The 72,089-nt window shown below is 36.3% G+C and overlaps 2 protein-coding genes and 2 pseudogenes across 2 annotated transcripts in view; all 4 read left to right on the forward strand.

The window, feature by feature from the left end:
• Window positions 1-26,825: 26,825 nt before the first annotated feature.
• On the forward strand, window positions 26,826-29,523 carry LOC126721838 (uncharacterized; annotated as a pseudogene).
• Window positions 29,524-51,813: 22,290 nt separating this feature from the next.
• Window positions 51,814-53,655, forward strand: LOC126721839 (probable polyamine transporter At3g13620; annotated as a pseudogene).
• A 5,553-nt stretch (window positions 53,656-59,208) lies between these two features.
• LOC126721566 (probable receptor-like protein kinase At5g24010) lies at window positions 59,209-60,973 on the forward strand. Its single transcript, XM_050424614.1, has one exon. The coding sequence runs from the start codon at window positions 59,279-59,281 to the stop codon at window positions 60,689-60,691; it is 1,413 nt and encodes a 470-aa protein (XP_050280571.1). The 5' UTR covers window positions 59,209-59,278; the 3' UTR covers window positions 60,692-60,973.
• A 9,422-nt stretch (window positions 60,974-70,395) lies between these two features.
• Window positions 70,396-72,089, forward strand: part of LOC126721840 (uncharacterized) — a 2,566-nt gene continuing 872 nt past the window's right edge. The window contains exons 1-4 of the mRNA XM_050424910.1: window positions 70,396-70,564; window positions 71,137-71,217; window positions 71,300-71,732; window positions 71,929-72,089. The exon at window positions 71,929-72,089 is cut by the window's right edge and continues 172 nt beyond it. Of these exons, the coding sequence (XP_050280867.1) occupies window positions 70,396-70,564; window positions 71,137-71,217; window positions 71,300-71,732; window positions 71,929-72,089 (844 nt within the window). The remainder of the gene's footprint in view (window positions 70,565-71,136; window positions 71,218-71,299; window positions 71,733-71,928) is intronic.

Consider the following 72,089-nt stretch of genomic DNA (forward strand, 5'->3'; position numbering starts at 1 on the left):
CACTCTTTTGGGCTTTGGCCCAATTTCCTCTAGGTGCAGATAAGGCACACCCTTTTCGCAGAAGGATGCGTCCCAATTCGCATTCTAATCGTCTGAGCTATTTTTTAGAGTCTCCTAGCCTCTATAAATAGGGACTGGATCTCAAAATTTAGCACATTCTTTTACACTCAAGGAGAAACACCTCTTCACACTTTCAAATCTCTCATTCCCCTTTTCTGGTGTTTTCTTTTAAATTAGGGTTTTTAGATTTCCAAGATAATTGAATAAATTTCTTTGAACTCTAAAACATCCTCTCAAGAACAAGAAGTTCTCCATGCAAGAGATTGTTTCTGATAACCCTTTTTCTTTATTCTTCTCTTTTGTGATGATGCATGTATTTTTCTATTTAGTTATCCATAATATGAATTGCTAATTATTGTTTTGTTTAAAGCATGATTTTAAATCTTTTATAATTGTTATGATCTTTTTTAATTTCAATAATCTACATATAACCAATTCTTTTTCTTAAAATAAAAACAAATTTGCATCTTCCTTAGATGTAGATTTGAATTTTTCTTCAAATAAAACGGATCTGTATCTTCCTTAGATTTATATTTGAATTTTTCTTCAAATAAAATGGATCTGCATCTTCCCTAGATGTAGATCTGAATTTTTCTTCAAATAAAACTGTCATGACCCAAATCCATGAAATATAAATTTAGATGCATGACTAACCTGCTAAACTTATATAACTCCATAAATATAATTAATCCAAAATAAATTAATACTCCAAAGAAACAATAACAATACTCTTAAAAACCTCTTACAAAAAATATAAACTCCACAAATTGGAAATAATCTCCACTATATAAAACATGAATTACAAAATAAAGGTAATTAAAATTTTGTAAGCCTTCAAGTAATACTAAAGTCGCCTACAACTTCCATGCTCTACCTTACACCTTACAAAGCGATCCAAAGGTTCTATATTCCCAACTACACTTTAATCTAAAAAATAATAATTGATGGGGTGAGCCACATGATGAGGATAAAATTGTGCTGGCAAGGGTGACGGCACATACCTGACAAGGGTGACGGCACATACCTGACAAGGGCGACGGTGCAGACCTGGCAAGGGTGAAGATGCAGACTTAACAAGGGTGACGAGATGGTCTTGCCGTCAGCATACCTTCTAGGCTAACGGTGACCTAAGGCAAAAGAACTCCACATAGGGCCGAACGTCTTGAAGCTTACGGGATAAGCGTAGACTGACGGGATAACACAAACTGACGGCGTCAGTCTATGAAATGTCCATTCTGCACGTTTTCATGTACAAGTAAATAACATGCTCCCCACGTTTCATGGAACCTAGGGACTCCTATATGGAAAGAATCCCGTAAAATACGCCCAAGAAGACTCCTATAAGGAAAAGACTTCTACTCCAAGGAAAAGAGGGTCAGCCCTCTCTACTATAAAAACCCAAGCACCCTCACAAACCAAGGTACGCATAATTTACCCTCTCTAGCACTCTAGAGCAGTGAGAATAATTCCAACTTGACCTTCGGAGGGTGTTTGGCCGGTACCACACCGGTACCCCCCGCTAGGTCATTCCTTTTCGTTGTGCAGGTGCCATTCGCGATCGTACGAGGAACGTGTGACTCACTGGTGGGCAAATTTCCGGCATCATCAGTTGGCGCCGTCTGTGGGAACGCTTTAGCACGTTCTCGCTTTCAAGACAAGAGAGTTACATGGTACTCACTCGCTCAATGGCGACCAACAACGACATTCAAGAAGAAGAAACTCCTACAACTGCGCTTGAAAGACAGGTGAGGACGCTCGCCGCCGCCGTGGAGCGCCTCACAAAGCAAAATCACGACCTAGAAGAGCAACTGAGACAGAAGAATGCAGCTCCCAACAACCAAGGAGCAGAGCAAGAAGGAACCAGCGCTGACAGGAGAAACCAGGAAGGACCCCAGGCCAGCAACGCCCCGAGCAAACCTGAACGATAGAACATGAGCATCCCCTCCCTCGCGGAAACCACTCCGCCCCTCGTTCTCGCGGAGATGCAAGCCATAAAGGAACAAATGGAGGTTATGATGAATGCTCTCAAGGGACGAGTATCGAGCGACCTTGACGACCTTGTCAACCGAACGGACTCACCGTTCACCACTGCCGTCAACTCCTACCCCTTGCCAAGTAAGTTCCGCATGCCGCAGATAGACAGTTATGACGGGGTCAAGGACCCACTGGACCATCTGGAGACCTTCAAAACCCTAATGCACCTTCAAGGAGTAGCGGACGCCATCATGTGTAGGGCCTTCCCTACAACGCTAAAGGGCGCAGCAAGAATTTGGTTCAGTCGACTGGCCCCAAACTCCATCAGCGCCTTCAAAGAACTCAGCGCTCAGTTTACCGCACACTTTATTGGAGGCCATCGGTACAAGAAGTCTACGGCTTGCTTGATGAGTATGAAGCAGCGAGAAGACGAAACTCTAAGAGCCTACATCTCCCGCTTCAACAAAGAGGCGCTCTCGATCGACGAAGCTGACGACAAGATACTTGTCGCGGCATTTACAAATGGTTTGAAGAAGGGCAAGTTTTTGTTTTCCATATACAAAAACGACCCAAAAACCATGTCAGAAGTGCTTTATCGTGCCACAAAGTATATGAACGCTGAAGATGCACTCTTAGCTCGGGAAGAGAGGCCTAGAAAAAGAGAACGGCAGGAAGACAGTCGGCAGGACCAAAGCCGAAAGAAGGCAAGAACCGCGGACCGAAGGGACGAAAGACGCCCTAAGCCCCTGGGGGGAAGGTTCACGAGCTTCACTCCGCTAACAGCCCCAATAGATTAAGTCCTTATGCAGATCAAGGGTGAGGAATCGCTGACATTCCCAGGAAAGCTGAAGAGTGACCCCAACAAACGTTCCCGAGATAAGTACTGCCGATTCCACCGCGACCACGGCCACGACACAGCTGATTGCTATGACCTCAAGTAGTAGATTGAAGCCCTTATTAGACAAGGAAAGCTACAGAGATTCGTTAGCAAGGAGAGAGCGGATCCCCCCGCACAAGACCAGCACCCCCGACGGGACAATGAGCGACCAAGGCCCCCAATTGGGGATATAAGGATGATCGTAGGAGGGATGACCGCCGCGGGGTCATCCAAGAAGGCCCGTAAGACCTATCTTCGGATGATACAGAATGTTCAACTGATGGGAGCCGTGCCGAAGATAACAAGAAGAGAAGGTCCCGTAATCGAATTCTCAGAAGAAGACGCACGACGCCTTCACCATCCACATGACGACGCACTCGTCGTCAGCTTGCGTGTAGGAGATTACAATATGCACCGGGTGCTCGTCGACAATGGCAGTTCAGCAGATATCTTATACTACACTGCGTTCCAGCAGATGAGGATCGACAGGGGGCGACTGATCCCAACAAATGCCCCGCTTGTCGGCTTCGGCGGGAGCCGAGTATTCCCACTGGGTGCGGTCACCTTATCCGTAATTGTGGGTGATTACCCCCAACAGATAGCCAGGGACGTGACATTCTTGGTTGTTGATTGCTCATCAGCCTACAACGCTATCCTCGGGCGACCCACGCTCAACTCATGGAAGGCAGTAACCTCCACCTACCACCTGATGATTAAGTTCCCAACTGACTACGGAGTAGGGGAGTTGCGCGGGAGTCAGATGGCCGCGCGCGAATGTTACATAGCCATGGTGGAAATGGAGGATCAGGTTCAGACTTTAAGTATAGAAGAGCACCGGACGGTAACGGAGCCGGTTGAGAAGCTAGAAGAAATACCCCTTGACAGTTCCGATCCTGGCCGAACGACCAAAATTGGAACGCTCGCTAACCCCACGACCCGTCAAGAGCTCATAACATTCCTTAGACGCAATCAAGACATATTCACATGGGGTCATGAAGATATGCCAGGAATAGATCCTTCAATCATGGTGCATAAGCTGAATGTGTCGCCCGCCTTTTCACCCGTCAGACAAAAGAAGAGGGTGTTTGCCCCGGAGCGAGACCGAGCCATAGCAGAGGAAGTCAGAAAGCTACGGGAAGCAAGCTTCATCAGGGAAGTGTACTATCCCGACTGGTTAGCAAATGTAGTAATGGTGAAGAAAGCGAGCGGGAAATGGCGGATGTGTGTGGACTTCACCGACCTTAACAAAGCCTGCCCCAAGGATAGCTACCCCCTACCGAGGGTCGATGTCCTAGTAGACTCCACGGCCCGACACCAGTTGTTGAGCTTCATGGACGCTTTCTCGGGATACAACCAAATCCGAATGCACGAAGCCGACCAGGAGAAAACGTCGTTCGTAACCAGCCAAGGCCTATTCTGTTACAAGGTCATGCCCTTCGGCCTAAAGAACGCAGGCGCAACGTACCAAAGGCTCATGAACAAAATGTTCGCGCAACAGATTGGGAGGAATGTCCAGGTCTACGTGGACGACATGCTAGTTAAGAGCCGGAGGGAGGAAGATCATCTAGGAGATCTCAAAGAAACATTTGATACACTCCGCTCCTACAATATGAAGCTCAACCCAGGGAAGTGCGCCTTTGGAGTAACGGCAGGAAAATTCTTGGGATTCATAGTGTCTCAAAGGGGAATCGAGGCGAACCCAGATAAGATCCGAGCCATTATGGAAATGACACCGCCAAGAAGTGTAAAGGAGGTACAGAGCCTAAATGGAAAAATAGCGGCACTTAACAGGTTCGTGTCGAGAGCAACGGACAAGTGTTTGCCCTTCTTCCGGACATTGAAAAAATCCTTTGAATGGACCAACGAATGCCAGCAAGCGTTCGAAGAATTGAAGATTTACCTCTCCTCTCCACCGTTGTTGAGCCCATCGCAGCCGGGAGAAGAGCTTTTTCTCTATCTGGCCGTCTCCCCCGCAGCTGTTAGCGCAGCCTTGATGAGAGAAGAAGAAAGAGTGCAAAAACCCATATACTACGCAAGCCGAGCGCTTCGCGGTGCCGAGGAAAGATACCCGCCGATGGAAAAACTTGCCTTCGCATTGGTTACGGCAGCCCGAAAGCTCAAACCGTACTTCCAAGCTCATACGGTAAATGTCCTGACTGACAAGCCTTTACGGCGAGCAATGAGCAGCCCCGAGGCCGCAGGCCGACTGGCATTATGGGCGATCGAGCTGAGCGAATTTGACATTCAGTATCGTCCGCGGACCGCCATCAAGGGACAGGCTGTCGCCGACTTTATAGCTGAGTTCACCCATGACGAGGACCAGGGGGTAGCAGAGTCCCCTCAATGGAGCATACATACGGACGGATCATCCAACAGGCAAGCCGCAGGGGCCGGCATTGTGTTGCTATCGCCTGAAGGAGACACCATTGAATGTATGGTCCGTCTAAACTTTCCCGCCACCAACAATGAATCAGAATATGAGGCTCTGATAGCAGGACTCGACCTCGCCAAAGCAGCAGGAGCCGCAAGGGTAGTCGTCTACTGCGATTCACAGGTCATCACCAACCAGATAAATGGAGACTACGAGTGCAAGAGCGAAGAGATGAAGAAGTACCTTGATGAAGTAAGGACAAGAGTGGGCGACCTAGAAGCCAAAATCATCCAGATTCCCAAAGAGGAAAATGAGCGAGCAGACCGTCTCGCGAAGGCCGCCTCAGCAGAACGAATGGTCGTCCCTGGTAATGTACTCTCCTTTGTACAGCTTTCCCCGCTAATAGATCTCAGCAATATGCAGGAAATATGCTCCGACAGCGGCTGGGCAGTGCCGTTGGTTTCGTACCTAAAAAACGGGATCTTATCGGACGAGAAGGAAGCCGCAAGGAAACTTAAAGTCCAGGCGGCAAGGTTCGTCCTGATAAAAGACGTCCTATACAAGAGAGGTTTCTCCCGACCGTATCTGAGATGCTTGGGTGCGGAAGAGGCAGACTACGTCATGAGAGAAGTATATGAAGGAATCTGCGGAAACCACTCAGGGTCCAGATCATTGGTACACAAGCTTGTACGAGCAGGGTATTATTGGCCCACCATGCAGAAGGACGCCGAAGCCTATGTCAGGGCCTGCGACAAATGCCAACGGTTCAGCAATATTATTAGACAACCAACCGAAGAGCTGACCCCAATGACAGCCCCATGGCCGTTCGCACAATGGGGATTAGACATTATGGGACCGTTCCCTACAGCTATGCGGCAGCTGAAATTCCTGGTAGTAGGCATCGACTATTTCACGAAATGGGTGGAAGCTGAAGCTTTAGCCACGATTACGGAGAAAAACGTTCGGAGCTTCGTCTGGAGATGCATCGTATGCAGGTTTGGCATTCCTAGAGTCTTTGTCTTGGATAACGGGAGACAGTTCGACAACGACCATTTCCGGGATTTTTGCTCACAGTTGGGAATAAAGAACCACTACTCCTCCCCCGCCCACCCTCAAGCTAATGGACAGGTCGAAGTCACAAACCGATCCTTGCTCAAGATCATCAAGACTCGGCTCGAGGGGGCAAAGGGTATATGGCCCGAAGAATTGCCAAGTGTACTATGGGCATACAGGACGGCGGCAAGAACACCCACAGGAGAGACACCGTTCCGCCTGACGTACGGAAGCGAAGCAGTCATCACAGCCGAAGTTGGACTCGCAAGCTACAGGGTACACAACCACGATGAGAGCAGAAACGATGAGGCTATGCGACTACAGCTTGACCTAGTGGACGAGATCAGGGCAGCAGCAGAACAAAGGCTCGCTAGGTACCAGGATCGCATGGCCAAATGCTACAACTCTCGGGTCCGACACAGAGACTTCCAAGTCGGAGACCTTGTTCTTAGAAAAGTCATGGGCGCCGCTAGGAACCCTACCCAAGGGAAACTCGGCCCCAATTGGGAAGGTCCTTACCGAGTTTCGTCGTGGTAGAGAAAAGGTACTTACCACCTTGAAACATTGGAGGGACAGAAACTACCACATCCATGGAACACCGAGCACCTACGGAAGTACTACCAATAGGAGCAGCAGCATGAAGACCAACTTCTTTTTTATTTTTCAGCAAATTATAGTTTAACTCCTCAGATTTATCGTTTATTTTAGTTTTTTCGCAACAACTTTTTTAGCCCAAGGGGCAGGATTTGGTTTTAATTACTTTTATTCAAATGCATGGCAATAAGAGGAGTTTTATTCAGAAATTGCTGAAGTGTATTTTTCTTCCGACGGTCCACTAAGTTTGCAGCCCAAAAACGACTAAGTCCATAACACACGGACTAAAGAAAAAGCCGACGGTCCAATAAGATGGAGTAACCATCATAGGGCCCAGGCCTTAATAGCTGACGGACTAATGAAAGATGTCAAGGCATCAAGGCTAAAAAAGCCAAGAAAACAGTGGTCCGAAAAGGCTAAGCTAAAAAGCCGACGGTCCAATAAGATGGAGTAACCATCATAGGACCCAGGCCTTAATAACTGACGGACTAATGAAAGATGTCAAGGCATCAAGGCTAAAAAAGCCAAGAAAACAGTGGTCCGAAAAGGCTAAAAAGCCGACGGATCGACAAAGATGTCAAAAGACATCAACGCCTAAAAAAGCTGACGGGCTAAAACGATGTCAAAAAAACATCCAAGGCCAAGGCCAAAAGGCTGACGGCCCGAAAAGGCCAAAAGCTAAAGGGCTAACGATGCAACAAGATAGAATAACCATCATAGGGACAAGATCCTCAAAACTGACGGATCGACAAAGAAGACAAGGCAACACTTGTAAACCGACGGTCAAAAAAGGCTAACGGTCAGAAGAGGCTGACGGCCCTAAGAAAGGCGCGACCAATCAAAAGATGTAAACCGACGGTCATAAAACCGACGGGGTTTTCAACAGTTTAAAGAGCTAACGTATTCCAAGCAGACGGGAATTTCCAACAATTTCGTATAAAATAGAGATAAAAGCGACGGAAATGAAATACGTACATAAACGACGAGGGCACTTAAACATTACAACTGTTTAAAACTACAACTGTTTAAAAAATTACAACTATTCTCCAAAAATTTGAAAAAAGGAAACAAACTGTCTAATACATAGCTATAATTAAGCAGCAGGAACGTCAGCAGAGTTGCCGTCAGCATGGTGGTCTTCAACATCCACGATAACGGCAGGAGAATCAGAAGCTGTAGGATTAGCAGCAGGCTGAGCCAAGACAACACTGTCGTCATGCTTCGGAGTAGGTTCAGGCTGAAGAGAGACGTCGTCTCCATCATCCATTGTAATCCCAGACAAGTCCAAATCCGGGAAGGCCGACGCGACCTGTCGAAGGCAATCATCGAACCCAGTGCCGTAATACTGACCACATGAGTCGATAAAAGATTGCGATGTTTTGAAGTCCCTAATCGCGTCAGCCCCCGCCGTCTGTAACTTCTCCTCCAGAGCCGTCACCTCTCCTTGGAGCTTGACGTTCTCGCCACTGACCGCCGTCAGTTTATCCTTAACCTCCTGCAGCTCCTGGTTAAGGATACGGACGGCTTCCTTGTACTGGGCCTGCTGATTCAACAGGTTCTTGTTGTGGCTGCGAACCCGACTGACGACCCCCTCCTTCGCCACGCAACGGTCACGAAGGGCTTTGACACGAACCAAGGCCTAAAAGAGCGTATCCGTCAGATAAAAAGTACATCAAAACAAGATACGACATGTTCAACCTAAAAACATGAGAAACTTACCCTGGAGAGATCAAAGAGGGCCGACGCCCCTAAATCCTCCGTCCCTATTTGATCACAGGGCTCCATGTCCGTCGGTTTTATCAGAGATTCAACCTCCCCGACGGCATATTCCTTGTGGGTTAGGAGACGGCACGGACCCTCGTTGACGGGACCGGTGGAATTCATCACCCCCTTTCCCGCGCCATGGCCAGATGTCGGAGGGGACTTCTCCTTCAATGGTTCGACTGACGGAGTGACGGCAGTCTTTTTTGAGGGACGGCCGTCGCTCCCGTCAGGTTTCCTCTTCGCCACTTTGGCGACGGCCGTGGGGGTTGTCGAGGCTTCCCCCCCTGCTTCCTTGGCTTCTTCTCTTCCTTCTGACGAGCTGCTGCGGCCCGTATCCTTTGCTTCGCGGATTCCATCTCTACAACACAAACAAAGACTGATTAGGAAAAGTGACGGAAGTAATTAAACTGACGGGAACTAACTCTACTCACGTCGGCGCGCAAACTCTTCCAACCTACAAGCTTCCGCTGACGGATCTGGGCCCCCACAGTATAAATGGAGGGTGTCAAGGGTGATCAAGTTCCTGCACTTGCGGTCTTCCAAAGGGATTTCTAGGACCCGTTGGATGAACTCCTCCTGCTCGTCAGTTATATGCGGGCGGGTATAAGCTGAAAAGAAAAAATAACAAGTGTTAGTACCGTCACTTCAAAAAACACACGAGCCTCATGGGTGACGGGATTGACCTGAATCCTTGACAAAGGCCCAGGTATTGTCAAAGTAACCACTGGGCATCGTCGCCCACTCCTCCTGACGGCATACCCAGTCCGTCCCCTCAACAAAGAAATACCTACTCTTCCAGTTCCTATTCGAGTCAGGCATATCTGACACTAACCATAGCCCTTTCTCTCGGGCATTAAAGTGATACGTCCCCTTAGACGAGGCAATATGGTGAGGCCTGTAACAATAAAAGAACTCTCCCAGTGTAAGCTGACGGTGTCCTCCGCTAAGACTGCCCCATAGGATTTCAGCTCCTATAAAGATCCTCCAGGCGTTTGGGGCAACCTGGGTGACGGATATTCCAAGGAAATCAGCTAGCTGACGGTGCAGAGCCGTCAACGGTAACCTCAGGCCCGCAGCAAACATGGCGTCATACATACCGACGTCAGCTGTCCGCCCGGAGTAACACCTCTCACCCTCTCTAGGGAGACGGATGGGAATGTGGTCTGGGATCTGATAGCGAACCCGTAACTCCCTAAAGACCTTACCACTCATCCCAGGCAAAAATTTGTTGACGGCTCAATCCTCAGGAAGAATGAAGGGACGGTTATCTCCGGAACCCTCCGAGGTTCCTTCACTGGATCTCTCATCCCCGTCACTATCCTCCCCGTCAACATCTATTCCATCCCCGTCAACATCCATTCCATCCCCGTCGTTTTCATCCCCTCTTCCCTCATCCCCATCTCCCTCAGCAAAACTCTCTTCACTGTCAGGAGATTGGGCTGACGACTCTCTCTCTGACGGGAGGGAGAACTCTGACTCATTTCCAGAACCAAAGGTCTCGTCGTAGCCCGCTCCCTCACGGACTGACGACTCGTCACAAGACGCGTCACTCGACATCTGACTACCTACAAGTGACGGGTTCAAACTAAGTACCTAGGCTGACGGCCTCACTAATGAGGCAAAAATAAAAAGAAAAAGAAGGAAGGAGAGAGGATGAAAACTTACCGGTATGGAAGCCTTCTGGACGGCTCTAGAGACAGCAACGGATAAACTGACGGAGGTGAAGCTGACGCAAGGTGAGCGACGGTCTGTCTCTCCACAAGTTCAGCAAGGTTGAAATAGTGAAAAATGACTGGAAACGCTGTTTATATATGGAAAAAAATGGCGTGGAAGACGAAGCGACGTCTCGTCAGAAGTGAGGCCAATGGGAACGAGCCACCTGTCCAAGGCATTAAATGCTCAGATCTACGCAAACGATGTTTCTGCCTCTTTTAAAAACAAACTCCATAACCCGTCAGTGCAGAGGGTGACGGAGATATGGAGTAGGGGGCAAATGATGAGGATAAAATTGTGCTGGCAAGGGTGACGGCACATACCTGACAAGGGTGACGGCACATACCTGACAAGGGCGACGGTGCAGACCTGGCAAGGGTGAAGATGCAGACTTAACAAGGGTGACGAGATGGTCTTGCCGTCAGCATACCTTCTAGGCTGACGGTGACCTAAGGCAAAAGAACTCCACATAGGGCCGAACGTCCTGAAGCTTACGGGGTAAGCGTAGACTGACGGGATAACACAAACTGACGGCGTCAGTCTATGAAATGTCCATTCTGCACATTTTCATGTACAAGTAAATAACTTGCTCCCCACGTTTCATGGAACCTAGGGACTCCTATATGGAAAGAATCCCGTAAAATACGCCCAAGAAGACTCCTATAAGGAAAAGACTTCTACTCCAAGGAAAAGAGGGTCAGCCCTCTCTACTATAAAAACCCAAGCACCCTCACAAACCAAGGTACGCATAATTTACCCTCTCTAGCACTCTAGAGCAGTGAGAATAATTCTAACTTGACCTTCGGAGGGTGTTTGGCCGATACCACACCGGTACCCCCCGCTAGGTCATTCCTTTTCGTTGTGCAGGTGCCATTCGCGATCGTACGAGGAACGTGTGACTCACTGGTGGGCAAATTTCCGGCATCATCACCACACATCTAGTAAGTAATCATACAGAATACACAACGGAATAGAGTCAAGCAAAGCATGAGTATTCTGATTTTTCACAAACTCATTCAATGATATCAAAAATATTTATTCCAAAACATATAATGAATCACTTAATACATATGTAATTACGTCTTAAAATCATTAGAAAACACATACACATAATTGATCAGAGCACAGTGTCATATATACACATCACATATTCTCACATACAATCCTGTGAGAGGATACCAACATTTAACCCCTGTTGGTGAGGGATCAACACATATTTTCACATACAATCCTGTGAGCAGATTTACACATTTATCTGATCAATTCTAAAAACATTTATTTTGAGTCACATATCACAAAACAAAATATATACAAAATAGAATAATTTTCTTAGTATTAACAATTATTCCAAATATAAAGGCATAGTGAATATCACAATATCGAATTGAACATAAATCAAAGGATGCTTGACTCTCTTAGGGAATGGATAAGAACTGGAGAGTTTATATAAATATTTTTACAATTCTTGAGTAAGTTTGAAAACCCAATTTGCTAAAAGAAACGTCTTAAATACCATTTGAAAAATAAGAATATGACTTTGAAATCACTTGGTTTTAAACAAACTTAAAGAACAAAACCCTTTTTAGAAAACTTACTTTGAAACTCAATTATTTTCGGAAAATAGTTTAGTTTAGAAATCATCTTTTAAATGAGATTTGGACATTCAAAACATTATTTAAAATTCGAAATTTCTCTTTAAAACATTGTCTAAAAGTCGAAGTTTCTCTTTCAACGATGTAAAAATAATGACTTCGATAAACTTTAGAAAACATTAGCTTAAAAACATAACTTTTGAAAATCTTTAACTTCTAAGAACCTAAAGAATAAAACTTGTGCATATTATGCATAATTACTTATAGCACTTGAATCGCTCTGAAAGTTCAGCTGAAACGCTCTCCAAATAGTCTCAAAATACTCTTAAATAGGATCTATAATCAATCATGAAAATTACTTAATATCCTCCACAAAATATAAATCTTATTGACTTATACAAATTGACTCACTAAAATTATACTTGGTGAACTAAATGATAACACTAATGCAAAGCATCTCTACCCAAGAATATGATTCCTTGAATTTATCAAAACTCAGAGTCAACAGCCAATACTTTAGGATTTAATATATGTCCTAAACAAAAGTAAAACCTGAAACATGAATAAGGCTCTATAACTGAAACTTTGTTCTAAAATACACATTATGGACAAACCTAGGATTTAATATATAACCCCAGTGAAAACTGTGGGCCAAAACTAATATGACTTGTTCATGGACTTAATATCATTGACCCTAATGTATTAAAAATCTAAGCATTATTTTGAGATGAAATTAGAATTTGGGTAAAAGAAACAAGTCTGCCATTATCCTTTGAAAGAATTGTAAACGTGTTGATCTCTAATGGTTCATTGTATTCAAAGTCTAGGCAAAGACTACCGAGGTCATCACTTCATCCATTAGAGAACTTGGACTTTGACAAAAGTGAGAGCTAACTAGTGGCACATGGGTGGGGTCGGGTGCAAATTCTCCAGCAAGTTAGAATTAATGTTACGGCAGCCCAAAAGTTCTTATAGACCTACTAAAGTGACGCTAGCCTTATACATGGATTTAACAATTCCGGCTTTTGCTCTAGGGTCCGAACAGTGGCAACCTAGGATTCCAGAATTATTGAAACCGTGTAAAATCATAATCTAAGAAGTAAAAAGGAAATAAAGGTGGGCCTAAAAGAAGTAATGGTAAGGGTAAAAATAAACTTAAAACTCTTATTGGGCCAGTCAAAGGGAATGAGGAGAATAATGGGTTGACAAAGAAAAGCCCAAAATAGGGATGTTGGACTAGGCTCCATACAGGACCAAAAAATAAGGATGGGATGGAGATTATAGAAATGGAGAGTGACCCAAAGAGAAAGTGTGATGCTATCAAAACTAATCTCACTGAGGTCATGGGGAAGGAAAAGAAGCAAAGGTTGGATGAGGAGACTAGAAGCCTCAATATTCTTATGGCAACACATCTAGGATCGGCGGAGGTTGCTAAGCAACCCTGTTGAGTCCAATGAGTCTTATAAGCCAAAACTATCGGGGGCTTAGGAACCTTCGGTCAATTAAAACCTTGGAAAAGGTGGTCAATAAGAAAGATCCCAATATTGTTTTCCTTATGGAGACGAAGTTGAACAGAGACTAGATGGAAAAAGTTAAGGATAAATGTAACATGAAACATGGCTTGATTGTACCAAGTGAAGGGAAGAGTGAAGGACAGGCTTTGCTATGGAAGGAAGAGATAACAATGGAGGTTCAGACGTACTCTCAGACACATGTTGACGCGTTGGTGGATGGTGGAGTAGGTATAGGATGGTGGCACCTTACGAAGTTCTATGGCAATTCGGATATAGCAAAAAGGCTTGAGTCATGGGCAAAGCTTCGACACTTGAAAGGAGCCTTGACCCTACCGTGGCCCACAATTGGCGACTTCAACGAAATCACAGGAGCATCGGAGAAGGAGGGTGGGAATGATAGGCCAAGACAGTAGATGAAGAATTTCATTGAGACCATTAACTACTATGGTCTGCGGGACTTGGGTTTCATTAGCCTAAAATTCTCGTGGTTGTACCAGAGAGCGGATGGTTTGCAAATTAGGGAGCAGTTGGACAGAGCAATGGCAACCCTAGGGTGGATAAACATCTTCCCTGAGGCCAAACTATTCCACCTTACTTCTTCAGTATCGGATCACTCATCGTTAGCCCTTCGAATGGTGTAGAAACAGTGGAAGAAGAAGGCTAGGAAAACTTTCAAATTTGAATCAATGTGGCTTAGAGATCAGAGATGTGAAGAGGTGGTATAGGAAGCGTGGGAGGAAGGTAAGTTGGCAAGCACAGGGAATATGTTAGGGAGCTACTTGGAAAAATGTCAAACCATATTGGAAGTATGGAATAAAATGGAATTCGGGCATGTGGGTAGTAAGATGGCTGAGTTGCAAAAACGGCTTGCATGGATTGAACTTTAACCTTCATCCCCTAAGATTAGTCAAGAGTTGAAGAGTACCCAAATTGACCTAAACTGTTGGCTAGAGAAAGAGGATGATATGTGGTAGCAACGGTCAAGACTTAATTGGTTTCGATTAGGGGATAGGAATACAAGCTTTTTCCATGCAAAAGCTTCTGCCCGACATAAGAAAAATCTCATCGAGGTACTACTAGATGTAAATGAGGTATGGCATAAGGATGAGGGAAAGGTGGAAGAAGTGGTGGTTGCATATTATGATGAGCTGTTTACCATGAGTCACCCAACAAAGTTTTCAGAGCTTATTCAAGCTGTCTAGCCAAAGGTGACTACATCAATGAACCAAATGCTTACTAGAGACTTCATTGCAGTGGAGGTCAAACTAGTTCTAAAGCAAATGTACCCACTGAAAGCACTAGGATCGGATGGTATGCCCCCTCCCCCCCTTTCTTTCAGCACTTTTGGGGTACAAGTGGTAAGGTGGTCACAGCAACAATATTGGATTTTCTTAACCTTGATGTTTTCTCCTAACTTTAATAAAACTCACATTGTTTTAATTCTAAAGGTTAAGGAGCCAAAAAAAGGTAACTAATTATAGGCCTATTAGTTTGTGCAATGTGGTGTACAAAATTGCATCAAAAGCTATAGTTAATAGGCTAAAGAAAATATTACCTTCCATTATTAGTGATACCCAAAGTGTCTTTATGCATGGAAGGTTAATTACTGATAATGTACTTGTGGCCTTTGAGACTATACACCACATTAGCCAGAATAAAAGGGGGAAAGGTTGGGGAGATGGCTCTGAAAGGTTGGGGAATGGGTTTGTTTGGATAAAATCATGGAGAAGCTGGGTTTTGATGTAAAGTGGAGGAGTCTTATTTTACAATGTGTCACATTTGTCACGAATTCTATAAAGATTAATGGGGTTCCTAGGGGCAATATTGTTCCATCTAGGGGGATCTGTCAAGGAGACCCTTTATCATCTTATCTCTTTATTTTATGTGCAAAGTTCTCTCATCACTGATAAAATCTTCAATGGTACATGGTGTCATGGGATGAGTTGCTGTTTGTCGTGGTGGCCCAAAACTATCACACCTTTTCTTTGTAGATGATAGCTTGATTTTTTGCAAGGCTTCTCTTGTAGAGTGTGATGCTCTCCAAAGAATCTTGAAGGTATATGAGCAAGCATCAGGCCAGCAGCTAAATCAAGCAAAAACATCCTTATTCTTCAATAGCAATACACCTAATGCAATCCAAGAGGAGATCAAGCAAATATTTGGAGCTCAAGTTATAAAACAACATGAGAAGTACCTGGGCTTGCCCTCATTGATGGGGAGGAATAAAAGGAATACCTTCAATGAGATTAAAGAGAAACTTCGTAAAAAGTTGGCAAGGTGGAAGAAGAAGATGCTGTCTAAAGCTAAAAAAGATGTGTTAATCAAGGCGGTGGCCCAAGCTATACCAACATACACCATGTGTTGCTTTAAACTACAGGATTCATTATGTGAAGAATTGACAAGTATGATAAGGAACTTTTGGTGGGGACAAAGGAAAAAGAAAAGAAATTAGCTTGGTTGAATTAGGAGAAATTGTGTGAGCCAAAATCTAATTGTGGTATGGGGTTTAAACAGCTTAAACAGTTTAATCTGGCTCTCTTAGCAAAGCAGGGTTAGAGGCTCCAAACCAATCAAAATTCCTTTGTTTACCGGGTTCTCAAGGAGAGATATTTTCTGCGGTGTGATTTCATTGAGGCTTCTCTTGGTAAAAACCCTTCTTATTCTTGGCGTAGTATCATGTCCGCTCAAAACTTGGTTAGAAAGGGTGTACAGTGGAGAGTTGATAATGAAAGCAATATTCGAATCGGGGTGACAAATGGCTACCTTCATCCTCCACATACAAAGTTGTTTCACCCAAGCAGTTTCTACACCCAGATACAAGGGTTAGTGAGTTGATTGATCATACCACATCAAGCTAGAAGACAAATATCCTTGATGCCTTATTCCTTCCCTATGAGGCCGATGTGATAAAAGGGATTCCAATAAGCTCACGCCTTCCTGCAGATAAACTGATATGGGTAGAGGCATCCAATGGCAAGTTTAGCATTAGAAGCGCTTATGGAGTAGCAATGCAGCTCTCAAAATCTACAGACCTTGGTGAAAGCTCAGACAACAGCAAGTTGCGTCAATTCTGGAAAAAGATATGGGACCTACCCCTGCCACGCAAGGTTCGTCACTTTACATGGTGGGCGTGCAGAGATGTCCTTCCCACAAAGGTTAATCTCATGCGACGGAAAGTGGTGCAGGACGAGATCTGTGTGGTGCAGGACGAGATCTGTGATAAGTGCAGATTGGAGGCCGAGACAACTGGTCACCTATTTAGGACGTGCCTAAAATCCAAGGAAGTATGGTCATGCTCGAAAATGGTGGTGTTGTCGAGTCAAGCAAGGTTCCAATCTTTCTAGGATTTGCTATGGGATATGTTGTTTGGGGATCAAGTCGATGAAGATAAGGTAGCGAAGACTGTCATCATTGCATGGGCACTGTGGTACAATCGGAATGAGATTCGAAATGGTGGGAAGCGAAGAAATGGCAAGGAGCTGGTTAGCTGGGCTTCACAATATATGGAGGAATATAAGACAACTATTGAGAGAATTGTTAGCAAAGCACCGCTAGTTGAAGGACGGAACACATGGGCTCCACCTCTGGTCAATGTATTCAAAGTTAATGTTGACGGAGCTATTTTCATGGATCAAAAAGCAGTGGGCGTTGGAGTGATTATAAGGGATGACAAAGGGAGCATCGAGGCTGCACTGAGAAGAAGATAAATGCTCCGTTGGGTGCTATTGAGCAGAGGCTATGGATTTCAAAGCAGGTCTGATGTTTTCATACGACATAGGTATTCAAGATTTCATCATAGAGGGGGTAGAGTTTTCTCATGTAAGAAGACAGAGTAATAGACCAGGCCACTTATTAGCTAAAGATGCCTCTGGTGTTGTTGACTACACTGCTTAGATTGAAGAAAATCCTTACTTTTTAGAACAACCTCTTATCCACGATGTAACGAGTCAGTTCATAATAAAATCTTAGTTTTCTTATCCAAAAAAACAAAAAACACTTTCACAAGGTAGCAAGTTATTATTAATTTTAATATCATTGAAATTACTTTCTTAACTACCATTAAAAGCAAATATCAATCCGTTATTTAGGATCTATTATGAAAATATTGTTTACATAACATGTCTCAATAAAAATCAATAAATATATTAGACGGGAACCAAGATTTCAATAAGTACGAAACTAAGATTTCAATTGAGGGTCACTGAAATATATATGAACCAAATGTTAACATTTTGTTTGAGGAATTTTTGGAATTGGGATACCGAAATTAGTGGTTTATAATGTTACATCACCAGCATTGATTTCTGAATAATCAATTTTTTTTTAAGAAGTTAAATATTGTAGTGGATGTTCCCAATAATTGTATAACTAAAAAATTAATTATTTCTCTTAAATAAAAATTAAAAATTAAAAATTAAAAAGACCTAAAGCGGTAAAGCCAAAAAATATTAACAATAAAAAAAAAAAATCCAAAAAAAAGTGTGTCGAAATGTCAATATTGAGTGAGATACTAAATATAAAATAAAAAAAATAGAGTGTCGTAGTGCTCATTACACACGGACTCAATCAGATAAGGAGAAGAGGTTGAGCACTGTAGGGGCGGATTCAATCATTCAAAAACTAATGATAACAAAAACTTAAAGCACTTACTTATTTTGTCTGCCTCCTAGTCAGTTGTCACTAGTTTTTCATTAATGCTTAATATTTTTTTAAAGAAATAATTACAACATTCTACTAATTTCGCAGCTCGAATCTTTTTCCTCTAGACCTTCAATCACTTTGTGCATAGGGAGATGTCAATTCAGCTACAAAGCCTTTGGCCATTAATACTTAATATGAGTGGGTGCATTCTGCACAATCACTAGTCAATATGAGTGGACCTTCTCCCTTCTGCCCGTGTATGTGTGTTAAAAAATATTTAGTATTCTCAAAAGAAAAAACAGTGGATTAATCCCACATTGGAAAATGAATGTGAGTTAAAGAGGTTTAAAATCTATACTGTGTATCCAATAGTTAAGCCTTTTTCGATATACACTATTGTAAGTTTTTTTAAAAAAACTTTTACCCCTCTTCCCATATGTGTGTTAAAAAATACTTATTATTCTAAAAAAAAAAAAAAAAAGTTAATATGAGTGGATGTTTTAAAATATAATTTGTTTACAAATTTCTAAATGTATAGTATATCTCTATATATAAATAATGATTGGATAATTATAAAGTGATTGTAATGTAATTATGAATAACTGCAGGCCAGCTTGGGTAACTAAGTCTATGGCAAGTCTACGGTGGTTAGGGCTTCCTTACCCCACCACCCCCCATGGCAAGTCTATTTCCCCTTCACCTGTTGGAAACTTTGGTTAGCACGAAATGAAAGAATATTCAAAAACCAATCCCGCTCCCAACATAGCCTTATCTACTCCTCTGTACAAGCGGCGATAGAATTTCATTTCCTCACCGGTACCACCAAACGACCCTCGGACCTGGTTCCTCAGCTTATCAGCTGGCAAGCGCCCCCTACCCCTTTCTTAAACTCAACACCGATGGTAGTGCCCTAGATAACCCTGGTTTGGCCAGAGCAAGGGGTGTTCTTTGAGATCACCAGGGCCAATGGATTTCAGGATTCTCAGCGCATGTGGGCCTCGCAACAAATAATATGGCTGAGTTGGTTGTGGTCAGACAGGGACTGGCAATGGCGTGGAATATGGGCGTGAAGCTCCTTCAGCTGGAGCTAGATTCTAAAGTGGTCCTAACCTGGCTAACAAATACAAATATGAACTATCCCACTAATATGCTGCCTTTGATTTGTGATTGCAGGAACCTCTTGGATCAGGAGTGGGAAGTACACATGCAACACGTGTACCGTGAGGCAAATGACTGTGCAGATGCTCTAGCAAAGCGGGGGACCCACCACCGGAATCTGATGACTATGTATAGCGAATGTCCCACTTTTGTTTATGTATCATATGTGAGGGACTTGACTGGCCTGGGGGAAACTCGGCTTTTTGCCCCCAGCACAGTTGTTGGTGTTGTATGAACTCAGTTTGATATTAAATAAAACTTGACATAGGTGAGAAGAGAAAGAGTGCTGAAATAGACAGAATGGAGGATCATTCTCTTGAAGGGGAAAAGAGGAAGAAGCTTGAGGTATGTTCCACTTCTCTAACGGCGGAAGTTGCTCAGCAACCCCGCCGAGCATAATGAGTCTTTTAAGTTGGAACTGTCGGGGGCTTGGGAACCTTCGAACAGTTAATGCCTTGGCAAAGGTAGTGAATAAAGAAGAGCCCATTATTGTCTTTCTTATGGAGACAAAGCTGAAAAAAGATTGGCTGGTTTTGATTAAGGAAAAATGCAAAATGAAAAATTGTTTTGTGGTTCCTAGTATGGGAAATAGTGGTGGTCTTATTTTGTTGTGGAAAGAAGAGTTGAAGGTAGATGTAAGGAATTTTTCTCAAAATCATATTGATGCATAGGTGAATGGAGGGGAAGTTGGTTGGTGGCATTTAACAGGTTTCTATGGTCATCTGAATACGGCTAAAAGGCATGAATCTTGGGCAAAATTGAAGCATTTAAAAAGTACGACTTCTTTACCATGGTTGGTCATTGGTGATTTTAATGAGATTATGGGTCTCTCGGAGAAGGAAGGTGGAAGCATTCATCCAAGAAAACAAATGGCGGATTTTGTATCTACTATTGATCATTGTGGATTGTGTGATTTAGGTTTCATAGGATCTAAGTTCACTTGGCTATATCAAACAACTAGTGGGATTCAAATACGAGAAAGATTAGATAGGGCTTTGGCTACTTTGGAATGGATGTCTCTTTATCCAACAGCTAAGCTTCACCATTTATCTTCTTCAGTTTCAAATTATTCTCCACTATCACTTCATTTGTTTCAACAACGGAAGATAAGGAGACATAAAAAAACTTTTCGGTTTGAATCAATGTGGTTGAAGGATTTGAGGTGTGAAACGGTTGTCAAGAATGCATGGGAAAGTGGTCAATTGATGGAGTTGGATTGGGTTCTTCACAATTGTTTGGAGAGGTGCAAAGTTGACTTGTCTTCTTGGAATGCTATGGAATTTGGTCATGTGGGAAGAACTATTAGGGAGCTTCAAACCAAATTAGAATGGTTAAAGTTGCAGCCCATATCAAAGGAAGTTGTGGAAGCATTGAGACATACTCGAATTGAATTGAATTGTTGGTTGGATAGAGAGGATGATATGTGGAGACAATGATCAAGGATTAATTGGTTCCAAAATGGTGATAGGAATACAGCTTTCTTTCATGCCAAGGCTTCAGCTAGATATAGAAAGAATTTAATGGTGGGTTTGCTAGATAATGATGGGATATGGCAGATTGAAGAGGATAAAATGGAGGAGATAGCAATTGGGTATTTTGGGGATCTTTTCTTTACTAGTAATCCGGTGGATTTTTCTGATTTGCTCTTGGCTATGCAACCTAAGGTGACTCATGAAATGAATGAATGGCTAGTTCAACCATTTGTGGAGTGTGAAGTGAATGTAGCTTTGAAGCAAATGTATCCTCTTAAGGCATCGGGTCCTGATAGGATGCCTCCTCTGTTTTTTCAACACTTTTGGAGCACTAGTAGGACGATAGTCACCAAAACGGTACTTGATTTTCTAAACTTTGGTATTTCTCCACCTAACTTTAATGAAACCCACATAACTCTTGTCCCAAAAATTAAAGAGCCAAAAAAGATAACAGATTATAGACCTATTAGTTTATGCAATGTAGTGTACAAGATTGCTTCAAAAGCTATTGTAAATAGGTTGAAATGGTTTTTACCTTCAATTATTAGTGATACACAGAGTGCTTTTGTCCATGGGAGGTTGATTATTGATAATGTCTTGGTGACTTTTGAAACTATGCATCAGATTAGCCAAAAAAAGGGGGGTAAGATTGGGGAGATGGCTCTTAAATTAGACATGAGTAAAGCTTATAATAGGGTAGAGTGGGTTTGGCTTGACAAAGTCATGGAGAAATTGGGCTTTCCTGACCGTATGAGGGGTTTGATCATGAGATGTGTTTCTACGGTTACTTATTCAATTAAAATTAATGGGACACCAAGGGGACACATTATTCCATCAAGGGGGATCCGTCAAGGAGACCCTTTGTCACCTTACCTTTTCCTTTTGTGTGCAGAAGGTTTGTCTGCTTTGATCCAATCAGCAATGGATAGAGGTCAAATGGAGGGAGTAAAAATCTGTAGGGGTAGTCCAAGATTGTCTCATTTGTTTTTTGCAAATGATAGTTTGATTTTTTGCAAAGCGACATTAAAGGAGTGTGATGAACTACAAAGATTGCTTGCTGTGTATGAGAAAGCTTCTGGTCAACAATAAACCGTGCTAAAACATCTTTATTTTTTAGTGGCAATACTCCAAGGGAAGTTCAAGAGGAGATAAAGAATAGGTTTGGAGCCCAAATAATCAAACAACATGAGAAGTATCTTGGATTGCCTTCTTTGGTGGGGAGAAATAAAAGAACTACTTTCAATGCTATTAAGGAGAAATTGGGAAAAGTGTTAGCAGGTTGGAAGGAAAAACTGCTCTCCAAGGCGGGTAAAGAAGTTTTAATAAAAGCTGTGGCTCAAGCAATTCCAACTTACACTTTGAGTTGTTTCAAAATTCCAGATTCGTTTTGTGATGATCTAATGGGGATGACTAGGAATTTTTGGTGGGGTCAAAAAAAGGAGGAAAAGAAAATTGCATGGCTTAGTTGGGAGAAAATGTGTGAGCCTAAATGTGATGGTGGAATGGGTTTCAAGAATTTAAAATGGTTTAATAAGGCTTTGCTTGCAAAACAAGGGTGGCATCTCCAAATGGGTGGTAATTCTCTCCTTTATAGGGTCCTTAAGGCTAAATATTTCCCAACAGGTGACTTTGTTCATGCTTCGATTGGACACAATCCTTCTTATACATGGAGAAGTTTGATTTCAGCCCAAAGATTGGTCATTGAAGGTTTAAGATGGAGAGTTGGCAATGGAGCAAACATCAAGGTTTGGCAAGATAGGTGGCTGCCATGGGGTTCATCTCATAATGTAATTTCTCCAAGAATATTTTTGAGTGCTGATACGAAGGTTGCTAATTTGATTGATTCATCTACTGCCAAGTGGAAATCTGAGGTAATTGATAGCCCTTTTATTGCTCATGAAGTTGAATTAATAAAAAAAAATCCCTTTGAGTGCTACTCTACCAGTAGACAAACTTGTTTGGGCTGAAACAACAAATGGAAATTTCACTGTGAAGAGTGCGTATAACTTAGCTGTACATTTGTTCAAATCTACGAACTGTGGAACTACTTCTGATGGTAGTTCGTTGAGGAAGTTTTGGAAGAAACTTTGGTCTTTGCCCATTCCTCATAAAGTGTGCCATTTTTGTTGGCGTGCTTGTCGTGACACTTTACTGACCAAAGTTAAATTAAGGAGGCGTAATGTAATTGATGAAGACGTGTGTGTGCTGTAAGGAAAAGGCTGAGACAAATGGACATATTTTTTGGGGCTGCCAGAAAGCACAAGAAGCTTGGGCTGCTTCGAAAATACATTTGCTGCCTTTGGATGTCCATATTGATTCATTTCAGGATCTGTTGTGGTATGAGATGATGACTAATGCAGTAGGTGAGGAGAAATGTTCAAGATTGGTTATGATTGCTTGGGCATTATGGTGTAATAGGAATGACATTCTTCACCGGGGAGAAGGTAAAACAAGTCCGACTGTGGCACTTTGGGCAGCAACTTATCTCCAGGAGTATTGGTCTACAATTGGAACAAACAGTGGGGCTGTTTCTAACGGGTTTCTGCACTTATCTGACACACAAATGCAGTCGGCTTGGCTGCCTCCATCATCTGGTTCTTTTAAAATAAATGTGGATGGTGCTTTTTATTCCACAAAGAACCAGGCTGGCATTGGTGTTGTCATAAGAGACTCGCAAGGAAGGTTAATGGTAGCATTATGTAGAAAAATTAAAGCTCCATTGCAGGTGCTTGAAGTTGAAGCTAAAGCCTATGAAGCAGGTATGTTGTTGGCTAGATACCTGGGGCTGCAAGATGGGTTGTTGGAGGGTGACTCTTTGACCATTTCTAATGCTCTCAAAGGAATTTCGATACCACCCACATTTGTTGCTGCTATTGTGGAGGGCATTCATGTCATAGGAGTTGAAATTGATGTTGTTAATTTTTCTCATATGCGTAGATCAGGCAATAAGCTAGCACATATTCTAGCAAGACAAGCTCTAAGCTCTGTCAATGATGTAATTTGAATTGAAGAGATTCCTAGCTGTATTTAGCAAGCTCTTATCCAAGATGTAATTGGTTTGTGATGTTTTTTTAATGAAAGTTTGCAATGTGTTTATCAAAAAAATAAATAAATAAAATTCTTTGTTCTAAACTACTAGAATCCAACCATTGAATAGAGATCATGGAACTCTTATCTTCTCCAACCACTACCAATCACGAGAGAGAGTAGACTCCCCTCATATGAAACATTAAACCAAAATCTAAATTTCCATTGCTCAAAAGTATTCACATTCACAACAAAATCAACAGAAATTACCAGTATGACTTAGGCAATGCTTCTTTGAACCCAGAAACAATTGAAGAAATTTTCAAAGTAAAAATTCAAAGTGATAATTATAAAAGAGAAAGAAAGAACAAAGAAAACTATGCCAAGCTCTCATTTTTTTTTTTTTATTATATATAATATAAGATAAGATGTCATGGGAGAAACCCAAAAACCCCACCTCAACCAACCTGGCATAGAGGGAATCACAGAGCAAAGATCATCCCAAAGAAAAAACAAATAAATATATATATATATATATTGATTTTTTTTTAAATAAAAATTTGATATGCTTGAGTAAATTGAACCAAATATTCAGATAGAGTAAATGCAACAAAAAAAGATACTAATTTTTTTTTATAAGATTACCAATATTGGTTACAGATCATTCAAACTAGCAAAAACGAAAGTTACTGTATGTTCCCAAAAACCAACTAAAAGAAAATGCTGCTACATTCAAATAAGATCCAACAAATTCATCACAATTCCTTGATGCTTCAGTGCACACAGTGCGTTCAATACATTCTGCCCATTTTATGATACCCATATGCATAATATTAAGGAAAGGGGACACTAGACACGGAGCGACCCGTGAAAACGTTTTTTTTTTTTTTAATCTAAATCGACTAGCATTGACCCCGGACTGGGTTTGTTAAAGTTGCCGCAGCGGACGGGTCGGTTTTCGAAACTTAAAAATTAAATAAATAATCCTAATTTTTAAATATCGTAGGCTTTGTTTATTTTATTTTGAGAGAGACAGGAAAATGAAAAGTTGCTGGATGTGCCCCAGCGAGCATCTCCAATCGGTTTTACCATCTCAAAAAATTATTTTATCAATTATACAATACAATTTTACAATACTCCCAGCATCCCAACTTTTATTTTCTAATTCTACTCATTAAAATAATATTTCAACACAATAAAATAATATATCCCACAATCACCATCATTTACAATACAACACATTATTTTTTTTTTCTCTCTTTCTTTCCGTTCAAAAACCACAATCACCACCACCGCTGCACTACACGCACCTAAAACCACCACCACCACCAATCTACCGTCAACACCCAAAAAAAAAAAAAAAAAAAAAAAAACCAAACCATCAACACCACAAAAAAATAATAATAATAAAACACAGCAACTCACAGTCAAAAAACAGACCCACGCCCACTGGAAAAATCCACTCTATCAAAACCCCATCAGAACGAAACCCACGCAATCAAAACCTGATCTCCATATATGCCGATCAAAACTCCAATCTCCACAGAACCCACACCAATCAAAACTCCATCGGAACCCACCCGATCTCCTTCCGCTGATCAAAACCCCATCTGAACCCACCCAAAATCAAAACCCACATCGCCACACCAATCTCCACGCACGATTAGCCACAACCCACACACCTCACGATGAACTCCATGCAAAACGGCCCAAGCAGCTCCAATGGCAAGCCTTGAACGAGAGAGGGAGTGAGTACACAGTCACACGAAGAGAGTTAAAGTGAGAGTGCTGAGAGAGAGTGAAGAGAGAGTGCTGAATAAAAAAAAATATTTATTTTTAGAATTGAGCTAGGTACTGTAGCACAATTGTAAATTTTTTTACAATTTTACAATTTGACAAGTCCGGCTGGAGCTCACTTTTAATACCTTAATGCTAAAACATGCTAAAAAATGGCATTTAGAAGTCCAGCTGTGGATGCTCTAATGCCTAATTGCTTCCCCTGTTTTGCCTGACTCTCATTTTTCTAATTATTTAATCCCCTATTTATTATCATTATATATATATATATATTATTAATATATTTATTTTCCAGATTAGTTAATTCTTAATAAATCATAATACTATTATCTATCATTATTATTCCAAATTCCAATTCCAATAGTAGATCCTCTATACCACTAGAGTTCGAGGGTTTTATACCCATAAAAATCTGAGACAATTGTTCCAAAAAATTACAAATAACTTTTTCACACATTTCCACACATTTTTTCACTTACACGTATTTTAAAAAACTACAAACAATATTATTCAAACTTCTCTACCAAACGGTCCCATAAATTCTCTTCCATTTTTCAGACTAACGAAAAAAAAAAATTACTTATATAGATTGTCTAAGGATAACAGATATGCATTCTGTAAAAGATGTGATGACCAAATTGAACGATTAAAATAACTGGATGTGCTGCAACTAGTGATATGTGTCCTCATTTATCTTTTATTTTTTAGAAACGTGTCCTCATTTATCTTCAGTAATAATTGTCAAACTATGTTTCTCTCTTATATAAAGTCTATGGTTAATATGAAACCAATTATTCTGATGCATTAAAATAAAAATTAACTCTAATGTAGTATTTAACGTAAATAAGATTTTTAAAATTTGAAAATAAGATTTTTAAAATTTGAATAAATTTAGAGAGTTACTAATCTGATACATTGATGTTGGTTCAGACATATATCAAGAAGTTAGTTCCATTTAAAACTCTACCCATTTGTTTCATAGATAAACTAAAACCTTGAGTTAATTTTTTAGATGGATTATGCTATTTGAATTCACACAAAACTCTATCGAAAAAAACAAAACTCTCCTCTTCTCAATCTTATGGTGTTTCAATTTAGCTAAATTTTTATTACTCTTTCAAACTGTTTCTCTCCTCTCCCTCCTTCTTCCATGAATCAAAACCTCTGAACTCAACCATGAAAGTAAAAGATTCAAATTATTGTTCTCTTAAAAGAATAATGGCTTGCTTATTTATATGTATGATTCTCTCTTACTTGTTTGCATTTATATACAAGCCATATTATTGTCCCAAACAATCTTTCTCAGTCCATCAGCAAGATAATTCTGCGATATCATCATTTGGTCCAACTCCTAAGAAAACAAATCTTTCCCTTATAGTTTCTAGTCCAATTCCTAACTCCCTAGAAAAAACAAATCTTTCCCATATAGTTTTTGGCGTTGCATCCTGAGCCAAACTTTGGAACAAAAGGAAACAATATATTAGTCTATCGTGGAGACCCAGTGAAATGCGTGGAAATATTTGGTTAGATAAGCATGTCAAAGTTGAACCTAATGATAATGGTTTACCTCCTTTGAGGATTTCCAGTGATACTTCAAAGTTCAAGTACAAGCACAAGGAAGGCCATCGGTCTGCCATACGTATAACTCGCATAGTATCAGAGACCTTGAGGCTAGGTATGAAGAATGTTAGGTGGTTTGTAATGGGGGATGATGACACATTTTTTGTTCCCGATAATTTGGTCAAGGTTTTGCAGAAGTATGATCATAATAGCTATTATTATTATTTTTTTTTTTTGAAAGCATAATAGCTATTATTATATTGGAAGTACATGTGAAAGTCATTTGCAAAACATAGACTTCTCATATAATATGGCCTATGGTAGTGGTGGATTTGCTATAAGTTATCCATTAGCAATGGCACTTGAGAAAATGCAAGATAAGTGTATACAGAGGTATCCAGGTTTGTATGGATCAAATGATCGAATTCAAGCTTGCATGGCTGAACTAGGTGTTCCTCTCACAAAGGAAAAAGGATTTCACTAGGTTAGCATTTTTTTCCTCTTTTTTTTTTTTTTGCTTAATTAATATGCATGAAATTAAGAACATCATTTTTGTTTGTTCCACTAAACTTTTGTTAAAATAATGAAAAATGATTTTGTAATTATGTTAAGATATAGATAGGAGAGAGTTTGGAAACTCTATATAAGAAACACGGATGTTTTTTTTTGTTAGAATACTAAGTATTTTTTTTAACACACACAGGAAGAGGAGAGATGGTTTTTTCTATCCAAAGGGTACTGATAAGTGGTTAAATTACAGTAGAATTTTAGCTAGATAACATTTCTAAAAGTAACCATTATAATAATATTATAATAATGAGAACCAGTTTCTACGCCAAAGATTTATTATTGTAAATTGATTATTGTAACCCTTTATGTGTGTAATTAAAACTAGTGTGTAACCCATTCCACCGGGTTTACTGCAATAAATATAGTGTATGTTTGGGTCCACGTTTTCCTGAGTTTGCTGCGTTTTCCTCCTTTTTTTTTTTTTTTTTTTTTTTTGTTTTCACGCGTTTTGAGTATTGCGGTTACTGTTCAATGAACAGTAACCACAAAAGTGGACTTTCTGCCGTGAACAGTGCACATATGCACTGTTTACGGACCCACAAATTTCATTTTTTATCAATTTTTTCATTAAAAATGGGTCCCACAGCACTATTCACATATTTAAAAATTATTTTGCTACAGTGTTTTCAGTTTTCAGTTTCAGCAAAATAAGTTCTATCCAAACACACCCATAATATTAGACAAATAATATAGAATTTAGATAAATAGATAGGAATTTTTTTTTTTTTTTTTTTTTTTTTTTTTTTTGAAGAGAATAGATAGGGATGTTTTATTAATTGTTAATAGCTAAGCTAATTTAGGTGCCATCAATGGGTTTAAGCAAGACTGTTGTCTTACATCAATGGGCATAGTTTTACAATGATGAATTAAATTAATAACATGCCTAAAAATTAGCTATAAATAGAGGAAATAAAAAATATTCATCTCTAATAATTATTTCTTCTCATTGATGATTAGTTTGATGTGTATGGCAACCTAGTGGGCCTCCTAGCAGCGCACCCAATTGCGCCTCTAGTCTCGTTGCACCACTTAGACATGGAGGCTAATTACATATTCCCCAATACGAAGGACAAAGTGGCCGCCCTTAAACGATTCAGGCGCCCAATGAAGATGGACTCGGCTGGGCTGATGCAACAATCCATTTGCTATGACAAAAATCGAAATTGGACAGTATCTGTTTCATGGGGCTACGTTGTACAAATATTCCGAGGCACTTTCTTAGCCAGAGATATGGAATTGCCTGAAAGAACCTTTGTTGATTGGCACCATAAAGCTGATAACACTGCTTTCCCCTTCAACACTCGCCCTAATAGTACGCACAAATGTCAAATATCTTTTGTGTATTACATTTCTACTGCTACAACTTCAGCAGCCACTGAATATCTTCTACATAAAACTCCGCTACAAAACTGAGAATGGCAAATGCCAAGTCCTTCTCAAATTGAAATTGTTGATGTTTACAAGACGCCCAACCCATATTTGTGGGATAAGGTAATCATTTTTTTTTTCCTTTCTTCTTTAGGACAATAATCAATACTTCATGAGATGCTGCCTAATTTAATTGATGTTAACACTAGAAAATGTATTTAGTCAACTTGAGTTACGAATTTAATTTATAATCATATCATCTGTTATTATCTTGATTGATAACTTACATTGTTCTTTGTATTTTGAACATGAGCATCCAAGAAGAAACTGCTGTAGGATCTTGCCAACTACCAAGAGACGTACTATGGTAATTGATGTGGGAAAATGCAAAGAAGATGAAATTATTGCATTGCGGTGACAAAACTAGTATTGATTTTCCCTATTTTGTTGTTAATATTGTCCCTTATAATTTAATGATTTCTTCAGCAATGTGTAAGAACGTTGCCAATGGCCTCGTAGCCAAGTGGCACCTAGATTCCTTTGTAACCTGTTACTCGAAAGTTCTATCCCCTATCCTTACCAAGCAAAAAAAAATTAAGAACATTATTCAGGAAATAAAAAATTCTTTCATCAAAATGTTAAAACCAAGGTTTTTTTTTTTTTTTTTTTTTTTTAATAGTTGCACAAGTCTATTATAAAAAATTATAAAAGTTATGAAACTAACATAGGAGGCTCATATCTTATTGTATTAACCAAAAAAAAAAATGTTATCAGAATGTTCAAGACCTTGTTTAAGATTTTCTTTCTACATTTTTTCCCCTATGAATGAGAAATTTTATTTCAAAGAACTTATTATTGCAAGACAATACAAAAACATTTCGAAAATCCTACTAGAAGGCTAATATATTATTTTATTAATATTTGAGATGTAGAACTTAATTAGTTCATTTCGCTGGAGTAGATTTACAGTTTTTTTTTTTTTTTGCCTCATAAATTCAAGATTAAAGATGGGATGTATAGATAATTATGAAGTATATTAAGATTTTAAAAATAAATTATCCTATAACTTCGAGTACTTATCATTTTAATTTCAAGAATTTATCATTTCTTTAAATAAAATTTAAGGGAGTAAGGATTTTTTTTTCACTGATTTTTAAAAGAAAAACTGAAAAAAGAAGTCTCGATGATAATAGCCTAGAAATTGATATTAGTAGAAAATGCTGGTATATAGGACTTTTGAATTATCTGAGCAATCTCGGAATTTGGATAATCATAATCACGAGGAAAAGTCTCTAAAGTGAATCCAAATTCCAAGAGTCATTCTATGAGTCTTTTGGGTTAATATTGCAAAAACTGAAATTAATTTGCGTTATAGATACTATTGAAACTTATTTGGGATTTTGAGGAGAGAGACTGAATTTCGGTATCACCATTGCCAAAATTCAGCCAAAAGTATGAGAGAGAAGATGTAAAAGGAGGAAAGAGAAAATGTTGAATTTCGGCAACGTGGATACCGAAATTCCTCTACCCAGTTCTGTTGCCCGAACCCTCTCTCCTGTGTGCCCGAGTGTGGAGTGCCCAGAGAAAAAAAAAAAAAAAAAAAAGGCAATTGCGGTAATGCAATTGCCGAAATAGGGGAGAAAAAGAATTTTTTTTTTTTTTTTTTTTTTTTTTTTTTGGTAATTGTGGCCATGGCAATGCCGAAAATGAAAAAAAAAAAAAAAAAAAAAAAAAAAAAAAGTGATTCCAAAATATCTGAAAGAGTAAAAAAAATGTAATGTCTACAATATTTTTACAACATTTTCACAATAAATCACATGTAATTAATTATAATTAGTTAAAAAAAATTTGTGACAAAGTAATTGTGGCAATAGGATTGCCGAAAATGTGAAAAAAAAAAAAAAAAAAAAAAAAAAAAAAAAAAAGAGAATTGTGGCAATGGGATTGCCGAAAATGTGAGGAAAAGAAAAAAAAAAAAAAGAATTGTGGCAATGGGATTGCCGAAAATGTGAGGAAAAAAAAAAAAAGATAATTGTGGCAATGGGATTGCCGAAAATGTGAGGAAAAAAAAAAAAAAAAAAAAAAAAAAAAAAAAAAAAAAAAAAAAAAAAAAAAAAAAGTGGTTCCAAAATATCTAAAAGAGTAAAAAAAAGTGTAATGTCCACAATATTTTTACAACATTTTCACAATAAATCACATGTAATTAATTATTATTAGTTAAAAAAATTTGTGGCAAAGTAAAATGTGAAAAGAAAAAAAAAAAAAAAAAAAAACAAAGAATTGTGGCAATGGGATTGCCGAAAATGTGAGGAAAAAAAAAAAAAGAATTGTGGCAATGGGATTGCCGAAAATGTGAGGAAAAGAAAAAAAAAAAAAAAAAAAGTGGTTCCAAAATATCTAAAAGAGTAAAAAAAAGTGTAATGTCCACAATATTTTTACAATATTTTCACAATAAATCACATGTAATTAATTATTATTAGTTAAAAAAATTTGTGGCAAAGTAATTGTAGCAATAGGATTGCCGAAAATGTGAAAAGAAAAAAAGGAAAAAAAAAAAAAAAAAGAATTGTGGCAATGGGATTGCCGAAAATGTGAGGAAAAGGAAAAAAAAAAAAAAAAATTGTGGCAATGGGATTGCCGAAAATGTGAGGAAAAGAAAAAAAAAAAAAAAAAAAAAAAAAAAAGAATTGTGGCAATGGGATTGCCGAAAATGTGAGGGAAAAAAAAAATTTGTGGCAATGGGATTGCCGAAAATGTGAGGGAAAGAAAAAAAAAAAATTTTGTGGCAATGGGATTGCCAAAAATGTGAGGAAAAAAAAAATTGTGGCAATGGGATTGCCGAAAATGTGAGGAAAAGAAAAAAAAAAAAAAAAGTGGTTCCAAAATATCTGAAAGAGTAAAAAAAAGTGTAATGTCCACAATATTTTTACAATATTTTCATAATAAATCACATGTAATTAATTATTATTAGTTAAAAAAATTTGTGGCAAAGTAATTGTGGCAATAGGATTGCCGAAAATGTGAAAAAAAAAAAAAAAAAAAAAAAAAAAAAAAAAAAGAATTGTGGCAATGGGATTGCCGAAAATGTGAGGAAAAGAATTAAAAAAAAAAAAAAAAAAGAATTGTGGCAATGGGATTGCCGAAAATGTGAGGAAAAGAAAAAAAAAAAAAAATTGTGGCAATGGGATTGCCGAAAATGTGAGGAAAAAAAAAAAAAAAAAAAAAAGATAATTGTGGCAATGGGATTGCCGAAAATGTGAGGAAAAGAAAAAAAAATGGTTCCAAAATATCTGAAAGAGTAAAAAAAAGTGTAATGTCCACAATATTTTTACAATAAATCACATGTAATTAGTTATTATGAGTTAAAAAAATTTGTGGCAAAGTAATTGTGGCAATGGATTGCCGAAAATGTTAAAAAAAAATAAAAAATAAAAAATAAAAGAGAGAATTGTGGCAATGGGATTGCCGAAAATGTGAAAAAAAAAACAAAAAAACAAAAAAACAAAAAGTGAATTGTGGCAATGGGATTGCCGAAAATGTGAGGAAAAGAAAAAAAAAAAAAAAAGAATTGTGGCAATGGGATTGCCGAAAATGTAAAAAAATAAATAAATAAATAATTGTGGCAATGGGATTGCCGAAAATGTGAGGGAAAAAAAAATTAGGCGAATTTTTTTTGGTAATTGTGGCAATGGTATTACCGAAATAGATGAAATTTTTTTTGGAATAATTGTGGCAATGTCATTGCCGAAAATGGGGAGGGGAATAATGGAATGGAATTGTGGCAATGGCATTGCCGAAATAGGAGAAAAAATAATTGTTCCATTGCCGAAATAGAGGAGAGAGATATAAACAAAGTACGCATATTATTCTTTCAATATTTTTTTGACTGAACCAGTTTGGTTTGTCATGTTCTTTTAGAAATAGATAAGGATAGATTCAAGTACACTATCTGGTACATTGATTCTTATTCTAAAATGCATGCTGTAAACAAAAACAAAAAGTACATAGATTCTTATAGAAGAAAAAAATGACTGATGTGCACGCTGTAAACAAAAAAAAACAAAGAAAGTATATAGATTCTTACAATAGAAAAGAAAAAATAATTAATGTGCACACTGTGAATCAAAAAAAGCAAAGAAAGTACATAGATTCTTACAAAATGACTGATGTGCACGCTGTAATATCATAACATATGGACCATATTGCACAAACTAACAATATGGTCCAACTCCTAAAAACATAATTAAAAAAAAGAAAAAAAAAAAAAAAAAACAACAGTCCAACCAATCCACTGAAGTAGATTGAATACTTATGTTAGGTCATTTAGTTTAGCCACTAGTGGAGCCAGCCACAGTTCGAGTGGGGCATGTTCTTCTATTATGGCCTTCTTACCTACAGAGACTGCACAATGGCCTTGGTTAATGCTCTGCCCCTTCGTCCATTTCATTTCGAAGCCGAGTTGTTCTTGGTCGACCTTTTTCACGACGCAGCTTGACATTAGGATACAAGACCGGGAAATTAGGCTCATTCCAATGTACACTGTCTGGAACCATGCGAAATCTAGGTGCATAACAAGCAACTTGTTCTTCCAAATGGTAGCAACGGTCGATATATCGCATTGCAGAGATGCCTTGATATTTACACACGGCAATGACATGTGAGCATGGAATCTTATAAACCTGCCATTTTTGACAACTACAAGTGTTCTGCCTCAAATTTACCTCATGACGATGATTACCCCTATATGCAGAGTTAGGGTTTATTGGTGTTCTGACTTCAAACAAACCATCTTCATGACTGAACACAATAACTGAATGCTTTGGTGCCTTTTTTTCCCATTTATTGAATTTATTTTTTGCATAGGCCGTAATGCGTTCACCGGTAGTAACCTCTGCACATGCCTTAGTATACCGATCGGCAAAGTAGGCAACACAACGATAGTATGTAAGTTCAACTAATGCAGTTATGGGCAGATTTCTAGCACTCTTTAGAATTCCGTTGAAGCTTTCAAACAAGTTTGTGATCATTGCCCCATAACGATGTCCACCATCGTATGCTAACGTCCACTTTTCCACTGGTATTTCCCTTAAATACTTCTCACCATCTGCACTTAATTGAGTAATTCTATCCCTAGTGATTTGATACTTTCGTAACTGATTCTCCATGCCTGCCCACATTACCATAGCCTTCAAGTTTTTATTCCCAATTTGTTGATTGAAATTGCTAGCCACATGGCGAAGGCAAAAACGATGATACCAACGTGTTGATTGACATATAGTCTATATCGCTGCCATTATACCAGGATGACGATCAGATATGACACATAACCCTTCTCGATTAGTGACATTAATCTGAATACAACGCAAAAACCAATACCAGCTATCATCAGTTTCCTTCTCCACAATGGCAAAGGCAAGTGGAAAAAGTCTGTTGTCACCATCCCACGTTGATGCAATCAATAACGTACCTTTGTACTTACCATATAGGAAAGTTCCATCAATACTAATTACTGGCCTACAATGTTGAAAACCTTCAATTGATGGACCAAAAGCCCAGAACACTCTCTCGAATATCGCACAGCTTGGCATAGTAGCAGGTATTGTTCTCCAAATAACCCTGCTGCCCGGGTTTGAATCAGTCAAAGCTTTCAACCATTTTGGCAATAATTGATAAGATTTGTCCCAATCACCAAACGCTCTACCAATTGCTTTCTCTTTTGCCTCCCACACCTTAAAATAAGAAGGCCTGTATTGGTACTTATTGTAAAGAGTCTGTTGAAGTGAAGCAATCTTTATGGTTGGATCATTTTTGACAACATCCCTCAACTCTTTCTCAATAACATGGGTGTCTAATTGCTCGTGATCTTGTGTGAGAGTGGACTCTGTACATGTGTGTGGATCATTGTATTTCCTAACCTCAAACAACCCATATGTAGCCCAGAAGAATGCTCGAAGACGCCAAGAACATTTTTTGCACCTTACAGACCAACATTCTGGATCTGACTCTCTTACACAAAATGTTTGGTTCCTCTTGATGTGATAGCGTTTAACAGCAGCTTGTAGTTCATCCTTATCGGCAAAAAGCAAGCTCACATAAAACTCTTGGGTAGGGTCCCAAATACTCTGAGTGGGCTTTTCAAATGGTAGGGTTGGATCAATCATATTATCCCACGTGTTCTGTGAAAAGCTTAGTGATGAAGGTTGATGGACTGCCATAGTTGGACTGCTTTCATGATTACCTTCATTTGGAGGCTCTTGTTCATCTCCAATATCATCAAGGACCTCATCGTCATCAAGTTGGTCATCACTATCCATGGTCCGCATCCTTTCTGATAATGTATGGACCGCATTTTTAGTAGTAGCAGCTATGCGATGTGTATCATTGGGATCATTAGCAGCTCTCTGAGTGGCGGTTTGGTCATACTGAGTTTCAAACTCAAAACAAGTAGTCTCTTGTGTGACATGCTCAATTGGATTATCATAGTCAGCATCACTGTTGTTCATTGGCCGAGAAGGAACATGTTGGTCCTCAATTGCAACATGGGTATATGGAGCATAATAGTCAGCACCGCCAATGTTGATTGGGGAATGAGCTGCATCTTGAGAATAATGACTAATATGAGTGGCATATGGATCATGGAAGTGCTCGCTATGTGAATAACAAAACGATGCACTCGGTCCTTCGTTGGCATATCGAATGGGGAAAACATCTCGATGGCTTCTTATAGGCTCTACACCCACGTATAACTCTGCACCTACAAATCCATATTGGCGGTCTAACATATCGAATATTGCATTGACACCATTATCATCTGCTACCAAAACTTGCTAGTAAGTCACAGGATGTGGATGGCATTGAAATGGAAATCTATACCAAATAGTCAATTTTGAATCTTCTCTGTTTATATGAAGCGTGGATGCTACTCCATCACATAGATCTTCAAATGTAACACCCCGGCTTAATGGAAGCATAGAAGGAGGTGGCCCTTCGTAATAAACCTCATTTTCTCCATGTTTAATTATTCCACTGGAATGGATGAGAAAAATGAACAACTTTTCTGCCATCTACATTAAAACATAATAATAGTATTAATAAATTAACACAACACAACCATTACAATGCAATACAAGAAGGTAATCCATTAAAAATATTCACTGATAATAATAGTATTAAACATACGTGTATATTATAGGCTAACAAACTAAGTATTTCTTTAAGGAAATATACGTCAAATTTGAAATTTAGGCAAGAATTCATTAATAAATAATGTAAAACATATCATACAAATCAGTTCATGTTGCAAAACACATAATACAGAAACAAGATTTGCATGAACAAATAATTTAACAAAAAAAAGATTTTCATGCTTAGCTATGCCCCTAAAACATATCAACATGAATATTATAAAAAGAAAAGTAACTACTTAAGAAATATAACTCACCTTCTAAGAGATAACGAACGGATAGATATTTGCAAGTGTTGTTACTTATAGTTGTTTGTAGAATATATGGCACGCATGATTTGAAAATGGTTGGTAAAATTATGAGGGGAACAAGAGTGGAGAAGACGGTTGATGGAATTTATAGGGGAAAAAGAGTAGAAAATAAGAACTGTGAAAATTTCTGTGACATTAGTGCTATTAAAATAGGATGCAAGTTTCATATCAGTTAAATTCAGTGACATTATAGGTACTTTTACCATAAAAGAACATGACAAACAAAACTCCTTCGGTCAAAAAAATACTGAAAGAATCTCTGCAATGCCACTGCAATGCCATTGTACTTGAATTTATTCTTATAGGGTACTTTTTTTTATATGCGTACTTTTTTTTTATCTCTCTCTCCTCTATTTCGGCAACAAAAAAAAAACTGAAAGAATCTCTGCAATGCCACAAATACTGAAAAGAATCTCTGCAATGTCATTGTACTTGAATCTATCCTTATAGGATACTTTTTTTCATATGCGTACTTTTTTTTATATCTCTCTCCTCTATTTCGGCAATATCATTGCCACAAACCAGATGAGATAAGGAGTTGAAGTGATTGATTGATTGACTCTTTGTTTTATTTTTTTTACTTTCTTTGCTTTTTTTTGTTCACAGCGTGCACGTAAGAATCTATGTACTTTCTTTGTTTTTTTTTTTTTTTTTTTTTTTTTGTTTACAGCGTGCACATCAATCAATTTTTTTTCTTCTATATTGTAAAAATCTATGTACTTTCTTTGCTTTTTTGGGTTTACAGTGTACACATCAATCATTTTTTTCTTCGGTATTGTAAGAATCTATATACTTTATTGTTGTTTACAGTATGCACATCAATCATTTTTTTCTTCTATATTGTAAGAATCTATGTACTTTCTTTGCTTTTTTTTGGTTTATAGTGTGCACATCAATCATTTTTTCTTTTCTATTGTAAGAATCTATATACTTTCTTTGTTTTTTTTTGTTTACAACGTGCACATCAGTCATTTTTTTTATTCTATAAGAATCTATGTACTTTTTTTTGTTTTTGTTTACAACGTGCACTTTAGAATAAGAATCAATGTACGAGAGGCTGTGGAGAATAAGAATCTATGTACTTCTTTTTTGTCTTTGACACTTTTACGAGGGTTTGGAAGAGAGGCTGTGGAGAATGAAAATAAAAATGTACACCACAGTAGCCATCATGCAAAGGACAAAAGATTTCCCATTTATTGAAGTTTGACACCTTTTTTATTCCACCTATTATGCGCCTACAGTTGTGGCTACACATAGATTCTATGTCGGATTAGGAATGGACAATTATAGTAAATAGATGTATGATTAGATTAATTGGGTACTAATTTCAAATGCGAAAAAATAAGTACACATTTATTGTTTTCACAAAGGTCTTATGGTTAGTAGTATAATGTGCTATGTATACTATCTAGGCATAATATTTTTTGCTACAATGATGCATAAATAATGATAATACTTTAATATATTTTTAATAAACAGTCATTTTACATTGTTTAGTGATTGCGACGTTGGGGTACATTCAATTTCTGCTATGTTCCACAACATGGAGGATGCCTATTTTCTCGTTGTGGGTACCTTCGTGCTTGCACAGGACTTCTCCCCATGGGCCTCGGCTGTATTCTAATATCAATCTCTGTTTGATAATTACCACAGTCGTCATCTTCATTATCTGAAGATACCTCCATATCTTGGCTATCTTCTGCATCTTCCCCATTGTCCTCATTTGAGGCATCTTCCTCAGAGTCTGTTACGGAAGCCTCTTCCTCGAAGTTTGGAGCATATGCCCATGTATTTTGTGGCGTGCAAAAATCACCAACATGAGGGGGTGGTTGGGAAGGTTGTGGTGTGCAGAAATAATAGTTGTACTGGCTATCTTGGCCATAATTGTATTGCCCAGCATAAGATGGAGGTGGCGATGGGTGATAAAAGGAAGGTGTTGAATTAGGTTGGGGATAATGGTCATAACTAAACAAACCCTCAAATCCTTGTCCTATGGAAGTGGATGATCCAATCTGTTGATATAAATTCATGCAATACTCGTTCACAGTAATTGGATTATACTCACTGAAGGTGGTTGGCTCATTACCAGCAAATGTTGATGGCCCAGCTTGGGTAGAGCTGTACATATTGTGTTGTGCGGAGGTGGATGGTCCGGCATCATCATTTTCACATTGTCCACGTTGTGCAGAGGTGGACGAGTGGGTTTCAGTATAGGTTTGCGGCTGTCTTCCTTGGCGCCTTTGTCGTCGCCCGAAGGTTGTCACCCTTTCAGTAGGGACGGAGGAAATATTTGCTTCCATTGACAACTTCAGTCGGATAAGGCCCTCTACTATTAGTGGAAGGACTTGTTGTGCTGTGAGATCATTCCTCTGTTGGTTTGCAATAGCTAAATTTAACATATTATTAACCTCAGTTTGCTGCCGCAAAAAAGGGAAAATAACATTTATTAGTGCAATATTATTGAAAAAATGAAAATAATAATTTGTTATCAATATTAGTGCAGTATTTGGATGTGTAAATAACTTGTTATCAATATTAGTGCAATATTATTGAAAAAGCTAAAATAATAACCTGGTACATATGGGCAGCCGCCTCTGGTGTTGTGAATAGGTGACCATTTTGCTGGTACCATGTTGCGTAGTCCACACTTGAATCAAAATGGTCATCTCCAACTAGAAGTTCAGCTCGCATGTTCCAACGCTGGTAGTATTGGTCATGCTGCATTCTCCAATTGACAGTGGACTTTCCTGTCAACTTTACACAATGCATGGATTTATCCAAATTGTCGGTAGGCCACTTTGGACATCTTTGCAACAACCCAAATTGTTGCATGACTCTTTCTGGGTGGTAATACTCTACAATTTGGAAGCACAACAATGGCGCTGTTGTAGTCCATATATTTCTTTCTGCAAAACACCATGGATGCATATAGTTATCGTATGATGTCCAAACAACCTGCAATTCCAATTACAATAACTATGTTATAATCAATCAAGACAATAATATAACTAGTAAATTAACCATTGATGCATTGTGATATATTACCTGTTTATTATTATGTGTATCGTGATTAGAACGGTACGCACGTAAAACATGTGTTGGTGTGTGAGTAAACGTTCTCTTGGTATCCCACCTATACACAATTAATGATTGTCATACAATATTTAGGATTTGGAAGTATCAAGGATTACAAAATTGTATAGAAATAAAAAGTAAATATTATACCTGCAACCGTATGAGTCGTCGCCATTTAAATTTACTGGATTTATTGGAATTGGGGTCAGATATGGAAGATGCTCCCACGCCCATAATTGTAATATGAAAACAGGACCTGCAAATCTCTGTGCTTTTTTTAATAGCAGCAGTACACAGCTCTTTATAAAGGTAAGCAAGTGTAGCACTACCCCAGCTATATTCCCCAGCTACACCAAAGTCCTCTAACAGCTTGAGAAAGCAGAAATGCAATTTACTTTGGCTCTTATTTCCAAATAGTAAAGCCAAAACCTGAAACATGTATGCCCTAGCATGCTGTTGGGTTGTTATAGCATTGGCACCCTCTGGTAGGTTTGAGAATGTATCCCTTACCCATGTTATTTTAAGGCCACCAAAATTCAATGTTGTTGCAGGTGGTGTCACCCCAAGTAAATCACGACATTTTGTACTCCAAATCAAATTTATTGGCCCGTACACTGCATTGCCATCAATAGGCAATCCTGTAAGGATTGCTATATCCTGTAGAGTTATAGTCATTTCACAATTAGGTAGGTGAAATGTATGGGTACTAGATTGCCATCGCTCTACCAAAGAAGTGATAAGACTCCAATCAATATCTATATGTGGTAGGCGAGTAACACGGTATAATCTACATTGATACAAATATGGGGTGATACGCTCGCCTAACTGCGGGAGAGGTGCAAACGATTGGGATCGCACTCGTAAGGTGGAAACCTGAAATTGAATTTTTAAAAAAAATATACAATGTTATATTGCTAATGTTTAAATTATTTTCATGTAAATTGAATAATTGTAGAGATTATTAGGACATTAATAAATTTGGATCTTGCAACGTACATTGCCTTCCATTGCGTCATTAGAGATGTGATATTGTTGTTGCTCCATTTCAAATATATCCTTCAATAAAATTGAAAGAAACTCAAATAAAGGATTTATGAAGCAAAATTTTTAATAATAATAATAATAGTTCTAGCAAAAATAATCATACACACAATAATTAGTATTAACTATAATTGAGATGTTTACCACAATTGTGATGCCAACTAAAAGAGTGAGAATTATAGAGTGATACTTGCAAAAAAAAAAAAAAAAAACACACAATCAGATAACCATAAAAAATAATTCATTAATCGAAAATTTGAATAACAAGAACAAGAACAACAACAACAACAACAACAATTATCATAATCATAGGCATACAAATAATATTAATTACAATTACAACAATACATAATATTTTACAATGTATTAGCTTTTAATATTTACAAAGCACATGTTTATACAATAATAATAAATCTGTTAATTTCTAGAGCTATAAGTTAATAAGCAAAGCAAAAAAACTTACATTAACAAAAAACTTACAATCTTTAGTTGTGGCACACTGAAACAAAGTAAAAGAGTAACTTTGCAACCTGAGGAATTGTGATGAGATGCAATTCTAGTTCGCACTTCCCTTATCTTTTATTACCAATTGAACAATAAAAAGACAAAAAAGAATCACGTGGTGTGGTAGGCGTGGCAAAATATAGATTCTGCAGAGAATAAAAATCAGATGAGATGAGGAGTAGACAAGAAAGAATCATGTTGGAGATGAGATGAGGAGTAGACAACAAAGAATCACGTTGGAGATTTAGGCTTGGCAAAAAATATTTTCTGCAGAGAATAAAAATCAGATGAGATGAGGAGTTGAGGTGACTGGTTGATTGAATCTTTGTTTTCTTTGGTTTACTTTCTTTTCTTTTTTTTGTTTATAGCGTACATGTAAGAATTTATGTACTTTCTTTGCTTTTTTTTGTTTATAGCGTGCACATCAATCATTTTTTTTCTATATGTACTTTTTTTTGTTTTTTTGGTTTACTGTGTGCACATCAATAATTTTTTTCTTCTATATTGTAAGAATCTATGTACTTTCTTTGCTTTTTTTGGTTTACAGTGTGCACATCAATCATTTTTTCTTTTCTATTGTAAGAATCTGTATACTTTCTTTGTTTTTTTGTTTACAACGTGCGCATCAGTCATTTTTTTCTTCTATAAGAATCTACGTACTTTTTTTTGTTTTTTTTACAGCGTGTACTTTAAAAAAAGATTCAATGTAGCAGATAGTGTACTTGAATCTATCCTTATCTATTTCTAAAAGAATATGACAAACCAAACTGGTTCAGTCAAAAAAATATTGAAAGAATAATATGTGTACTTTTTTTATATCTCTCTCCTCTATTTCGGCAATGGGAACAAATTTTTTTTCTCCTATTTCGGCAATGCCATTGTCACAAATCCATTCCACATTTTATTTTTTAAAGAAATGATAGGTACACACAATTTTTACAATATTTTAACAACAATTTTTAAGTGGAGGTTGTTATTGTTAGATTAAAAAAGTAATATAGTGATAAATTCAAATTTGAACTAATAATAATTAATTACCTGTGATTTATTGTGAAAATATTATAAAAATATTGTGAACGTAACACTTTTTTTTTTTTTTTAAAATTCCTCCCCAGATTTTGACAACCACCTTTTTTTAAAAAAAGTTTCACCTATTTCAGCAATGTCATTGCCACAATTCCATTCCATTATTCCCCTCCCCATTTTCGGCAATGACATTGCCACAATTATCCCAAAAAAAATTTCATCTATTTCGGCACTACCATTGCCACAATTACCAAAAAAAATTCGCCTAATTCTTTGTTTTTTTTTTCCTCACATTTTCGGCAATCCCATTGCCACAATTTTTTTTTTTTTTCTTTTCCTCACATTTTCGGCAATCCCATTGCCACAATTCTCTTTTTTTTTTTTTTTTTTTTTTTTTTTTTTTTCCTCACATTTTCGGCAATCCCATTGCCACAATTCTCTATTTTTTTTTTTTTTCACATTTTCGGCAATCCTATTGCCACAATTACTTTGCCACAAATTTTTTTAACTAATAATAATTAATTACATGTGATTTATTGTGAAAATATTGTAAAAATATTGTGGACATTACACTTTTTTTTACTCTTTCAGATATTTTGAAACCACTTTTTTTTTTTTTTTTCTTTTCCTCACATTTCCGGCAATCCCATTGCCACAATTATATATATATATATATATATATATATTTTTTTTTTTTTTTTCTTCACATTTTCGGCAATCCCATTGCCACAATTTTTTTTTTTTCCTTTTCCTCACATTTTCGGCAATCCCATTGCCACAATTCTCTTTTTTTTTTTCTTTTTTTTTTCACATTTTCGGCAATCCTATTGCCACAATTACTTTGCCACAAATTTTTTTAACTAATAATAATTAATTACATGTGATTTATTGTGAAAATGTTGTAAAAATATTGTGAACATTACACTTTTTTTTACTCTTTCAAATATTTTGGAACCACTTTTTTTTTTTTCTTTTCCTCACATTTTCGGCAATCCCATTGCCACTTTTTTTTTTTTTCTTTTCCTCACATTTTCGGCAATCCCATTGCCACAATTTTTTTTTTTTCCTTTTCCTCACATTTTCGGCAATCCCATTGCCACAATTCTCTTTTTTTTTTTCTTTTTTTTTTCACATTTTCGGCAATCCTATTGCCACAATTACTTTGCCACAAATTTTTTTAACTAATAATAATTAATTACATGTGATTTATTGTGAAAATATTGTAAAAATATTGTGGACATTACACTTTTTTTTACTCTTTCAGATATTTTGAAACCACTTTTTTTTTTTTTTTTCTTTTCCTCACATTTCCGGCAATCCCATTGCCACAATTATATATATATATATATATATATATATTTTTTTTTTTTTTTTCTTCACATTTTCGGCAATCCCATTGCCACAATTTTTTTTTTTTCCTTTTCCTCACATTTTCGGCAATCCCATTGCCACAATTCTCTTTTTTTTTTTCTTTTTTTTTTCACATTTTCGGCAATCCTATTGCCACAATTACTTTGCCACAAATTTTTTTAACTAATAATAATTAATTACATGTGATTTATTGTGAAAATGTTGTAAAAAATATTGTGGACATTACACTTTTTTTTACTCTTTTAGATATTTTGGAACCACTTTTTTTTTTTCTTTTCCTCACATTTTCGGCAATCCCATTGCCACAATTATCTTTTTTTTTTTTTTTTTTTCTTCACATTTTCGGCAATCCCATTGCCACAATTCTTTTTTTTTTTTTTTTTTTTTCTTTTCCTCACATTTTCGGCAATCCCATTGCCACAATTTTTTTTTTTTTTTTTTTTCACATTTTCGGCAATCCTATTGCCACAATTACTTTGTCACAATTTTTTTTAACTAATAATAATTAATTACATGTGATTTATTGTGAAAATGTTGTAAAAATATTGTGGATATTACACTTTTTTTTACTCTTTTAGATATTTTGGAACCACTTTCTTTTTTTCTTTTTTTCTTTTCCTCACATTTTCGGCAATCCCATTGCCACAATTATCTTTTCTTTTCTTTTTTTCCTCACATTTTCGGCAATCCCATTGCCACAATTCTTTTTTTTTTTTTTCTTTTCCTCACATTTTCGGCAATCCCATTGCCACAATTCTCTTTTCTTTTCTTTTTTTCTTTTTTTCACATTTTCAGCAATCCTATTGCCACAATTACTTTGTCACAAATTTTTTTAACTAATAATAATTAATTACATGGGATTTATTGTGAAAATGTTGTAAAAATATTGTGGACATTACATTTTTTTTACTCTTTCAGATATTTTGGAACCACTTTTTTTTTTTTTTCATTTTCGGCATTGCCATGGCCACAGTTACCAAAAAAAAAAAAAAAAAAAAAAATCTTTTTCTCCCCTATTTCGGCAATTGCATTACCGCAATTGCCTTTTTTTTTTTTTCTCTGGGCACTCCACACTCGGGCACACAGGAGAACTGGGCAGAGGAATTTCGGTATCCACGTTGCCGAAATTCAACATTTTCTCTTTCCTCCTTTTACATCTTCTCTCTAATACCGAAATTCAGTCTCTCTCCTCAAAATCCCAAATAAGTTTCAATAGTACCTATAACGCAAATTAATTTCAGTTTTTGCAATATTAACCCAAAAGACTCGTCATTCTACGGTAAGGGTACCCACCTACTCTTAGTGTTTTTAAGATCAATAAAAAGTTGACACTTGTCTTAAAATACATCAGCAAATCATATCATTTGCTCTTGAAAAGACAAGATTGCCCCTGAAATTTCAAACCACACCATTTACCACCTAAAACCTCTTTTGCAAATTCAAAATCAAAATCTTTCTCCTCTCTCTCACCGCACCATATCTCTCTCTCAACTCCAAACCTCCATAGCCACTGCCTTGCATTGCCGTTAAAGCTGCGCTGCCAAACTCCAAACCTTTGGTGCTATCGGCCTTTGTCTCATTGGAAATTCCCTAAAATCCTCTATCCTTCTCATTGCTTCTTAGCCCCAACGACAGAATCTTTCTCGCTACTTTCAACCCCCAATGTTGCAAGAAGGTTTTCTTCTCTCTTTTACTGTTTATTTTTTGTATTTTTCACAACTTATTTGTATGCTTTTTTTTTCCTACCCGAAATTACAAGGGTCAATCTTTTTATGATGATGGATTTGGCACCATAATCACACCTTACAACGGTCTATTTTTTATAACCAAATCTTAGAACACATGATGTTGCAAGATTTGTATGATGATGGAGTTGGATTTGCAGATCTGTTATGGGGTGAGATTTCGGTGTTTTTGTTTAGGGAAAAGAGAGGGGTTTGATGGGGTTTGGTATTGTGAGTTTTGGGTTTATTAGCTATCATTGTTTATAACATCATTCTTTGTTTTAGTTTGTATCCTTATTTTATTATTAATGAATATAAACTTACATGGTATTGGGCTGCCTATACTAATATTAATGCTACTGGAGTCATACTTCATTTTGGTCCCCAAGCTGAAGATTATATATTGTTAGCAGTGTACTTTGTTACTTGCATATTGTCTATATTGCCTTAGCTATAAATATTGTGGAATTTGGTACATTTTATTAGATGCTTTGAATTATATCAATATCAGTCATGTTTATTATTGGCTTTATATACCCTGTTTCTTTCGATTTGCATCCTGGCACTATGTGGTGCTAGTTTCTGTTATGGAACATTGCTAATTTTATTTAGTGTGTGAGTTTGAGGTTTGTCTTTGTGGATGGGATGGGATGGAATCCTAGAATGATTCAGGTCAATTTTTGTATTCTAGATTTTGAAGTTGATATTGCCGGTGGTGGTATGAGTTTGGATGAAATTAGAGTTTGAATTTGATTTTACTAAAAACTAAAAGAAAAACTAATCTTAGGAGTAAAGTATAAGAATAGATTAAAACAAGTTTATTAGATTTTTGTCTCTCCTTGCTTCCTTTCTACTAATTTGGCTAGATTTTTATCTTTATGATTTTCTTTCATATTCATTTGATATTTTCATATTTGGAAGTATTGTCTTCTAGTTGGATTGTTTGGTTTGCTGAAACTTCAACTTATTGCTATAATTGATTAATGATTGAAGAAGCATTTGAAGATGCTAAATGCGTCTCTCAACTTAGTTTTTTTATTTATTGATAAGTAGCACTCAAGTTAGGTTTGATGGAAATGGTATATTATATTGAGTGAATTTGAAGGATAGATTTATAGTAGTCCCTAAATTTATGGTTTCTAAAACTTTTCTTTTCTCTTCTTTCATGGTTATTCTCTCTCTTTTTTTTTTTTTTTTTTGCTATGCAGTCTTGAACTTTAATTTAGTTATACATTGTTTGAAAGTAAAAAATCTGTATTTTTCAAAGCAAAAATTTGCCAACTAGTAACTAGATTCAGTATTGTCTATTGTGTGTGTATTTTCCATTAAATATTAATTTAATGGGCTTTAAGTTGTTAAAAGCAAAGAAAAATGTGTTTTGAAATTGTTAACAAAAAGAGAACTTGATCTGAATGTTTTGTTTATGGTTTCCAGTATTTGTGTAAAATGACCATCTAACCAACCTTAAATTGGATTTGCAGTTTGTCGATTTGCAATTTTATGACATTGGTAAAAGGGAATGGAAGTTGTTGAATAAGAAATGAGAGTTGATAAATTAAGTTGTGCAGCCATGGTGGTTAGGTACTGGGAAGGTAGTATTATTGTTGTTGGTACAAAAATGGGCACAAAAGCATCCAGGAGTGTAGCAGAAGCAAAAAGCATAAGATAGGCACTAATGATGGCAAAATTGTTAAAGCTAGTTATGGAAGGAGACTCAAGGATCTGTTTTAATACACTAAACAAAGTAATCCTAAAGGAGACTCAAGGATCTATTTCAATGCACTAAACAAAGTAATGCTAAGGGAGCATGGCCATACAAATCCATGGAAACTGAGGACTATGCTTGAAGACATATTGGACTTAGCAAATGACATGAACCAAGTTTCATTTGGATTAGGAGAGGTGTAAATCAAGTGGCTCATGAGTTTGCTAAGTGGGTCTTAGTTAACAATTAGAATGGATTTGTAAATTGTGGCCTTACCTAATCATTTGCTATATGTGATTAGGAAGGATGCTTTGAGTTGTACAGTTGTAGTTTAGTTCTTTTTAATAAAGCTTGGTTTATTGTTAAAAAATATGTCTAATGGGTGATTTGGTTTTATCACACGGTCCAAGATTTTTTTGGGACTAAGAAACAAAAAAAACAAAAAAAAAAAAGAGAGAATATGCATACTTTATTAATAAATACAAACAGAGAGTTATTAATGGTGGTATTCATATTAATACTTAAGAAGAAAAAACGTGGAGCTTTTCCCAGAAAATAACAAATCCCTTACTCCCACTTGTAATAAAACTAATTAATTTGCTGCTTGTTTTTTCTATTTCTTTTCTCCTTTTCCTTTTCTTGTAATTGTTGGTTTGCTTTGTGCTTTTCTTGCATAGAGCAGCCTTTTCTTGCATATATATCATTCTTATAAAAATAAAAAAAAAAAAAAAAAAAAAAAACCAAACTAAAAAATTTGTGAAGATTTTGGCGAGAATTGTTAATTTGGGACAATCAAATTAAAAATTTTAAGCAATTTTTTTTACCAATAACAAGGAAATAATTTTATATAACATTAAGCCACTTGTATGAATAATAGTATGCATACATCAAATTAAGAACTTGAAAGTTGTTGCTGTTGTTTTCCTCTTCTTCTTTTTTCTTTTTTCTTTTTTTCTCTTTTTTCTTTTTTTCTCTCTTTTTTTTTTTTTTTTTTTTTTTTTTTTTTTTTTTTTTTTGAGAAGACCCTGAAATTTAGAATAAGTAGATTCACTATAGTATCAACTCTTAAACTTCTCTTCCCAAATCCAAATCTCTATGCAGAAAAGCTTGTGACCACATTAAAAGCTTGCCAACTTGGTAATTGTTGACTAGTATGGCCAAAATATTGACATTCACTATATCATCCCCTTAACTGGAACTTTCCATGAGTGCTACCATTCATCCCAATATAGCACCTGCAACAACCTACAAAAATACCAACGGAACAACATTCTTTTAGAATCATATCATTAGTATAACAAGTGCTTAGTCATTTAGATCAAGGAAAAAAATCTTTTAGAGTTGTATCATTGAGAAAATTAGAAAAAGGAACAGAACATGGTTTTTTTTTCCCCCATTATTTTCTCCTAAGGAATCAATACATTACCATCAACAGTAAGTTTTGTCATTTATGCCAAAGAAACTAAATAGGTAAGATATCCATGCCTTGAGAAGTATAGATCATTATAAAAAGATCTTTCTTTATGGTTTTTTTCTTTATATAAAGTTTAATGAGTCTTACCATTTGGACCACCAAAGGTGGACTTTCCACTTTAAGAATAATCATGCCAAAGGCATATGGTCATGGAAGTGGCGACTCTAGGAATTTTGTCCAGGGTGTTCCTGGACAAACCAGAATAACCTATCCTATTCCACTTTGGACAAATTTCGGGTCATTTCGGTCTATTTAGGGTGTTTTGGGACATTTCGGTAAATACCGGCCAAAGTTCAAGATTTGGCCGGCATGAAGTTTGTGCTTAAAAAAATATTAAAAAAAAAAAAAACTATTCTTAAAACCAAAAGAAATTTGCATTCTTTACACCAAAAAACCTCAAAAGGGAAAAAAAAAATGAACAAAGGTACCTGTGCAATAAACTATAAGTTCATTTGAAATATTAATAAAATTATTAATTATAGTTGTTTAGTTGTTTTATTAATTTGTTTGTCTTTTATAAACTATAATTTATTGTATTGTTGTTTCATTAATTATAAAATTATTAATTGTTGTTTAGCCTAACATAATTTAATTTATTTGTCTTTTATAATGTATTATTTAATTAAATTATTAATTATTGGTGTTTAGTTGCTTCATTAATTTTTTTTTAATATCTCACCCCACACCATATGGCCCCATGGCCCCATCTACCCCCACTCAACAAAGAAGATTCACACAAGAGGAGCCAATCAGATAAATTCACAAATCACAATACACTAAAAGACAAACTCACCAACACCACCAACACAGTGACACACGAATAAAGTCAAAAGAAAAAAAAACAGGGACAAATAAATTCAATAATTATAAAGATTTAAAGACTAAAGAGAGAGAATCAGACTTAAAGACTAAAGACTTGAATAATTATAAGAGCTCTCTCTTAGATCACAGTGGCATAGTCCACTCCACAGCAAAAACCAAAGATTAAGAGAGAAAAAAAGAGAGAAGTAAAGTGTAAAATACCTTGAGGGAGGCCTGAGGGGCAGCGCCGCTGGCCACTGCAGCACGTCGAGTCGTCGGAGGTGAGGAAGGATTCGAGGCCAAGCGTCAGCGTCGCAAGCTCTGATCCGATTAGACCGATCTCCAATCTCCAATGCCCGATCCAGGCTCAGTTGCTCGAGTTTCAGGTGGAGGCACCGTCGTCGTGTCGCGCTTATGTGCTTGATGATGAGGTTTCAGGTGGAGGCCTAAGGCGCTGTTGAGGTTTTTTTTTCTTTAGGTGGTTTCTGATTTTAGGTTAGGTAAGTTTCTGATTTTAATCAGCGGACGTGTATTCGTATTGGGTTTTGGTTGGTTGGTTGTTTTTTTTTTTTTTTTTTTAAATACGTTTGGGTTGGGCCTGTTGGATATTTAGTTAATAATGTATTTTGATTTAAAAATCTGGTTGGGGTTGGTTTTGTTTAGGATTGATTTTGGGCTTTTTTGTTTTTTGGGCTTGCTCTGTAACCTTTTTTTTTAGATTCTCTGTTACGATTTTTTTTTTTTTTTTTTTAAGATTTTAGTTCAAAATTCGTTTGTCATAAAAATTTTGAGGGTGTTCCTGATTTTGCTGAGGGTGTTCCTTTTTTTTTTCTTTTTTTTTTTTAATGGGTAAACAAATAATAAAATTTAAATTTTTATATATATAATTTTTTTTTTTTTCAGGTCAGGGTGTTCCTGGGAACACCCTGAACCCAACGTGGCATCGCCACTGGTCATGGTAACAAAAAGAAAAATTTCAAACCTTTTTTTTTCCTGTAGCTTCTTGTTTTACATTATATAGATTTCAATCCATAAACCAATCACTTAATCAAATATATGTATTTGACATGAGGACAACATAAACAGTTATATCTGTATAAAATGTAAACCATAGAAATGCAACAGATCTAAAGTGGAGTATGACCGAGTGAATCATGTAGAGGTCTAACATTAGAAACAAGGTGTTTGGGAGGCAGCTCACACACAATTTAACTTAGTAACTGGAATAAGCAGCATACTAAATAAAATTAACGAAGTTCCATAACAGAAACTATTGCCACATGGTGACATGATACAAACAAAAAGAAACAGGGTATATAAAGCCAATGATAAACATAACTGATATTGATATAATCCGAAGGTATCTAACAAAATGTACCAAATTCCTCAATATTTATAGTTAAAGCAATATAGACTATATGCAAGTAACAAAGTACACTGAAGTATGACTCCAGTAGCATCACACATCACCTGTAAGGAACCATTAATATTAATATTTGCAGCCCAATCCCATGTAAATTTATATTCATTGATAATAAAATAAGGATACAAACTAAAAAAAATTAATATTAATATTGGTAGCCCAATCCCATGTAAATTTATATTCTTTGATAATAAAATATGGATACAAACTAAAACAAAGAATGGTGTTATACAGTGATAAAATGGACAAAATAAACACAATGATAAACAATGATAACTAATAAACCTGAGACTCACAATACCAAACCCCATCAAACCCCTCTCTCTTCCCTAAACAAAAACACCCAAATCTCACCCCATAATAGATCTACAAATCCAACTCCATCATCATACAAATCTTGCAACATCACGTGTTCTGAGATTTGGTTATAAAAATAGACCCTTGTAAGGTGAGATTATGGTGCCAAATCCATCATCATAAAAAGATAGACCCTTGTAATTTTGGGTAAGGAAAAAAAAACATACAAATAAGTTGTGAAAAATACAGAAAATAAACAGTAAAAGAGAGAAGAAAACCTTCTTGCAACGTTGGGGGTTGAAAGTGGCGAGAAAGATTCTATCGTTGGGGCTAAGAAGCAATGAGAAGGATAGAGGATTTTAGGGAATTTCCAATGAGACAAAGGCCGATAGTGTCGGAGGTTTGGAGTTCGGCAGCGTAGCTCCGACGGTGATGCAAGGCAGTGGCTATGGAGGTTTGGAGTTGAGAGAGAGATATGGTGCGGTGAGAGAGGAGAAGATTTTGATTTTGCAAAAGAGGTTTTAGGTTGTAAATGGCGGGGCTTTGAAACTTCAGGGGCAATCTTGTCTTTTCAAGAGCAGATGATATGCTTTGCTGATTTTTTTCTTTTTTTTTTTAAGACAGTTGTCGACTTTTTATTGGGCTCAGAAACACCAGCTAAGAGCTGAGTTGGTATTACGAAAACAGGTTACCATTTACCGGTAGAATAGGTCAGGGTATAAGTAAAAATAAATAAATAAATAAACTCTACTCCTCTTCGCCGATCTTCTCCATGTCTACCCCCAACTCTCAGGTAACCATTTTTCATCATTTTTCCCGAATTTTATCCTATAGGTTTGTGCTTTTGAATGGTGGGTTTAACCATTATTTTCTCTATTATTTATGTTGGGCCTATTGGAGAGATTTTCTTTCATCTAGGAATTTTGGAGCACTGATATTGGAAAAGTTGTGAAATTTCCTATTCGGCAGATTCAAATTGAAAATGAAACCATTTTCTTCGATTTCCCCCCAATTGTAACCTATGTGAAATTTGCCCCCTAAAATATCCTTTGCCAAATGTATAATGTGAAACTTAAAGAGATTTTGATTTTGGTTTTAGTTCTTGGCAATGGATACCTCTAATTCCTAACATTACAACTACCATATCCAAGCATAAAAGGAGAATCTAAATATGAAATCAGGAATTTTTCCTTTAAAAGTTGGATACAAATACAAATATACAATCTGATAAATTTTGACTGAAATTAGTAACACTTATTTTATTTTTGAATGTTACTAGATCCTTATTGAGATGTATCAAAGCTACTATTCAATTGTTGAGGCTCTTTTTCTTTGTCTTTTTGGTTGATGAACTTGATTGTTCTCCTTGTTGGTAGTCCTTTCTATTGTGTTATCAAAAAGCTTATTGTTCGGATGATGATTAAATTTCCTTATACAAATTTTTTTAACTTGGATCAGTGCCTAGCATTTATGCATCCAAAAGGATTTTTATTTATTTTTTTATTTTTTTTTATTTTTTTTACATTTGAAGAAGAGGCTACAGGTTCAATTTCCCACCAAAAGCAAAAAGTTTGGAATTGCATATTTGTGTTTTTGTTTTACAACCCTTCTATTGCTATTATTCATATGTAGAGCAATGTTGTTTGTGTAGGATGCAAATTCTACCAACGAAGTGTTGTGTGGCAAGATAAGGCAGCTTGAAAAAATGCATTCTTCTATCAACAGATGAGAACATTGAAGAACTCGTGAATGATTGTAAAAGCATTCTCTAATTTTTGGGACAATGCTAGTTGTAGACTCACACTAGTACTTTAGCTGGTGAAGTGGAACAACCCTAGAAAACATTCCCAAAAGCATTGTTTTCTGCTAGGTTGCTTGTTTGGCTTACTTGATTCCTCTCCTAGTTGCAATTGGGGATACCTCTAGATCAAGAAGTTTAGGTTGATGGGTATTTTTATGATGCTGCTGAAATCATTGCTGGGAAGTGGTTGAAAGTTTGGATTGAAATTGGTGCAGTTTTATCAGTTATTGGACTATATGAAGCCTAATTGAGTAGTTGTGCATAACAACTTCTAGGAATAGCGAGTTTAGGATTTTTACCACAAATTTTGAGGTAAGATCCACCCTGTTTAATACACCTTGGGTGGGAATTTTGCTCTCAACATTGATTACACTTGCAGTTGCTTACATGAGTTTTGTAAACATAATATCTTCAGTGAATTTCTTGTATAGTTTAGGGATGCTATTGGAATTTGCATCTTTTCTTTGGTTGAGGAGGGAGTTACCCACAGTGAAGAGACCCTTTGTAGTTCCCATGGGGTTACCTTGGTTGGGGATTATGTGGTTGATTCCATCTAGGTTTTTGCTCTATGTAATGGCAGTGGCTAAAAAAACTGTCTCTTTGGTAGCTGCTCTGCTTACATTGGTTGGGATTGCTTGGTACTTCTTGACGCATTTTTGCAAGTCCAAAATGTGGCTTAAGTTCAACAATGCTGGAGAAAAGTTGGAAGATCAAGATTTGGAATAGGCTGATAATTATTGGCTGTGAGGATCTTAATATATTGTATCTTTTTTTATTTTGGCTAAGAAAGTTTTGTAAACACTGTTTGCAAAAGAAATGGAATTATACTCTTGATTAATCAGGTGGGGCACATTGAGCTTATGATGTGGATGTAGTGGGTTTTAAAACTTCAATAGCCTTATATTTTATTCAGGCATTTATACTGTCACATAAAGAACATATGATATCAATAATTGAAAAGTGCTTTCCTTTGATGCAAAATTTTGTCCAGGACTACAAGATATATCATATGCCTCCATTCATCATAGTATATATAGTGTAGAATTCAGAACCTGATATTGCATTCAAAGAGGTTAATATCAGGAGTTTATTATGAAGATAGAGAGAATTTAGAAAGATTTACAAATGAGGCTAATGTTCTGAATTAGTTAATTTGCCAATTTAGTTTGGATATTGGAACAAGAAGGCTAAATATTGACTTCATAATGGAGGGACAGCTGCATTTGAAATGGTTAGAATGTATCTAGTACCACGTTATTTAAAATTTAAAAATTTAAAGCCGTAACATAAGGTATTTCTTTCTTATTGCACACTCGTTATTGTATATAGTTCGCACACATCATCTATTTTATGTAATAAATCAATGTGGACATGCTTAAAAAAATGTGATAATGCGTCTAAAATTATGGGCATATGGATTTCATATCTGAGACATAAGGCTGTAAACAAGTCAAGTTTTGCTGAGTAGTGCGTGTTTGAGCAACTTTGAGAAAGTAACTTGTGCTTAATTATTGAAGAAATTTTAATCGTGGATTCCTTTTTGTTTCTTTACATATATATATATATATATATATATATATATAAATTAATGCTTCTCTTATAATAATTTCTCATATTATAATTGCTCTATTTTTTAATGATTAAAAATCAGTCTCCCTTTCACCAAAAAAAAAAAAAAAAAAAAAGAAGAAGAAGAAGAAGAAGAAGAAGAAGAAGACAATTCACTAAATTGCTAAAGATAAACATTGAATCTCTCATTCATTCAAAATAAAAACAATTCACTAAATCATAAACAATCTCTCAGTCATCATTTTATAAAAATCACTATCATTTGAGTGATAAAAAATAATCATGTAGTGGAATTTTTCTAGCATTTTCTATAATTTTGGAATGTTCATTTTCTTTTGAAAGCACTAGATTTGATGCTAACTTGTATTGCAAATGTTCTGACCAGTTCTCCTACAAAAATTAGACACTATTGATAAAAAAAGCAGTTTAAGAAAATTATGTGAAAACTGTAAAATTTACTTCCAATAAACATATTATCAAAAAGGTTAGATTCTCTTTGGTAATTTTTATATGCATGTGTTTAACAACATACATGCGGCAATCATACCTGGAATATAAAAACAGTTAAAATTTAAAAAATTTAAAGATTCACATAATAGTTATCCATATGTGCAAATTTACAATTTAGTGCATACCCATTATTTTTTATAGGATTTGAGGTGGGTGATTTCAAAGGAAATTTGGTAATGTTATCAGTATAGTTGTCTTTTTTCAAATAACTCAATAACTTATCAAGACCTATTACTTATCGCAAAGTGAAATTCAAAGCAATTATTAAGTACAAAGCTTAACAAAATCACATATCAAAATTATTATTGAGTACAAAGAAAAAGAAACAATACCACTGTTTGCATGTCTTGCCTAGTTGTGCTTGGCAAAAAGTCCAATATATGTATACATCTTTTTGAACTAAAATTAACGACACATAAGTACTAGCGACTATTATTGTCATTTATAGGGATATAAATCTGCAAGCACAAATAAACAATGCATTAGCATGTGTTAATGTAAAATACACAAGTGTGTTGAGTAAAATTACATGTTCACAAAACATCAATTTTGACATTTACTTGTCATCGTCCCTATATGTATTTTTAAACCATTCCAATGTGGGATTGCCATCTTCATCAATTTTTTTTGCTACAGACATATATATATAAGTTAGTAAAAAAGTGACTTCAGTGGTGGGCTTAAATGTAAAAGTACGGTCAAATGTGATATTGGTATTACCTAATGTGATGATGGAATTGTCAAATGTGAGGAAAAAAAGGGAAACCACTAAATGTGACAAAAGTACTGTCAAATGTGATATTAGTACTGTCGAATGTGACTATGGAACTATCAAATGTGAAAAAAAAAAAAAAAAAAAAAAAAAAAAACTACCAAATGTGACAAAAGAACAGTCATATGTGATGTTAGAACTGTACAATATGAGGATGGAATGATTAAATGTGAGAAAATAAATAAATGAACCATTGAATGTGACAAAAGTACAGTCGCATGTGATGTTGGTACTGCATAATATGATGATGGAACCGTCAAACGTGAAAAAAAAAAAAAAAAAAAAGGAACCATCAAATGTGACAAAAGTATTATCAAATGTGATGTTGAAACTGCACAATATGAGGATGAAACTGTCAAATGTGAGAAAAAAAAAATAAGGGAACTACCAAATGTGACAAAAAAACTAGGAATGGCCATTTTTGCCCAACACGTGGATACCGGGTCTGGCCCGACCCTATGGGCCGGATTTTACCCAGTCCAATTAAAAATAGGGTCGGGTTTGGGTTTTTTAAAAAAAAAACCCGAAGCGGGTACGGGTCGGGTCTGGATTTTTACAAAAACCCGGCTCGACCCGCTTAAAAATAAAATTACCAAAAAAACCCTAGTATATATATAAACTTATAAACCCTAACTTATTCATTCTCTCATTTCACTCAGCCCTACCCTAGCCGCCCCTCCCGCTCTCACTCACTCTCCTCTCATGTCTCATGTCGTCAACCACTGAATGTCAGCTGCCCCACTTTCATGCTCTCAGCCTCTCAGTCTCACTCTCTTTGCCGAAGAAGACAAAGACGAAAATCTAAGATTCTCGCTGCAAAGCCTCTCCAATCTCACCCAGTTTCGTTCAATATTACTCCCTATATTTGCTTTGCACCGAGTTTAATGATAGTTGAAGCCAACAACCACAACCACGGTGATTACGACAATGATTTTTGATGTTCTTCTTCCATTTTTTTTCTTTATTTGATTAGTGGGCTTGGGGATTTAGATTCTCTTTGTTTAGCCTATGGGTTTGGTGATTTAGATTTAGTTGTTAAGATTTGATGTTCCTTGCATGTGCTTGCTTTAGATTTTGGTTTCAAATGTATTTGGTTTCTGTGAATAGTTTGATTTTAGCTAGAATAGGTGCTGATCAAGAGGCAAATTTCCTTTTGTTTTCCAGTCCACCTATGGACTTGCTTAAGACCTTAGAGGATGACTGTAATGGAGTTTATTTCAACAGACTTTGTACTGATTTGGATGTAGTTGTTTAGTTTAATGATATCGTCGTTTTTAACCAAAAAAAAAAAAAAAAAAGTTTGATTTCAAATGTATTTGGTTTCTATGAATAGGAAATTTGAATGGGTATGGTGGATTTGATTTGAGATTTACTTGGATTTGTTGTTTGTGCTGCTATGATTTTTTTTTTTTCTCAGGAAAACATAAATTCTTTTTTTTATTGGGCCACTATTAGGGGCTGAAGATTGGGCCCTAAAGTGGCCTGGTTGGGTGGGGCCCGGCGGGGCGGGTCTGGGTCTTGGGGGGAAAAAATTCGTTTAATAAACAGACTGGGTCTAGGCCGTGGGTCCTAGCCCACAAGTTAGGTTCAGGTATGGAAAAATCTGACCCGAATCCAAACAGTTGTCATTCCTAAAAAAATAATTGCCACATATAACGTTGAAACTACATAATATGAGAATAAAATCCTCACAGGTAACCTGATATAGTAAGTTGCCTCCTGGTGAGTATTAAAAAAAAAAAAGGTACGGTAGAATCACCCCGAATTCCAATCGGTGAGGACTGAGACTTGAAACCATGTGGTGTTGGTGTTCTGACTTGGTGAATATTTCCTTAGTGACACGTCTCTGTTCACTGTCGTTCACCCCGTGAAAAACAGCACCCTTACCATTGTTGTCCAAATCAAACCCCACTTTACCACTTTGTAAAGGCAAGGGACCGATTCTATGCGCGTACAACCCAGCTTCCATTTAGTCCTAACTTAGAAAAAGGAAAATAGTACTACTAATAGATAATTTTATGACTTACATTTTAACGTTTGCTAAAAATTTAAAAAATAAATTATAAAATAATTCAAGCATCATTTATTATGTTGTTGAGGTTCATAAATCACTTCAATTTGTAGATTTTTTAGTATTTTGATTTTTCTTAAAAATATTGTTGTTTAATAATTTTAGCACATGTTTTTTTTTAATCCCTTTAATGGCTTAGTCAAATTAAAATATGATAACCCATCACTTTTGTACTCTAAAAGCAATTGCTTTGAGTTTATGGGGAAGTAAAATTGACCATTTAAAATTTGTGTGACTAAAAATGATTGCTTAAAAAAATAAAATAAAATAAAATAAAAGATCACTTTAGGCTTTGTTAATGGCCTTATAGCTCAAGTCGTATTTTATGGAATTTTCAATAGAAATGTCAAGAGTTCAAATTTTTATCTAAACTGTCTTAATTAAAAAAAAGAATTTAAAATCACTTTAAGCTCTACAATAAGTTTAGGGACATAGGGTTTGTTTGGTACGTGGGATCAAGTGCTAGTTTCCAAAAATGATTTAGAAATTGTGGTTTAAAAAGGGTTGTAGAAATGTTTGTTTAAAGTATTCATAATGAAAAACAAACATGTTTGATATGATGTTTATAATAACACATTTTCAAAAGTGAAAAAAAAAAAAAAATTGTGTTTGGTATGAGTGTATATTTTTTATTATAAAAAACATGGTAACTACCTAACATGTACAATACATTTATTAATAGTTCTTATAAAAGGGAGAAATTTTCGTGCTATTTCCATTTACTATCTTCTTTCTCTTCAAAAAATCCACTCTTCCCCTTAAAAAAAAAAAAAAAAAAAAAATACCCACTAATCCTTTGTAACAAATAAAAAGAAAAAAAAAAAAAAAAAAAAAAAAAAAAAAAAAAAAAAAAAAAAGAAGAAACGCCAAGGAGCTCACTCTTCTTCCTCTTCTATAAAACTCACAAATTCTTTGCAAAATATTATATTTAATTTAAATAAATGGGTATGTGACAAATTTTTACTAGTGAAGTATTAAATGGTACAGAAAAAATGAGACAAAGGATTTAAACTCATATTAATGGCTCTAAATTGAAAACGGTGACACAAACCCTTTTTAAAGTACACAGTCTTTACCCAACATAAATTTTGATTTTTTTATTTTTTGGTCACAGTTGTGAGGGTTTAAATTTTAAACGCTAAAAAATAAAAACTATTATTTTAACTCAAGTAACAAACAGACTCATAATAGCTTATGAAAGTAATTGTTATTCATGTCGACCGACCTCAACAAGTCGTGGCAAAAGTAAACGGTGGTAGAAGACGTGCAAAAGTAGTGGTGGTAGAAGAAGCTCCATGACTATGAGTGTTCGTGTATTTTGGCGTAGAAAAATCAATCCATACGTATCCTAGTCGGGTAGTGCAGCCTGTCAGCCAACCACAACAATACGCGTGGACCCCACAACGCAACTCGGTCTTCAATTCTTCATCTATACAAACAAAGTCTTCTCTCCTTACAAATCTCAGAACTCTCTTGCAGTATCTCGGCTTCAACTCTCTCTCTCTCTCTCTCTAATGGAGTTTCTACACAGAAGCTTTGTTTTGACTCTCTTCCTACTTTCTCTCTCTACCCTCACAGCTCGCTCTTACACCTTCTTCTCTCCCGTCGATAACTGCCTCATCGACTGCGGCTCCACCCTGGACTCCACCGTAGACAATCGCCTATTCATTTCCGACTCGTCCCGTTTCAAATCTCACTGGCTCAGCTCAACTCGCTCTGTCTCACTCAAAAGCAACAACCCTTTTGATGTCTCTCCTCGTATCTACCAAACAGCTCGAGTCTTCACGAAGCCTTCGGGGTACGAGTTTGAAATCAGGGACAAGGGGACCCACATGGTACGTCTTCATTTCCACAACCTTAGTTCTTCAAAATTTGATTTTAATGATGCTCAATTTCATGTTCTCGTTAATGGGTTTGTGGTTTTGAGTGATTTCATTGGTGGGAATTTAGACGGCCCAAAAGTTATGGAGTACCTGATCTGGGTTGAGACTGGTAGGCTTGTAATCACTTTTGTACCCACTTGTAAGTCTAAGTTTGCGTTTGTGAATGCTATTGAAGTGATTTCTGCACCAAAAGATCTGATTGTTGACACGGCTCAGTACGTGAGCTCTGAGAAAATTGAGCAGTTTGATGGGTTGGTTGAACAAGCTCTTGAAGTTGTCTATAGGGTCAATGTGGGAGGGCCTAAAGTTACACCTTTTAATGATACTTTGTGGAGGACTTGGGTTCCTGATAATGATTTTTTGAAGTCGAGTTTCGGGTCGAAAAGGGTGTATTTTAGTGGTCGGATTAGGTACCAAGTGGGAGGGGCAAGCCGTGAGGTTGGTCCGGATAATGTGTATAATACAGCACGAGTGATTAAGAGTACAAATGCTTCAATTCCTGATGTTAACATTACATGGGTGTTTCCTGTGAAGGGGGGATTTAAGTATCTTGTTCGTTTGCATTTTTGTGACATTGCTAGTATTTCAATTGCTTTGCTGTATTTCAATGTGTATGTTAATGGGAATTTGGCATATAAAGATTTGGATTTGTCGGGTGTTACCAATTATGAATTGGCTGCTCCGTTCTATGCGGACTACGTGGTCGATGGAGATAGTTCTGGGGTTTTAACTGTTAGTGTTGGGCCTTCTAATATGAGCTATGCGTATGGGATCGATGGTATTCTAAATGCTGTTGAGATTATGAAGTTGAATAATTCAATAGGGAGTCTTGTTGGCGACTTGCCTGCGGAGTTCATTTTGAAGAGTTGGCCAAGAGGAAATATCCATGTTTTGGTTCCTTTGATTGCTGCTGTTTGTTTGCTGGTAATTCTATCTTTGGTCATGCGTAGGAGGATGACTGGATTAAAGGACTCTGTCATGTGGTCAAAATTGCCTACGGATGTTTCCAATGTTAATGTCAAGTCGAGCTCCCCACAGCCATAATGTAATTTGGTATGGATCTAAAACTATAAGGATTTACGTGACATATAACACGAGCATGCTATAGAAAATTAGTGTAGTACTTATCTTTTCTGGGGTTAGGAATTGTTGGAAGAATAGTAGAGTTCCCTGTTGTATTCTCTGTAACATAAGATAAATATAAGTTTTATTCAAAGTCTTGAAAGAGCTTCATGTAATTTGCAGAGTACCGTATTACTATTTGTAAGTTGTATTAGCAGTATATAGTTGAAGCATACATTTATTGGCTTTTTTCTGTTGCTGTTATGTTCTTTGTGCTCCTTATTGAGCTAGAGTTGTCATGATTTGCTTTGTTTTTGAAAATTTTCCATACACCTCTGTATTCAAGTTGTACAGTCCCTTTAATAAGTAAGCCTTTAATGATGTGACAGTGCCATACTTATCCATTCTCAACGCACAACCTCCTCTGATTTTTAAATTTTGTCTGTGAGTTGGATACAAGCCTCAAGTACACATACTCACGGACGATGGTGCAAGAAGATGGCCCTTAAAACCTTATGAGTGAAACCTACAACCAATTGGGCTTAAGGTCTAATAATTTAATTGGATTTAAAGAACCTAGTACTATTTACAGTTTGCTTGATTAATTAGATTTATTGTTCAGGTCTTATTACCTTCAATGGCTTGCTGATAGCTTGAGCACACTTTTTAAGCCCCCCGCCCCCCCCCCCCCCCCCCCCCCCCCTCAAAAGTGATTTTTCTTTGCTTCAGTTCCCTTGCAAAAAAAAAAAAAAAAACATTTGAAGGCTTTAGCTTCTGCGACTTCAGGCTCAGTAAAATAGGATTTCACAACTGCTTGCAAACATTCTCCTACGTTTCTAACCACAGCAGCAAGTAGGGAGTGAGAAATACCCATCACCGCATCATTGTTTATCTCTAGCATCCCCTGTTCAGGCTTTGATTTCTTTATTTGCATAAATTTGCTGCAGGGTTGAAGCCCCATACCTGGGAGATGGCTGCACACATTAGAGTTTAGTTCTCGGACAATATGGCTTAACAACCAAACAAAACTCACTCTACTCCTTCCTTCCAAATGATGTCCATTGTTAGTATCGAGAATAGAGTAACCTATTTTCTTTGCTCAATCTCTAGTAATGGATAGTCTTCTCTTCTATGAGGTGCAACACCAGTTGTTCAATGGTGGTTGCAGGAATGCACTCAATTCTGATCGCCTCTTTAGCTACATCTCAGTGTTTGAACTTTGAACAAGTGTTAATGTTGTTTCTTCATCCTTTCAACACAGCGGGCAGCCCTGGTCTGTTTAGTTCCCAGAAAAGATAGCTTAGTAATTGTAGGAATAATATCTGCAGCAACTATCCAGAGGTATCTTTAGTATTTCATAGATCTTTAATTTCTATATCTTCCTCCAAATATCCCCACTACTTTCTGTCTTTTGGTTTTGAGTTAATCGATAAGTTGATTCACTGTTAGTCTACCATCCCTGGTCTTCCTGCAGTCTACCCAAGGAAATTATCTTTATTGCTTCCCTGAAATGTTCATCAAAGATTTCAAATAAAGCTGCCTATTCCAGCGTCTCCTAGTTGAACAATCAGTTTGGCTACAATTAAGAAGTTTCTCATTGGGTTGTTGACTTGTTGTGCCTTGGGCTAGATTTAAACACTGTGATCCAAGGGACCTAGGGGTCCTTCCAGATATTTATTAAGACCTATCATAAATCTTAAACCTTTGCTAGTAGTGGTCAAGTAATCGGAACATATCTCCAAATCTGGGTCATTTCTCTTCTCTAGATGAGGAAATTCTTACCTCTTAAGTATTTTAAATTCAGGATCTTTGCGCAGCTACAATTCTTTTAAGTTAGTACCATTCAAGACAATTTGGATTGAAGGGCAGTATTTAAGTCTTCAAAATTGTTGAAACCAAGTCCCCTTAGCTTATTTGGCTTGCTCAAGTCTTTCCAAGCTTTTAAAGCTGGAAAATGCCCATTATCTCTTAACGGATATAAGGGTTCCATCGTGAATTTGGCAATTTAAGAATTATTTTATGGGGTTCACTTGTGAAGTCCAGTTGAAGTAAATGTCTTGTTCTTTTAATGATCTAATTATGAGTCTTTTAGGATTAAAATAATTTTTTACTTTATTAGTTATGGTCAATGTTTTAGGCAGAGGTAAATTTGTAATTTTAGCAATTCCTACAAGTTAAGGGTCTTTTGCTATTGTAGTGAGTCTAGAATTATCTAAAAGATCCTTAGGGTCCGTTTGGTAGAGGAGTTTGAGAAATGTTGTTAGTAATTTTTGAAATACGAGTGGGTGAAAAAGGGTGTGGAAATGTGTGTAATGTTATTTAAAAACTGAAAATGTGTAATATTTCAGGTTTTATTTTCTTTAATTTCCAAGTTAGTCTTTTATTATGTTCTTATTTCACTAGTCAAATTAGGATTCCTAATACTATTACTGCAAAAAAAGAGTCTTTATATATATATATATATATATATATATATATGTGCATATGTGCTCAATGTACTCTGAGAATAGATGAAGTTGATTAATAAAATTATTGAGTGTTTTGAGTATTATGGCATGTTGGCTTCTTTCTTTATTCTCTCTTTTTCTTCTTCTCTTTCCTGAGGTACTTTTCACATGTACCGTTCATACGGTCCCTGAATGCAATAGAATCCTCTCTTTTTCTTCTTCCTTAAATCAAGCCCTTTATTTTACCTTTCAAAACCCTATAACCCACGCACCTTCTTCTACTATATAGCCATCAAACAACTTATAATCATTTTTTAATTCCTAACACTACCCCATAAATTTTTCTCCATGATCCAACCATTTGTTTTTGCTTATAACTTTTCTTTTAGGTAGTTGAAAAACTCATGTATGCTTTTTTAAGGTAGTAGAAAGACTAATTTATCCTCTTTCAGGAGTTGCTTTAGGCTATTCCTGCACTTGATGCCCTTGAATTGGTTGTAAATCACTTTGGTTAAAGTTGAAGGACCCCAAATTTTCTAATTTCTCTAACTGACCAAACGATAGATAGTAAGCGTTTATGCATGAATTCAATTGGTTGACTATTATTGCTCCACAAAATAGCAAGACATAATCTACATTTAATGGATGGGTGCTTGCTAGACTTGCCAGTGATGAGCTTACTTACTTCTTAATTTTACCTTCCTGCATTGCTCTACTTATTAGCCTTTAAATGATTGATCTCTTTACACATGATGAACAAGTATGTGGGGAGATAAGATTTCCTTACCGTAGGCCTCTAAAGAGGGGGGGGGGGGGGGTAGTAAACTATTAAAATTAGACATGTCACGGGTCAGGTCGAGTCAAGTTTGGCCGGGCTCAACTTAGACCCAACCCAATCTTGTCAAGTGGTAGAAAATAGGACCCGTTGTCGACCGGTGAGGCGAATGTCCATGAGTTGAGTCGGTTGTCCAAGGATGTCCAGGAGAAACAACAACAAAGCTAGATTCTGATGAAACTCATCGAAGATCGCGAAATCTCCACCAATTTGGATGGAGATTTGAAGATTTTGAATAGAGATGGAAACGATCTAAACAGAGATGGAAAATATTAGCTATATCAAGTCAAGTCAGATTTTGGATGGGGAGACCTGTTGTCATCGGGTTTTGAATGTGCATACTCATCGCTGACCACTGCGATCATCAGATTAGCCATAAGTCGGGTTATTTCTGGTCGTGTGGGTCGAGTGGCGTGGGTCTGTGGACAACCTTAATCAAAACAATTTTCATTTAGTAATAAGGTATATTTGATAGTTGACATGTGTCTGTAAATCTATTTATGAACATCTCATTAAACCAAATGCTTTAAGGATTGCCATTCAGTGCTTGCTTTATACTATAATTAAGCAAATGAGGTGGTCGCCTAAGGCTTCAAATAGAAAAAATGCCCCCAAATTTGAACCAGTAGGATTATTATTTCATTGTATTAGTATTAATTAAGTTCAAATATTAGCCAACAAATAAAATAATTTTTTTTTATCAAATGAAAAAAAAGAAAAAAAAAAGTTGTTACTGGTTTTAATTTAAACCCACCACTAAATTTTTTTTATCATCAATAACAGCCTATAACAACCTACCACTTAAGATTTGTCATGAAAAAAATTGTGAATGTAACAGTTCTAAAAAAAAAAAAAGGGTAGTACACAAAAAAAATTCACAACATTTTTCACAACAGTTGAGTTGACAAATTTTTACCAGTTCTCATTTAGGCCACCACTAACATCATTTTTTTTTAACTTACAACTATCAATCTGCTACATCAACAAGTGTGAATAGTTTTGTTAAATTTTTTGTGTCTATATATTTTTTATAAACAATAAAAAAATTTTACATGGTTCATGTTAATTAGTGGTAATTTTACATCTAAAAAAAATAATATAGTTTAAGTAATTTTTTTTTTTTTAAAGTGATATTTAAATATATGAAAGGCTTCAATTTTAGTTTTCACTTTTAAGTCCCTAAATACATCAAACTGCTCCTGCTACCACTATAAAATCACATTCCAGGTGAAAAAACTACAAATAGAGAAAGAATTCATACAAAGATTAATACAAGAAATGATTGCTCTAATCTAGAAGTGGGGACCTAGTTATAGAGCCATGGGGGGTTGATCACATTAAACATATCTTTTTAGTACAATCTTGGAATAGCCTTTGACATGCACCATAGTCCATAGGGGTAGCAAGGATGTGAAAATGGGTTTCAACTAAGGAAGTTAATTTTGTACTGGACACTGTTTTAGTTTGACTAGAGGAATGAAATATTTCGATACTAATGTACCGTTTCTGGATTAACGCTATATATATATATATATATATGTATATTATTTTTATCAATATAAAATTTAAAATCCACATATTTTATAAGCCTATATATTAGTTTAAGTACGTTAACCAATATATTAGATTAAATAAAATATTTTTTAATAATTTTTTTTCAATTTTTTATATTGTACCGGCCGACATGCCAATACCAGTTGGTACAATTGAAATAGGCTAGTACAACCCAGTATTTTTTCCGGTACGTTTTGAACGAGTATCGATACTAGTTTAATGGCCAGTACGACATATTTCCCAAGTATGCCTAGCATCAAAATAGTATTGACTTCCTTAGTTTCAACTGTGCAACTCAAAGGGGCTCGTGTTTCTGTTATACTAGTCCTTGAATGCAGAATCTCTGCTTTGTGGTATCTACTTAAAAGTTGAATCAAAATTTATTTTACCTTACAAAAATAAAATTTATTATCGAATAATGAAAATTACATAAAATGTTTAAATAAAATTAAATTATAGGGCTTTAATCCTAATGCAATTTAAGAAAAGAAATTTACACGATTTTGTTTTTTGATTACAATCTAAAAATGAAAAAAAGAAAAAGAAAAATCTTATAGAAAGATCTAATCTACATCTCATAGCCTAAGTTTTGGATACCCACCCTACTTAGTCTAAGTTGATCTATTAGGACTTAGGAGATATATAATGGTCAATGAAAACAAATCCATTTATCCCATCATATAATTAAGTTCACATAATTAAAAATAATAACTAGAAAATCAAGACAAACAGGTTTAGTCATAAACACGACCAAGTATTGAGAACATGCAACACACTACATTAAGATGCATTGATATCTTTCAACGAGATCATATGTAAGAATACATAAACATAACATGTGAGAGTAAGAATATGTAAGTATAAGTTCTTGTGGGTGTTGGGGGCAAAGACTAGGGTTCAAGTCTCCAAAAGAGAGTTTCACACATATATATACTTAGATTAGGTTATAGTAGAATTTCTATTTTGTATATATATATATATATATAAAGAAAAAATATATATATATATATATATATATATATATATAAAGAAAAAAGAATATGCAAGCCCTAGATATGGATTCTAAATGATAAATGAACATATTTCACAATGATTCAAATAGAAACTCATATCTAGAAATTTAAGATTTCAACCTAATTTATATGATTACTTATGGATTGTACAATGTGAATGTAAGAAAAAAAAACACATATCCTAATTCCCAAGTAACATGTCAATGATGCCAAACGAATTGTTTTTATTCATTCATGATTTTATGTCATCTAAAATTAATAACACTTGGTAGAAAATTTATGGAAAGTGCGTGAACATAGGACTGATATTGGGTCGAGTCAGATCAATTTTACTTCCACCCACAACCCGACCCGATAACAATCGGGTTTATCAGGGAGAAACCCGACCCAACCTGAAAAGTATGGGTCTCGGGTCGGGTCGGGTGGTCGGGTATTGGGTCGAGTCTATCCTTTTTTTTTCCTCAAAAAAACACACTATTTCTACAATAAAATTATCTCTCTCTCTCTCTCTCTCTCTCTCTCTCTCTCTCTCTCTCTCTCTCTCTCTCTCTCTCTCTCTCCTATGGTGGTTGAAAGGTAAAACCCTAGACAATGAACAAGGCTATAAGTCTCCAACGAAAAAATGCTTTCAACAACAACAACAATAGCAACAGCAACAGCTACGACCATTCACCACCTGCGAACAGGGACGGATCTACATTGGGGCAGAGGGGGGCCATTGCCCCCCCCCCCCCCCCTCCCAACCAATTAAAAAAAAAAACTAGTATAAAAAAAATTATCATTTGCCCTTATATATATATATATATATTAATATATATATATATATATATATGTTTATCCTACTTTAAAATATTTAGATATTGACTTACAAGAAAATAAATAAATATATAAAATTCATGCCTCCTTTAACTAAAAAAAATATATATATGAACTAAACAAAAATCACGCACAAAATAAGAAACACTTATTTTGTATATTATACTTTGTTGATGTGTTTTATAATATAAAATGTTTAAGAAATACTTATTTTGTATGTAGTATTTTGTTGAATATGAAATAGATGTTAGTTTTTATTTTCCTTTTTTTTTTTTTTTTTTTTTTGGTTTTAAGCTTTGGCCCCCCCTAGGTATAAATCCTGGTTCTGTCCCTGCCTGCGAACGTTAGCACATACCACTCCTTTTAAGATTCTCATTCTCGTTCTCTCTCTCACGACGCCGCCATGTCTAGGTCCGTCTCTCTCTCTCTCTCTCTCTCTCTCTCTCTCTCTCTCTCTTGATTTTTAGGGTTTATTTTCTCAAATTTCAGATTTTTTTTTTTCAGAGTTCACTGTACTTTGCTGACTCGTTCCTCCATTTTTCTTGGAATCTTGCGAAACTCGGTGCAAATATCAGTCTTTGTTTTTTGTAACTCGTTGCACAGTTTTCTCATTCCACAATGTTGAGGGATTGACTAAATGTTTTATATAAGTGTAATTTTTTTTTTCTGGGTTCTTAGAGTGTTTGATTTATGGTTTATGTTTGCTATTTTAATGCAATATTAGCTGATTTCCTTTGTGTTAATTGAAAAAAATTAAAGATCAATAGCTATGTCTTCAATAAATTTTTTAAATTACAAGTTTTTGTAGTTTAAAACTATGAATAAAATATAAGTTTATAGATCATATAGTAAATAATATCCGACTAATACAAAATTTGACATGTATGTTAAGAGCGTAAAGAACATGCAATCTAACGGTTAGATTTTCAAAATATATAGTAATGTTAATGATATTGAGTAATGTACAACCAATTTTGTAGCCTTAATGCTCTGTTTGTTTTACCGGAAAACTATCTATATAAATAGTTTTCCACATTTTCCAGTGTTTGGTAGCACAAAAAAAAAAAAAAAAAAAAAAAAATTAGTTAATGGAAAACTATCTTTAGTCAATGGAAAACCCTAATAAAAACAAGGCTTATTTTTTATGGGATGTTTTCCAAAAAATTTTTTTGGAAAACAATCTCTCTCTCACGCACCACATCTCCTATAAATATTTTTTTTTTCTTTACCCTCTGTAGCCACGGGAAACAACTATTTTGGCGCCTCTGTCTCACAGTCTCACGGTAAGCTCTCAGTTTTCTCCCTTCTCTTTGCTTTTTCTCTCCTCTCATATTCTCACTGTCTCTCCCCCTCTGGCCTCTCCTCTTTTCAGTTTTCACAAATCTCTCTCTATTTGTCTCTCATGGTTAACAACTCTTCCTTGCACTGGTAATATTTCATTCTTCTCTACAAAAACCCCAATTTTAAAGTTTGCTTTCTGTTTCGCCAACGAGATATATAGTAATTTCATGTTTTTATAAGGTTCTTGATTTCAATTACAGTATTCCCACGGTAAGATTTGCATGGCTGGTTCTTGTTCGTGTGCGTTTCAGTATACTTGATTTTATTCTTCTCAGTTTGATGGATTCCTATTTGGACTACTGTAGAATTTTGAGCTTGCTTTTATTTTTTATCACTGTGAATTATGCAGATTGTGTAATGCTTTATTAGTCATATTAGAATCCTCTCTCAATGTCTAGGGAATTAAAATTATTAAAGAGTTGTTTTTTGTTGTTGCTGTTGTTGTTATCCTTCTTGTTTTTAGAAAGTTCCTCATTACGGTAATACTTGTTTAGTATCTCAAGTAGAACATCACTGCAGACAGGGGTGAAGCCAGTTATATTTATAGATGAACTTGTGTTTTGCTTAAGTCCTTGATTGCTCTTATGATTACTGTTAAGCGTTTTATTGCTCTTATGTGTTTTCTTGCCGTTCATGTTAGGAGCAATGCTCTGTTTCTTGGTCCAGAAACAGAGTGTTTGTAAGCCAATCAAAACGTGGTCCAGAAATAGTGTTTTTAAGGGCAAATGTCCCTCCTTCACCATCTATTACCTTGTCAATTTTTAGCCTCTATTCCAGGACACAACCTCCTTGGTCATAGTGGAAGGGTAGACAATGCTTATAGGTAATGTTATTCTTTGATAACACCACATTTTATGAGAACTACACCTTCTTAAAGAAAGATTTTAAAATTTAAAGTTAAAACTGACACTTTCTTTTCATTCCATTTCACTTGACAAAAAGGAATATTTGTCCTTCCAGAGTCTAGCTAAATAAAAGAAGGGCATACTTGGGGTATAAAAAAGGTCATTTTTTGCATGAAATCAGCAAATGAGTTAGTGTTGGGAAATCACTTAAAAGCATGGGAAATCATCATCGTTTATCAAACCCAGGGCCAAGTCTTGTAGATTATTAAACCTCAAGGGAGATCGTTGTAGTATTTTTCATTTAATTAACTATTGACAATGAAGGATCATACCTCCCTATCATTTCAAAATAAGATATATACTTTTTTGTTTAAAAGACAATGCATTAAAATGACCATGTCCCCTTAAAAATTTGGATTTCCTAAATAGAACCAACAAAAAGGAATGCAGGTAGTACCAATCTCCATGGAAATGTCAAAGGCCGATAACTCTTATGGATAAATGAGCATAAATTGTACCCTTTTTCTAATCCAAGTTTGCTCATCTCAAAGTAAAAGGATTCACAAAGACATGACAAACCAAAAGGCTATATTCATCTGACTGCAATAATTAGTGGTAGTTAAGTACGAGAACTATCTCCACTCAATAGTTATTGTTTCTAGTACTTATGGAGTGATGATGTTGTTACCTTATAGTTTAGTCTCATCAAACTTAAAAGTGGTCAATTTTTTTATGAACTTATGAAGTGATTTCTTTAGGTACTTGTATATATGAATGCTTTCTTTAAGTGCACATTTAATTCATACTCATCAATTTTTTTTTTTTGGAAATATAGATGGATAACCCATCACTTCTTGCTGCCATAATGGGGGCAGCTACATCTATTATTGCTTTGGGTGTTGTTCTTTTGAAAGGACTAAGATCTAGAAGAGTTATGCCTAGAGAACCTCATGTTAATCGAGAGTATGAAAGAGAGACATATATGGATGATATTCTTTGTAGAGGTGATATGCGTTGTCTCCATCATATGAGGATGAGACCCATTGCTTTTTATGCGCTATGCAAAATTTTGAGCGAGAATAATCTACTTCAAGAGACCATTAATATGTCCATTAAAGAACAAGTGTTAATTTTTTTACACACTATTGGACATGATGTGAGGTTTCAAGTTGTTGGTGGGAGGTTTTATAGATCAGTTGAGACAGTGCACCAATACTTTAGGCATGTCCTTAGAGCTATTTTGCAATTATACAAACACATGATTAGAGAGCCTGACAAAGATACACCCTTGGAGATAAGAAATAGCAGCAGGTTTAACTCCTATTTTAAGGTAAATTCCAAAGGCTTTTATTTTCCTCTTTTTATTATTTTTATTTTTTATATATAAATATAAGATATAAGATAAATGTAACTTATATTGGTCGTAATTAGGATTGTGTGGGAGCAATTGATGGAACTCATGTTTGTGCATCTATTCCAATTCAAATACAAGGAAGGTTTCGTGGCCGAAAGGATGGAACAACATAAAATGTCCTCACTGCTGTTACCTTTGACTTAAAATTCACTTATGTATTAGCTGGTTGGGAAGGAAATGCACATGATTCACGTGTCTTAAATGACGCACTCTCTAGGCCAAGGGGATTAAAAATTCCTGAAGGTATTATAGGAATAGAAAGTGATTTTATTATGGATAATAGCTTTTGGAGTGACTTTTTTTCCTTTTGACTATGAACGTGTAGGTAAATATTATCTTGGTGATGCTGGTTATGGAGTTCGGAAAGGAATTATATCCCCTTATCGTGGTATTTGTTACCATTTGAAAGAGTTTAGTGATAACCCACTAAGAAATGACAAAGAATTATTCAATCTTCGCCATTCTTCTTTACGCACTAGCATTGAGCGTTGCTTTGGGGTTTTGAAGAAACGTTTCCGTGTGTTAGATACAGAACCTTTTTGGTCATTCCCAACACAAGTGGATGTAGTCTTAGCTTGTTGCATAATTCACAATCATATAATAGGAGTTGACCCTTTAGACTCAATTATGAGCAATGGGCTTCGTGGTAGTCCACTTGCAAATGACAGTACAAGTAGAAGAGTCCAACAATCACAAAGGGAAGTCCAAGAAGAAAATAGAGAATGGGTTCAAAAATGGGATGATATTTGTCGTAAAATGTGAGAGGATTATAATTCATACTCTTTATATTAGTTGGTTGTGTAATGGATTTTTTTTGGTTTCATATTATCAAGACTTTTATGTTACAATTATTTTTGTTTGGCATGCACACATCCAGTTCATATTTTGTATTGAATATTATTTATATTCTTCTTTCATTTTGTCTCATTTTTCTTGTAAATATCATTGTAATAGAATTGCAATGGGAAATAAAAAGGATACTCAGAAGGTCAAGGACACCAAGACCAACTTCAGGTGGTCACAAGCAATGCAGAATTTATTACTTGAGATACTTGTAGATGAGGCTCTTCATGGAAACAAGCAATCCAACACATTTAAACATGCATCGTATGCTA

This window comes from Quercus robur, chromosome 4 (genome assembly GCF_932294415.1).
Source record: "Quercus robur chromosome 4, dhQueRobu3.1, whole genome shotgun sequence".
In the NCBI taxonomy this organism is placed as follows: domain Eukaryota; kingdom Viridiplantae; phylum Streptophyta; class Magnoliopsida; order Fagales; family Fagaceae; genus Quercus; species Quercus robur.

Bases quoted from the DNA above. Each gene is read 5' to 3' on its own strand.
- LOC126721566 (XM_050424614.1), top strand. From the start codon at position 59,279: ATGGAGTTTCTACACAGAAGCTTTGTTTTGACTCTCTTCCTACTTTCT.